The following is a 72,089-nucleotide window of genomic DNA, read 5'->3' on the forward strand; positions in this document are numbered from 1 at the left end:
GAAATTAAAAAAATCGAATTATCAATCGAAATGTCATAAATAATTTTAGAACCGAAAAAATTTCGATCGAATTTTTGATAGAAAGTCGTGAAATAAAGTTTTTAAATTAAATTAAAATAAAAAATGAAAGAATTATGCCATTCGATCCAAATTTTTTTGGTTGTAAAATTCGGTTTTTAAACTTTCGACGCAAGAAAGGATTTTGTAATTTGATCCTGCAATGAAAGTATACTTTTTGGTTCTAAATTTTTCGGTTGTGAAATATTTCGGTGATATTTTCGAAGATAAATATTTTCGGCTCTATCATGTGACACGGATATTTAGTATATTTAACTTAGTAAATAAAGGTTGGCAGGTGTGTAGCGGCTTTTATTGGATATAATTCTGATTGCATGTTTTTGCATATTAAAGAGTTTTTTTGATTTATTTTTATTGGTACTACACCATGCAATTTTAGCGTAATTAAAACAGGAATGAATAAAAGAAAAATATAAGAGTTTTGAACAACTTGAATTTAAAAAAGGTTTTACCCTATTAGCTAGGCCAATGCTCCTTGATATTTTAACTTCAATATATTTTATATGATCTCTCCATGTTACATTTTCGTCAAGGAGTCCTATTAATGATACTTCTCTTTTTATTTCGCAATTGTTAATACAAAGATTTGAAAGTTTTAATGGAGTTTTGTCACGTTCATGATAGCTGTGGAAAAAAGTGTATTTGTTTTAGTTAAATTTAGAGATAATTTGTTTGCTGTAAACCATTCAGTAAGGTATAGTAGTTCTGTGTTTACAGTTTTAAATAAAAATTTTATATCGTTGTGAGCATAAAATAGATTAGTATCATCTGCAAACAAGATTGTGTCTAATACATTGCAAGATTTGCTTATATCATTGATATATACTAGAAATAAGAGCGGTCCTAATATAGATCCTTGTGGTACTCCACAAGATATATTCATGTTGTTAGTTTTTCCGTTATTATGAGAAATATATTGCTGTCAGTTTGACAGGTTTAGTTTTATTTGTTTAGGCAAAAGGCCATTTTCAGCATTATAATTTCAAAATTTATTAAATTAATTTAAAATTTATTTAATGAATTAGCTAGCTCCATAGTGCAAGACAAACTCTCTCCGCAAACAGACAAAATCTGTAAACCGTGGTATTTTTTTTACTTAATCATTTTTTTGTCGCCGCTCCAAGAACCAAGAAAACACTGAATCGTCGATTTCACTATACTTTATTGTCTTCAAATGTTTCATTTGCTTAATCTTGCTCTGATTTACATAAGTTTTGGTTGCTACTACACAACATAAGTTTCGGTTGCATATTTTTCTAAATTTTCTTTATTTTCTTTTACTCTACTTATTGTAAACTTAGCAACTTCGTTACCAATGTCCTTTGTTTTCTCACCATTTTCAATGTCCTTTTTTAACAGAGTAGAGTGACCTTTTTCATAAGTGGCTCTTATTTTCCTCTGCTGCATGGAAAGTTGCCTTTTTGGCTCTCCAAGCTTTTGCCAAAAACTTGGCAGAAGTAAATGATGTTATAGAGAGAGCTGTAAAGGCGGTTCACAAGGCAGTTGAACTGACTAACCAACTAGAAGCTCCAGTAAATGTTTTAAGAAAATTTTAATTAATCGATTACTGATTTTCTTTAACGTTGTGTATTTTTAGAGAGTTTTAGCAAAGAGATTTTTAGCGATGGTCTTTGTTTTAGTTGTAAAACAAAGATAATCACTCTCAAAAAAAAAAAAAGTTTGTTTTCTTTACTTCAAGTTGCACTATACACAGGACCAGATGGCATACCAAACTCTGTTTATGAAGTGTCAAAGTTTAGCCATTTTCATGAACGAAATTATGAACTCCGAAATTAACTTAAGAGTGTTTGAATATTTTTAAATTTGGAATCTTATTCGAAAAGTTAGGGTCTAGAGACTTTTGGAAATCTTCAACAGTGTAATTAATAAAGTTAAGTCGAATATTCCATCTTTAACTCATTGGTCTGATCTTATAACTTATTCCAAGAATAAGGCAAAACCATTTGTTATTTTTAATCGGTTTACCAAGGCTCTTTTTGCCCACAACTTGACTTTATACTCTTGTTTTGAAAAAGTATCTTTTCTATTCTATCGCTTAGAACAATTTGATCTCAATTCTGTAACGACTTTCTGTGGCTTGCGAATTTTAACTCAAACAAAAGTCAACTATTTATTTTAAACAACTATCGTAACCATTACTCTTGACATTTCTATATTAATGAATGGCAATACTCTTGCTAAGTCCTCCTCTTTACATCTTCTTGGATTATAATTCACTACAAACTTTAGCATTGTGCAATATTTTACAAATTTAAAGTTGACTAAAGTACCTTAAACTATAAAACATAATAAACCATCGTCGATTTCGTGCAAAGTTCACCAGGCCTAATTGCTCTTTGTAAGACTAATTTGAGCTCGGCTGTCTCATCTTGTGATCTTAGTGTTGATGATTATCTTCCTTTAATTTGTAAAGACTCCAATTGTCACATGCTCGGCCTGGGGATCTACATTCGTAAGAATTCACCCATTTGTCGGGAAATGAGTCTGAATCCACAGACTATTCTATTATGTGCTTTCTTTTAGCAATACTTCCCTCTATCGCTAATCTCTTTTAATACATTGCTCTCCTTTATCTCAAGACTGCACTCGTTTTGATGTTATTTTTAATCAAATAGACTAAGCCCTTTCTCTTTGTCTTTCAGCCAATATCATTGTTTAATGTTCACCACACTAAATGACTTGGCTCTAGTGACTCTGCAGGTGTTAATAACCACAACTTTTGCCTTTCAAAATCTCTAACACAAATAGTCAACATTCCAACTCGCTTTTTAGGCAATCCGAATCATTAACCCTCTCTACTCGACTTATGTCTTGTTTCTGATCCTAGTCAGTGCTCAGTTTCTCCACATTCACCCTTAGGTCACGGTTACCCTTAACTAAATTTAGGTTTTTTGAGTTGTGTTCAAAAAAAATCTTAAGGTTTTCTAAAGAGTATAGTTTACTTATCACTATGTATACAGTCCACCAAATCAAAAAACTCCTATTGAGTATTTATGACACTCTTTGTACTATTTAGCGCCTTTTTTAGTCTTTTTTTTAGTTTTGCTTTTCTTGCAATTGTGTCGCGCTATTTTTTTGTCCCCATTGTTTATTTTCAAAAATTTACTTTCAATTTCAGTTAAAAGTTACAGAAAAAGTTCAGGAAATGAAAAATACAAAAGATACTGTGTTTTATTACATTGGTAATAAAAATTAACATTGAAAGTGAAAATTCACCTTGTTACATTCCTATAAATTTTTAAAACGAAGTTTAAAAAACAAAATTGCAAATCATCTATTTATTACCTGAATGACAGAGTAACATTATAAAAATTATAAGGGACATAGATAATACATTCGTTACAAAACTTTCTCCCAGGATCAGTGAAATCAAGCGACCCCGATCCGTCTTTAAAAAAAGTCCATAAAAATGAATCCAAATATGGAACAATTTATTTACGAGTTTAGCTCTTATAATAAAATACATCTTGTTTCTCATGGTAATCAATCCAAATTTTATTAGATTCAGTCAGGGCTGTTTTTTAGAGATGTATTTTATAATAAGAGATGTTTTTTATAATACGAGCAAAACTCATTTGTGAATTGTTTCAATGTTTGGAACCATTTTGATAGACTTTACAACGGATCAGTGCTGCAGCGTTGAAGAAATAGTAAAGACTTTTTATCAAATGCCTAAAATAAATTCTAAGAATATTTTTTTTATATACCAGAATTTAGATAGATTATTGATCAGTATGGAAAACTTTTGAACATACCCATTTGTTTAAAAATTGTTCGATGTTTGTTGCATATTTTACCTATTTTTCAGTTGTGATGGCCCTTGGGTAGATATCTTTCGCCTTCCTGCTGACAAATGTACTTCTTATGCAACTTCTTGGATTCAAGCATTGAAATTTTTGGATTGGCAAGGAATCTTTTATTCCTTCTCGACAAATCCAAGTCAAGCCTCACTCTTCTCCATGTTTTTCATCTCATTGCGCTGCTGCAATTCCCAATCGTAACCATTACTTGTACATCTTTTTAACAAGTGCTTATCATAGTCTAATTTTCCAACAGATGTCTGCTGGAAAGCGGCATCTGTTACCCCTATTTTCAAAAATTTTGGAGAGCAATTTGACTCGTTTAACTACCGTTTTATTAGTCTTTTTTCTATCATAAGCAAGGTTTTTGAGTCTTTCATCAACAAACACTTAATCTCTCATCTTGAGTCTGGTGGCTTATCTTCTGATCATCAATATGGATTATACTTCTTGTTCTACTGCTGATTTGTTAACGGTAATAACTGATAGGTTTTATTATGCATTAGAAAGATGTAAAGAGGCCAAGGTTATCGCTCTCAACATTTCTTTCTCAACATTTCGATATTTCCAAACTTCGACAGTTTGGCATGCTGGCCTTCTTCATAAGCTCTCTTCTTACGGCGTATCAGGTAACATCTTTTAGATCATAGAACTCTTCCTTACCAATTGCAGTGTAAAAGTTGTCCTCGATGGACAACATATACATACACTTTACGTCCTTCTTCATTTACTGTAACTTCAAGGGATCCTCAAGGTTTTATCCTTGACTCCATACTTTTTTTTAAATTACATTAAAAGTATCACAGATATTATCACATTTAAGGTGGCATTGTTCGTTGATGATACTACCATTTGTTCTTGTCTTGATAAGAAGCTGAAACTCTCTGATAACTTCGAGGGGGCATTTGAATTTAAAAACGATCTCACTTCTTCTACAGCATGGGAGTCTCAGTGACTTTTGAGCTTTAACTTAAATAAAACTCAATTTTTTTCAGCTAATCGTTATTGTAATAATTTAGATTTTCTTATATTTATGAACGTACTCGACGAGTCAATGAGTACCCTTCGTCTTCTAGGATTAACTCTTGCGTTCGATATTTCTTTGTAAACATATATCAAATCAATTGAAAAATTAGTATCTGCTAAGATTGCATCTCTTTGTTGCTACTTTCTTACTCCGGATTCTATTTTTTATATGGATGTTTTGGTCTATTGTATCAAAAGCTTTGCTAAGATCTAGAAAAACTCTCAGACTAAACTTATTTTTGTCAAATGTTTTAAATATATCGTGACCTATATTAATAATGTCAATTGAATTACCATCTAGTGCAAAATCTGTCCGTTTTTTCTATACCATCTTACTAACTCGACTTGTTCTGACTTTTACTCTAATATCTTTCTTTCTTCTTAATATCACTTACTCTTGGTATGCAAAGTGGGTTATGATGATCTTTAGTGGCCTGAACTCGTCTTTGCGGGCCTTGGTATGTGGCATCTATATGGTATTTAGCCGGAGGAGGATAAACCACAATACCAATTAATTTCATTATTAAAAGTTTTCATTATACACAGCTTTTTTTTTGAATTACTTGAAAATTCCCGGCGTTATCCATGTATTTAGTAACATCTTTTTTTCACACAGCTTGTAACTTAGATGCCTTAATAATAAAAAAATTCTGTAACATAATTATTTAATTAAGTCTAATTGTACAATTATTCCGTAACAAATAGCGATAGTAAAGTGTACTTTACAACTGAAAATTTCTTTTAGATATAATTATTTAAAATTATTTCAATTATCAAAATCTCAAAACAAATATTTTTGTTTTGAAATGCTTTTTACAATTGTTGGCGCTGAACTGAATTAAGCAGTTAAGATTATTGCTAATGTAGAAGATCCGTAAGGAGTAAATAAAGGAGCAGCTTCGTATGACAAACTGCTAGAAAAATATAAATATTGCTATCTTTTATCAATATACTTATATTTAAATGAGATTTTGCTGGCATTTAAACCTGAAAGAATGTTTCTTTGAACATTATCACAGTAAATTATTTTGATGGAATATTTTTAATTTATTTATATGCTTTTTACCCACTATTAATTCCATATCCATTTTTATTACAATGCAACTATAAATATTGTTTAGTGCAAAACATTTTACACTGTTATGTGAGCTTGAATTAAGATACAATGAAATCAAAGGTCTTGGTCCAGGTTACCCAATCTACATCCCAGCCATTACATATGCAATGGTGTAGATGTTACATGTTTAACATTGTATAAGGTTTTTTCCTTATGAATCTTTTTTGAATTTTAAACTCTATTAACAATTCGAAATTTGATTTCTTTGTTTACAACTATAATAACTTAAATAATTGGTTAATTAAATATAATTTTTAAAACAAAATAATTTTAAAAACATAAAAATTAAGAATTGGTTTTTTTATAATTATTTTCTATTTTAGAAATTATATTAGTGATTAACTTCTTCAAATTAAAAGTGTGTGTGTGTGTGTGTGTGTGGGGGGGGGGGGGGTTATACTGTATATGTTGTAATTTTTAAACACTATATAAATTTTGAAATTTATTGAGGAATATAAGTTTTATTGAGGAATGCAAAAGAGAAAAACTATAAAGTCTTTTGTACCCAGACTCCAATCGTCGCAAATTTTATAATAAATTTTTATTTAACAAAAGTGTATACATATAAACGATTGCAGTATGCTACAGCTTGCGAATGTATATCTTCCGTATTTTAACACGCTTCAATAAAAATTTAGTGACTTTTATCATAAAGCGAATAGTAAAGGTTTCAAAACACTTTTGTCGACATTTTAAGCTCGCGAATACAGACAGGGCCGTCCCTAAGTGATCTTAAAAGAAGAGGTGGGGGCGGGGGTGATACATCTATTTTTTACTGACTAAATGAAAAGAAAGAATCTTTGGTGAACAAAAAAGTTTAAAAGTATCTGTAGTGTATCAGTTCACTATATAATTTTTATAACAGAGTTTATTTTAATTGAGAATATTATTTTTAAAGAGATATTTAATAAAAAGTTTTATATATTCTAAGTATTTTATATGTTCGATATGAAGTTGTATAATGCAAACAACACCTTTGATCCATTTCAATGTTGAAAATGAACGATATTCGGAACAGCTCGTTGCAGCCATGGTCAAGCAAATTTAAAGGGCTACGTCATTGTTGAAGAATGTTGATTCAAGATTCTTAGATCTAATTAGGTTGAGTCCAGAGCTTAAATTTTTTGTTTGCCTATCTCAGACTTTATCTTGATTGAAATAAAAGGTTCAAAATGAAGACATTCGTTCAATAAGTGAGAGTTGATAAACGTTAGATAAAGGACAACAAGATATTATGCACTAGAAGTTCTTGAAGACATCAATATTAGGGAGGATAAAAAAAGACAGAGATTAAAATCCAGAATAGACTTTCTTTTTTTTATCTAATTCACTAATTAGTTTATCTATGATCTCGTTAACTTAAATTATAACTTTTTTAAACTTTTTTTGGCTTTAGAAAGCATAGAATAAGTTCCTTCACATTTTGCTGTGATGCTTCTTACGTGGACGCCTTTAATTGTAGGAATAACTGTCCGCGTCGGCTAAAGACGTTTTTGTTTCGTTATGCTCAAAATTGGAGTGAACTTACTTATAAAGCAGCACAGAGTTGTTCAGCTTTTCGATTATATCTTAATCAATTTCGACAAACTGCAGTTTCTTTTAACATTGTTAAAAATATTCTATGATGCTGCTTCAAATGATATTTAAAATTGTTACAAGTTGGTATCTTTTGGTTTAAAGACCAAAGGCTTCTGCCCTAGTTTTTCCCGAGTAGGATTATCGTTAAATTCAAGAGTTAAATTCAATATGCTTTTTGCATATGGCTTACAGACGTAAGCACGTGTTTTACGATATTTCTAGCTCTCAATTCATAAAATTTTCGACCATAGAGAAACGTGCGGCAATCGTATGTAACAAGCGCCTATGTTCAAATCAACCCTCAAAACGTCTTGAAGGCATCTGCCTCAGATTAATCAAAAAAGTTGCTAAATCAAATGATCACCCTCTTCGACCATTGATTTAAGTCAGATCTATAGTGCAAAATCTTAGGAATTTGCGTAAGCTGCAACTTCTGCCCACAAAATCATCTTGATTAATAAAATCTTTTGCGGATTTTCGTAAATTCTTATAAATACCTAGATATTGTATTTATTTATAAAGAAAATAATAATAATAATATATGCTTAAATTCATCCGGTTGCTCTGGCCTTTTGAACTTCGTGGCTTTAAGGCACGTGAAAGGGGTGACCGTGGGTAAAATTGCCCTGGTTGGTGCAGTTTTATAATGCAACAGCAGATCAGCTAAAAAATAAAATCAAGTAATATAAAAGAAAAGATTTTAGTATAAATTAGGCTTAAATGATTAAAGAGAGCAGCTCCGTTTTTCTTTGATATACTGTAATAAATAGTTGCGTGTTTGTTTATTTTTGTAAAGTGCTTTGAATTTGTTTCATATTCAATTGTCTTAAAGCTCATAACTGCTTCTCCTTCATAGATGCTTGTCTTTCATTGATGCTCTTCTGTAGTCTGATAATAAAATTTGCTTAAATTTATAAATTGTTACTTAAAGAGTACATCCGTTGCACATAAAAACATGCGTGAATATGAAAAAGCCTGCTTATCACACTTCGACAATTAAAAAATCTCTTTATCTGACTATCCTGACAAAGGTCGTTCATTTTGCAACATTCCGAAGAACTTTAATTATGCCACATTTTGATCTTGAAATACACTTTCAAACTAAAAGATACAAGTGGTTTATAGTTTTTAAAGATTATTATTTTTAATTATTATTAAGGTAATTGAGAAGATTAAACTACCTTTAGAGTATTGCGTGAGATTGTTATCTAATCATTTTTACACTTATGTGCAGGGGCGCCGAGAGAGAGTGCGAAAACGATAGTTCGTCCTGGTCGGCGGATGTCTTTTGGACGCCAAATAAAAAGAGGGTTCCTAAAAAAATAAGAAGGTCATTTACTGATTATATACGAGAATTTAGAATAATAGGGGCGTCAATAAGGGTTGCTGCCCCGAGCAGCGCTAAGGTTCTCGGTGTCCCTCGTAATGTGCTCCTCCCTTCTTACCTTAGTTTAGCTTCGAAAAAAATAGCGCTCAAAGAAAGATATTAAATTAAATAGCCGCTCGGATTTATCAATCTGTCATTCGTGCTAAAAAAATCAATATTTTCGCCAAATTCAATATTATCGGAGTTGTTAAACTTGTTTACCAAACCAACACTATTTAAGCATGAGGTAACATAAAATTTTTTTTTTCTATGAAAGAATTAAAGTATGAACAATATTCTCCACAACTCCCAAAAAGAATCAATCATGTAAGCTAATATGGCTTCAAATAGTTGTTCAGAAAGTAATATATCCAACAAAGTCGATCATTTGGATCATTCATATGAAAGTAATGAGTCTTCTGATGAAGATTTTTTTCAGGGTGCTCATATTAAAACTAAAATTATATCTGCGTGGAACAATGTAAAGTATGGTAAGAAATTGCATTAAAAAAAATCTCATGACTTTTGCGCTGAAGGTAATTGGAAAGATTTAATTACTATGTTTAGGATTCAATGTTCCCTATAAACCATCATTTGATAGCGATAGTCCTATTTGGTTGCTTGGAAGATGTTACTATGATGTTGCTAAACAAGCCGGTAAAATTTTGTTCAATGATGTTTTAAATGTTATAATGATGTTATATTTTCATGCTTCCTATTTTTCCTATGATTTTTATATAAAGAAATATATTTTGGATTATAAATATTCATTAAGTATGTCCCATGGTGGCTGATAAATTAAAATTCTCATAAAGAGTACCTTTCTTCTGATGAAGAGTACCTTTTTTTTTCTATCTTTTATAATTCTCATGAAGAATACCTTCCTGTAGTTTGTACAATACCAATAATTTTTAGAAAAAGTGTAGATATAAATATAACCATTGACAAAAAAATATGCACAATATATATATATATATATATATATATATATATATATATATATATATATATATATATATATATATATAAATATATATATATATATATATATATATATATATATATATATATAAATATATATATATATATATATATATACATTGTTATTTTACTAATAACACAGGTCAACAAAAAAAAAAAAAATTTTCTGTTGCGGAGCAAACAATTTGTTTTTTGTATAGCATTTCTCATTTTGATTTCAAATATGTAACTCTTTTTTTACCATCAGCTCAAGTTGTAAAGATATTTAGGGTAATCTTAAGTATTTAGGGTAAAGTCCCTAATATTGTCGAAAAAAAAGTTATTCAAAAGTATGTCAACCTGGGTCTCAAAAGAAGCGTATTTTCATAGAGATTTTAGAAAACTTTTTGTCAACATATTTTGTTGACAAAAAGTAAAAGTTAAAATGCTAGACCGGAATTATTTTTTTTTATTAATTGATAGACTGCCTGCCCCAACCAAACCCTCAGTCGATGTAGCAACACTTCCTTGCGGGTCAGGCTAAAAGATAGTAGATATAGCAGCACTCCCTTACGGGTCAGGCTATTTGTCAGTCGATGTAGCAGCACTCCCTTGCGAGTCAGGCTATTTGTCAGTCGATGTAGCAGCACTCCCTTGCGAGTCAGGCTATAAAATAGTCGATGTAGCAACACTCCACGCATGATTTACAGTAAAAAAAATAAAAAATAAAAACATTTTATTAAAAAAATAAAAAATAAAAACATTTTATTAAAAAAAATAAAAATAAAAACATTGTTTATATTGTTAAAAACATTCAGAATGTTTTTAAAACATTCTGGTCAATTAAATTTGTGTTTTTGTGGTTTTTTTAAAAAACGATTTATTTGTAATTAAATTAATGGTTTTTACTTTCGTCCAACTCGCAAATGTTGGACAAAAGTCAAAAGTAATTAAAAGTGACGTATGTGTTGGCGTAAGAATATATATATATATATATATATATATATATATATATATATATATATATATATATATATATATATATATATATATATTGACACTGTTTGACATAAAAATGTGACATTGGAATTCTCAAATGTCACATTTTTTCCATAATGGCTACCTAAAAAAGCTAAAAAATTGTTTGCAAATATAAAAAGTTGATTTTTGACGAGTCAATATACAAAATCTGCAATTTAAGAAGTGAAAAGACATACTTTTTTAGTTTCTATATATGGTAGGCTTCCAAATTTTTTAAAATTTACTGATAAGATACAAATCAGTAAAAAATTATAGACTTCTAAAAATGGCTGCAGCTAAATCTTAGGAAAATGTGCCTCCACTTCAAACTACCGGTAACCAAGGACCAATACTGGTTTTAATAATTTTTTTTTCTTCTAATTTAATAGACTTTGTTTCAGTGATTTCAGAAAAAAAATAGTGGGTACTTATGGGGAAGTTACAAAATCAAAACAATGAAAATTGCCCAAAATGCATTAAAAACAATAAAAACAAAGTTATTGTTGTACTTTAGTTTGTGTTATATATTCTAATACAAAGTATGTATGAATTTAAAAGTGTTTCACAATAAGTACTAGAAATAAGTCTTTAATTAAGCTTGAATTAAACTCAGTTTTAAAATAGCCCTAGCTCTTCCCTGCCCCCTCCCTCCCCCATTTCCCAAGCATTTACTTTATAACATGCACATTTTTGCCTAGAACTTAGAAAGAAATATGTCTGATGTATGAAGTGTCTATATAAACAAACAAAGAATTCAACATACACGTTTAAAAGCTGTGACATAAAAAACAAGCAAATTATTGAGTTTTCTTTTTATATCTTTATATCTTTTTATTTATTTATTTTTTATTTACAAATTTTATCAATTCCTATATATTTGTTGTGCCAAAACATATGGAAACCTTAGTTTCAAAACTTGTTTTTAAATAAATCTTTTTAGGTATTAATAAAAAGTAAATGGGAAGTGCATTGCTAGATCTAACTCAATGTTACATTGGAAAAGCATTAAATTATAGTTTTCATGAAGTAAAATTTACCAAAATCAAAAAAATTAAAGGTTTTGAGGAATTAAAAAAAAAAGTTCCAGAACTTGTACACTTGCGGAGTAAAGTCAATCATATTCAAACTATTTGTAATCACCATGAAAAGGTCTACTTGTATAGATTTTAGACTTCGTATGATGGAAGCTTTTATTGCGATCCATTCAACAAACACAAAGTTAAATTAAAAAGTATTTTTAAAAAAATTTGACATATATAAATTATTATTTAATTAATTTTTTAAAAGATAATGGCTTCTGACAATGTACTCTTTAAAGGCTTGAAAAAGGTCCTGTGGTTTTGTCTATGGTAACTGCTTACCAATAATGCTTTAAAGTTACTTCCAAAACATGATGTCTACAAGCAAGCATCAACAATGGTTTACCAAGATCGTTTCTTAGTCTGAAAAATTGAGATTACTACCAAATTGTTTAGTGTAATTAGCATTTAGAACCTTTCTTTTAAATCATATAAAAAAATAATTTTCCTGTATATAAGTGCTATTTACTAATGAAAAAAACTCAAATAAAATTAAATATTGATTTTTTTGCTTGAAAAATGCTAATACTTTAGGCTTGAAGTAAAGATCATAATAGTATAATTATATTCTGGAAAAAAAAAAAAAAAAAAATAATTTAATTTAAAACCAAGTTAATAAAAATATGTAATCTTATTCTGATAAAAAAAAAACATAATTAAAAATATAAAATCTTATTCGGATGAAAAAAACACATAATTTAATAAGTTTAATAATAATTTAATTTTGATTTAAAAAATTTATTTAAGTTTATTAAAATTAAAGTTAATACTTGGGTTTAACTTAACTGTCAAATTTATTTAAAAATATTACTAAATATTGTTCATTATTATTGTTCAAAATATTGAAATTTTTTTTGTTCTTAAAAAAAAAATTAGCTCATTTTTATTGCAATTTTTTTTTTCGGTTTGCCTTCCTAAACATTTTTTTTTACTCAAAGTTATATATATATATACAAAATATATATATATATATATATATATATATATATATATATATATATATATATATATATATACACATATATATATATATATATATATATACACATATATATATATATACACACACACAGTACTGTGCAAAAGAAAGTAGCACCTAAGAATTGTTTTTAAAAATGTATATTTAAATAAATATAAGTAAATAATTTGAGTTTTTATTAAATTAAACTAAGATTTTGTTTTAAATAAAGCTATATTTATTTACTTTAGTTAATGATTTCATTAATAATATAATTTCAGTACTAATGAAATGCCAAAGATATCAATAAACGACAGAATTCGCATCATTGTTTTACATGAAGAGGACTATAGTCAAGTTAAAATAGCCAAACGTGTGAATTGTTCAGGAGCTTCAGTTCAAAAAATAGTTTAAAAATATAATGAAACTGGTGATGTAATGGATAAAAAAAAGTCTGGTCGCCCCAAGAAGTAAGCCTATGTAATGAACAGTTTTTTAAAATAACAGCGCTACGAAATTGCAAGAAAGTAAGCGCAGAACTCGTTCAAGATCTTGAAAGAGCTAGTGGAACTTTAGTACATGCATCTACTATGTGACAATCTTTGATAAAATCTGGATTAAAAGGCTGTGTAGCTATTAAAAAACCTTTACTACACAAAGGTAATAAAGAAAAAAGATTAAAGTTTGCCAGAGAGCACAAAGAGTGGCAGAAAAATCAATGAGACAAAGTATTGTTTACAGACAAATCTAAATTTCAAATATTTGGGACGAATAGACGTCAGTATGTTAGGCGAAGAAAAGAAGAGACATTGAAGGAGCCATGTCTAGCATCAACTATCAAACATGGTGGAGGGAATATTCAAGTTTGGGGGTGTATTTCAATAAATTGTTAGATTGTTAAATAAATTGTTAGGTATATTGTTAGAATAACAGAAAAGCTTACAGGTAAAAAATATAAAAATATTTTACATAATCATACTGCAACTTCTGGACAACAACTGATCAGGGATTATTTTATCCTACAACAGGATAACAATCCCAAACATACTTGTAAATTAGTTAAAAATTTGTCAAATCAAAGTGTTTCAAATCATCCCTTGGCCTCCTCAGAGCCCTGATTTGAATATAATTGAACATGTTTGGGACTACTTAGACAGAAAGAAGATGGAAAGGTTGCCAAAAATTGTAAATGAGCTTTGAAATGTTCTAAAAGAAGAATGGTATAATATCCCCATCACATTTATTGAAAATCTGATTAAAAGTATAAATAAAAGACTCCAAGATGTTATTGTAAATAAAGGTGGTCACACCAAATATTAATTAAGTCTCTATGTATAGTTATAAATTTAAATGTTTTTAATAAAACTTGTATTATATTACACAATTTAATAAAAAATGTTTGTACCTATTAAGGGATTGTGGTAGTTAAAAAAGTCGGTATTATATTCTGGTCGGTATTAATAACCAGTCACTACCAAAGTTATGATATTGAAAGTAAGTTTTTTAAATATCAACACTTTCAAAAGTTTGGTATTGAGCTTTTGAAAGTGTTTAATAGTGTAAACTTAAATTATTGCCACTATCAAAAGAACCAAACACCTCTTGCCACTATCAAAAGAACCAAACACCTCAAATTACCTCTTTTGGTTAGCCTGCCTACAAGACAAAATTAGCTGCCTACAAGACAAAAGACTTATATAATTGTTCATATTTTTTACAACACTCCACCCTTTTGAAATTTTTCAAAAAAAATTAACATTTTTAAATTTGTTTTTATTTCCCCAGAGACAAAATATGTATCAAGGCTTGATCAAAATTACATTGGTTTTTTTTTAGTATTTTATTCAAAATAAATATAGTTCAAACTCAAGTCTCCAACACTTGTGTTATATTTTATTATTTAATATAATATAACACAAGTGTTGGAGACTTGAGACAATATTATAAAAATTTGTTTGTCTTTTTTTTTGTGAAGAATTATAACCAATACGTAAAACAAACAATTAAAAGGACTTGCTATTTACAGTATTTAAACCCATTAACTTTACAAATGCTTCACTTAATCGGCAAAATATCAGTGCCATACATCAATAAATGATTTTGATGAGACAAAAAAATGATTTATTGAGCCCCAATTTATTATAGAATCAGTTAAAGTATATTTAAATGGTGTTTTTAGTTAAACCAGAACAATTTAATGAAAGTACAAATCAAAGTCTTTATCAATGTTCTGTTCGTCTTCTTCAACTGACCACTTCTTAATAACAGCTTTTGAATTGTTTTGTTTAATGTAAACAAGTTTTTCAATTTAACAATGTTCTTTTGCACGTAACAATGTTTCCTGCTTGTGAAAACACTCTCTCAGATGACGTTGATGATGTTGGAATACACAAAACTTTTCTGGCTACTTCTGCCGAAAGAGGTAGTTAAGGAGAGTGAATCTTCCACCAATTTAAAATGTCAAAATTTTTTGGTGGAAACCCTAGTCGCTTGTACGCTTCCATTTCAGTTTCAAATGGTGATGTTTTAGATATGCAAAAGTGAGATAATTCCTGGCTGTTGTGGCTCATCATCTCTTGAAGGAGTGCCTCAGCTGGGGAAAGGTCTTGTTGCTCTTGAGGTGTGCTTGCTGCTGGCAAATGTTGTATCTCTTGGGCTTACTCATCTCCTTAAGTACATCTTTTCAACTGTGAAATAGTAAGACTCTCTCTTCCAAATCTTGGTAGTAAGTGACCTTTAAATTTGGGGTCAAGGAAATAAGCTAATACATTGTTGCTCAAACCTGAGGCACACTCTGGAAAACTTTTGCAGGTTGTGCAAAGTTAAAGCAGCATATGCATCATTGCTTCTACTTGACCACAGATCCGTTGTGAAACCAACAGCATCAACATTTGCTAAATCCTTTTCCATAATAATCAAAATTGCCTCTCTGATATTTTGGTATAAGATGGGTAACTTGCTCCTTGAATATGTGGAAGGTGCTTTAAGATTAACTTCAGGCATTGTGAAACCTATACGATCTTTGAACCCATCAGAAGCAACGTGTGTAAATGGTAAATTTGACATGCACAAATATTTCATAATTTCTAAGTCTGCTATGAGCTGTCGCTTATCATTTGAGGAAAATTTTGTTTTTAATTTGCAATAAGAAGAAAGGTCTATTTTCATTTTTTTACCTCCTTCAGCAATCTGGGCTTGACTTTTTTATCCACAGCTTCATCAATTGTCTCCACTGTCAATAGGACAGTGGAGACAGACCTGTAAATTTTATTTTTAAAACAAATAACCTTTGCAAAAAAAAAAAAAAATTAAACCATAAAATTATTTTATGAAATTTACTTAATACAGCAGAATCTCTCTAATTCAAATTTTATGGGGAAAAATTAAAGTTTGAAATTAGAGAGATTTTCGAATTATGGAAAGTTGATTTTTCTTAAACGCATTTCACTGTGACTTTGTATTTAATCAAATTATGGAAATTTTTGAATTAAGAAGATTCGAATTGTACTGTATTTGTAATTGAGAGATTGTACTGTATAATTCAATTTTAATAAAAATTTTAATGGAGAATTATTTTAAATTAAATTTATATAATTTAGTTTTCATAAAATGTCAAATGTTCTGGTGAAATTATTATGCTCTGAGGTTTTTAAATTTAGGAAAAAATATTTTTAATAAAATTTATTTCAAAAAATTTGTATTGTTATTATTACCAATTTTTTCTTTTTTGATATTGAGTTCGGTTGTGGCAAAAGAGACATCGGTAGTGATGGGAGCAATTTTCATTATTGGAAAAAATGTTTTCACTTTCAAACGCTCGATATTGAAATTGAGTTTTTTGATATCGCACTTTCAATATCATTACTACCGATAGTTCGGTGTTTTTTGATATTGCAATAGTTTGGTAGTAGTATCGCAATACCCCCCTAGTACCTAAAATTTGTTTTAATTTCATTTTGTTTGACATTATATCTTGAATATATTAAAATTCTCTTAGGTGCTACTTTCTTTTGCACAGTACTGTGTATGTATATATATATATATCAAGCCTTCCTGGGAAGTGCGTGCTGTCGCACGCCTCATGGGTCCACCCTTAAAGTAATTTTTTTAGACAACTTAACCACTTTTTTATATAGTAAGTGTTTTAAAAATTTGCAGCAAAATAAAACTATAAGAAACTAGAGAATAAATCAGCAGTACTCGAAGAAAAGAACCAAAGACTATACAAAATAGAAAACATAAACAAAATAAGCTAAAAAAAGTTTATTATTAAAAAATTAAAAATTGTTGTCAAAAAAATAATATACCTAAATATTTACTGTTTTTGTTTTCTTATTTTTACTGCGTTTGTTATTTTCTACTACCAAAATCGATACAAGTCGAGGATAAAAGTAGAAAAGAATATAATGAAAAAAAAGATATTTTTTAATATACAATTTTTTCGTAACTTTTTTCAGTCAGTATATAAAGGAAATACTTTATAAACTGCGCTAGAAACACAGACAGTTTATAAATTTGTTTTTCAAATGTCTTTGTTAAACTTTACTGTTTTTATCAATGAACAGGAAAGCGAGAAAACTAATTGCTATTTATTTGTGAAAAATTGTTTTTTTAACAAGTTTTTTATCTAAAAAAATAAAATGATGCTGCAAAATTTTGTGGGCTAGTGCATTGTTAATTTACTGAACTTTCTTAACGAAATTTTTATGAGCCTATTTAAAACATTTGTTTAAGTTTTTAAATGCATTTTTAAAACAGAGCAGTTGTTATGCTTATTATCTCTAGTAATTCGTATTAACATTAGAAATTGGGCAATTTAAAAAAAACAGTTTCATACATGCCTCAAATGCAGTAAATACATTCATTAAAGAAACTGTGTTATTCTTTTATTTAACTTATTCAGTCAATAACAAAATTTATTAATCAAATAATATTGTTTACAAATAAATAACGATTTATTTTATTATTTTATTATTAATAAGTATAGAGAAAAAACATCAAATATAGCAAAAACTTTTTCAAAAGCAAAAAGACGTAAAAACGAATAAACGAATAAGATAAACAAATAAATGTTATAAACGAATAAACATAAGAAAATTAATAAAATCCCTTATAGTTCTAGCATAGCAAAATAGTTTCTTGACTGATAAAAATTGTGAATAAATTGTATATCAAAACTTTCAATTGTTGTTAAATCGTTATAAAAGAAAATTTTTTTCAACAACGACAAAAAAAAAGAATAAAATAGTTGTATAAAAATTTTATGAAAAAATTTGTTTTTTAATATACTTTTTTTAATTAATAAATTTTCTAGTTTATTTAATTAAACTTGATATTTCGTTACAATTTTCTTTCCTTATCTAAGAATTGTTTTTTTTCTTCTTAGTAAATAAGTTAAGCTTTTTGCCGCAAATTATTGAAACACTTTAAACAGTTAAAAGATGCGAATTGCCGTGGTCAGTTAGTTTAAATGTAGCAATTTATTTTAGGAGTTCAAAGTAGCAATTTTTGTCAAAATGACAAAAATTGCTACTTTGAACTCCTAAAATAAATTCTTGTTGGTCATGGTTGATCAATTGAAAAAAATCAGAGTTTTTAAAAACAGGGTTTGACAAATAATCAGGATGTAATTTGTAAAATACATATACTTAAATTCCATAAAATTATTTAAATTTTAAAATCCATTCAAAATAGTTTTATTGTTAAACGATATGCTACTTTGATTAATTTAAATTTTAATATATGCTTCTTTAATTTGCTTCATTGACATAAATTAAATATGATGTTAAGTATATATACATATATTAATTTTTTGCTTCACTCAATTACTTTCCATTTACTGGTGATAAAAATCCTTTTTTCTTAAATAAATAAAGTTCTTATTTTATAACTATTTTAATAAAAATATTTAATATATTACTTTAATAATAATGTAGTAATATATAATAATTGCTGTATTTAGAACATTTTTTTTTTAACTGTACTTCAATTTTCACTTTCTTTTCTTTAAATCTTATTTATTTTCTTGTAAGTTTTTGACTCAAAATGCAATAAGTGAATGAATGATTATAGACAAATTGAAAATTACTATTTGCTCAATAAATAGAATTTTTAGAAAATAAATATATTTAGTAAAAATCTTGTTTTATGTAACATTAGTAATTTTTATAAGTAGTGTTTCATAAAACAGTTGTCTTCCTAATATTAAGTATTTAATTTAAATAGCTGCGCATAGAGTTAAAAACATTATTGTTAACTAGTTAACAGTTTTATTATTGTTAATTAATTAACAGTTCGATCCCCACCACGTCCCTGGTAGTACTGCGCTCAACTTGTTTCTCCACGCAGCAGCCTCATTTTTCAAGGTTCATTTTTTGGAGTTATAGAGTTGAAAGAGGGTTATAACCACAAATAGCCTCATCATCTTGGGAAGGTGAGCTAACATTAAATAAAAAAAAAGAAGTTTTTAAAATGATTTTAATGAGCGGAAATATAAAATGTGCAATTATTTTTCTTTAACGTTGTTAACTTTAAAGATGTAGTTCTTATTTGGTTTTTATTTGTAATTATTGTATGTAACTAAGACCAATTCTTTTTTCAACTGTACTTTTTTTTTCCTTTTCATTTTTCTCATAGCTTTTCCTGCCATTTTCAAAATCATAGCAATAAATAAATTTCTTTTTAATAATGAATAAATACATTTTAAATTAAATTTAAAATTATCAATTGCACTTTTGCACATTTTTTTTCTTGTAATTATATAAAACAATAAATTTTGTGAAAATATATTTAAGTAAAAACTTAATATATATTTATATATATGCATTTGTTATATAATTTATTACATATACATTTCACAATATGATTTCTTTTATTAAGTATTCAGTTTAAATTTGTTTGATACTTTTCAAAAATTATTTCTTATATCACAGCATGGTTTTAAAGTTGTAAGGGCTATATAAATGTTTTTTGATATTATAAATAAAATTATTATTATTATTATATATATAAGCGTTTTATTTTAAATTGCAACAAAACTTTTTTGTTCATTTTTTCAACTTTTATGAAAAATGGCTTTTTTTTTACCAGTTTTTTTACAATTATTTTATCTAGTATTTATCTAAGCATTATTTTCGCTATTTCATTTTAATTTAAATAGCAGAAAAAAAGAATTTTTTAAATCGCACAGGCTAATTTAAAAATGACCATCCTACCAGCACTTTTTTGTGCGCTAGCATTAAATTTCAAATGTAGCAGACTGTATATATATATATATATATATATATATATATATATATATATATATATATATATATATATATATATATATATATATATATATATATATATATATATATATATATATACATATATATATATACATATATATATATATATATATATATATATATATATATATATATATATATATATATATATATATATATATATATATATATGTATATATATATATATGTATATATGTATATATATATATATATATATATATATATATATATATATATATATATATATATATATATATATATATATACATATATAAATAATAAGCAACAGATATATATAAATATGTTTATTTATATATATTTAAACCTTGGAATTAGGGTCGGCATTTGGCAATGCTGACCTAACTGCCAACCTAAAAGTGTTTGAGGTTGGCAAAAAATTGCTGACTTCGTTTCTATGTTTTATGATCAGACCTTTGTATCAAATAATTTTTGCTGACCTGATGCCGACCTTAAAAAGATTGAGGTCAGCAAATTATTGTCGACCTCATTTTTCCTAATTCTGAGGGTTGTATATTTTTTGATATAGATATGTACATGCGGTTGTACACCTTATATAACCATGCATATAATATTTTGTTTTGACAAACTGGCTACAGATCCTTGCATGTTTTAAGTTTTTAAATAATTTGCTGAATAAACAAATTTAAACTTTAACTAAAACTAAAAATAAACAAGCTATAAACTGAAAAGAGAAAAAAAAAAAAAATACAAAATTAAACTAAAAAAAAAAAAATCTCAATGAATGATAAAATTAAAAAAACCAGAAAAAATAAAAGCATGAAATTATATGTTATAATTATATTTTAGTTTAAAAGTTGATTGAAATTTAAAATCTTGTTTTCCTGATTCCTATAATTTGGAATCTTTTAAGTCGTTGTTAATCGTTATCTTGCTCTATAAATTTAGTCTTTTTTCTACCAGTAACTTCTAACTTTAATAGTGGTTGCTTGAAGCCTTGTTGAAAGTGAAGGTGTTAAAAAAAAACAAAGTGATTTACTACAAAGAATTTTAAAAACATCAAAGTTTCTAAGTTATCTAATCCAAGCTTAATTACTTCGAAACTTAATTATTTAAAAATTTGAAACTTTAATTTTTTCTAATGTCTACAAAGCAAATAAAACATAAATTTATTCTTTAATAGGAATAACTCTCATCCAATGCTAGCATAAAAGTCATGCCTCATAAATGATACAATTAATCAGCCTAAGCGCTACATAAATGTGTCAATATGGGGAATATTATTAGCTTTAAATTATTAATTGAAATGCTTTTAAATTGAGTTAAGTTAGAACTATTATTAGAAACCCTTCTAATTAAAAAAATATATTTGTTTTATGCTTTTATTTTCTCTGGTTTATCCTTTAATTATTTTATCATTCATTAAGTTCATTTCTCTTTTCAGTTATGGTTTGTTTATTTTTATTTTTTTCTTTAAATTAGTTTGCTTTTTTCAGCGCAAAAAAGAAAAAAAACGCACAAATTATTAATAAAAAAAATAAAACTGTGGCCAAGTTATCAAAAAAGATATTGTAAGCATGGTCATAAAAGGTGTGGTACGGCATGCGTCTCTTGAGAAGGCTTGTATATATATGTAGATATAAGCATGTATAGATATATATAAATATATTTTATTTAGTTTTTTTTATTTATGTTTTATATTTTCTATTTGTCATTTTAACTTATACAGAGTCTGACTCAAAAAATGCAGTTCAAAATACAAAATACAAAATACATGGCATTGATTGTTTTTTTGAAGATTTTTCATCTTTAATATATCTCAGTTATCGTAAACATTTCTCACAGCTTGCTAATTCTAATCTGACATCAGATAGTGGCTGGGGTTGTATGTTGCGTACTGGACAAATGTTGTTAGCTAATGCACTTCTTATTCATATGTTAAAAGAAGGTGAGAGTTTGTTTTAATAAGTTTTTTTGAAATTTCTTTTAATAAATTCTTACTAATACTAAATTGTGAATTTATTTAATTTTTATCTTTTTGTAACTTAAAAATCTCTTTTTGTAACCTTTTTTTTAAACTCACTTGAAAATTTTTTTGAAATTTTTTTTTAAACAAAAACAACTCTTTTTTATATGGTATATTGTATTTACATTATATATTTTATTATTTATTTTATTTTTATTATATATTTTTATTATAATGTAAATACCATATTGCATTTACAAATTTTAATATACTAAAATTATAGTTGTACAATTCATATATATTATAGTTTATAATTATATATTTAATATTTATAAATATACTTATTAAATTATAATTGATAAGTAATTGCTATCACTATTGCTGCTTCTTGATCTTATTGCTACTTCTTGACTATATCTAAAATATGCTTATGTTTTAATGATATTAAATATTTTATTTTGATTTATTGTTTAAATGTGACATCATTAAAATGAGTATGTAATTAAAGGTTTTTTTGACATTGTTCTACACAAGATATTATTGGAATATATTTTTAGTAAGTGCAGGAGAAGCTTCTAAACTGCAGGCCTTGTGATAAAGTGCTGGGTATAGAGCATTTTAGGTACACAAATGGTGATTTTACGTTACATGCTATTTACATTACATTTTAAAATTTTAAGTTTGGTAATATTGAAACAACTCTGTATTTTAATGAATTAGTTAACATTTTTAAAACCACACTCAGTTTTATCAAAAGTTTAAGTTACAAATACATAAAATATGTTCATTATTTCCAAATATAATAAATTCATTTTAAAGACATTCATTCAATAAACTTAAAATAAACTAGCCTATATAAAAAATGTATCTCATATTTAATCATGTAATGTATAGGTAAATCTGATTGACGCAACTATTATTTTTTTATAAAATTTTTAATAAATTTTTTAACTATTATTATATATTGTTTTACTTTTTTTGCCAGAGTTATAGTTACTCAGAGTTTTGTTATTTGTTTAGCCTGAGGTTTTCATTCCACATTTTTATTTTACTAGAAATGAAATTCTATGAAATTGAAAGAAATGAAATTGTGGTAATTCAAAAAAAATTAATTTTAATAAATATGAAAAGCAAATAAAAAGAGTTTTATGACTTAATACTTCATTACACAAATGCGTCAAGCAATTTTTATTCCTCTCCAATTTTATGATTAAAGGTTGTTAAAAAAGTTAATTGAGTTAATTTTCTTACTTTAAATAATATAAATAATATTATTTAAATAATTTAAATAATATTGCCTGAAAAATGTTATCTAAAGGTTATGCTTTTATATAAAAATTTAAATAATATTTTAAGTAACGTTAACATAATATATATGATGTTGTAGGTTGGAGAATATCTGAACGGAAATATACAGAAAAAAACTATATATACAGAATGGTGAGCTTCTTAATGATATTCATATTTTTCTAATTTTTTCTAGATTTTTTATATATCATATTTTTTTACAGATACTTCGTTTTTTTAATGATGAAAACAGTGACAATAGCCCATTCTCACTTCATGAGTTAGTTAGAATCGGCAGCAAGAAGCCAGGCGAATGGTATGGGCCTACTTCTGTTGCTCATACTTTAAGGTGAGAAATCTAACACTTAAAGTAATCATGTTAATTATCTGATTAAAACATTTCCACTGAAACATCAAAGTTAAATTCATTATATGTATATATATATATATATATATATATATATATATATATATATATATATATATATATATATATATATATATATATATATATATATATATATATATATATACACACAGTGGTGTACACTTGATTTTTAGATGTTTGAGTTTTGACACCTACAGGCATCGTATAAACTCCAAACTTTTGTATGTTTATGCTTATATCAAAAAAGAATGTTTTGCAAAAAAATTGGGGTGGTTGGAGCTTGGGAACAAAAAATCCCTAATTTTTGGGCCCACCCAGCCCTTAATGTGGGAGCAACAAGTTTATAAAATATTTTTTTTACTGTTTTTATCTAAATTTATATTGGTCAACAAATTTCAAGTTTCATGCAATAATCTCTTAGTGTTCAGTTTTTATGACCCTGCAATGTTTACAGCCCCCTCAAATTGAGGGGGGTTAAAACTTTATATGGTCATAGTTTTTGAAAAATAAGAGATTATTGCATGAAATTTGAAATTTGTTGATAAATATAAACTTAGATAAAAATAGTGAAGAAAATATTTTATAAACTCGTTGCTCCCACGTTAAGGGCTGGGTGGGCCCAAAAATTAGGGGTTTTTTGTTCCCAAGCTCCAATAACCCCAATTCTTTGCAAAACATTTTTTGATATAAGCATAAACATACAAAAGTTTGGAGTTTGCACAATGCCTGTAAGTGTCAAAATCCAGTGTACACCACTGATATATATATATATATATATATATATATATATATATATATATATATATATATATATATATATATATATATATATATATATATATATATATATATATATATATATATATATATATATATATATGTATATATATATATATATATATAAGTATACATATATTTTTATCCATTTATTTAACCATAAAATTGAATACAAATTACAGGTTTATTTATGATTTTACAAAATTAGGTTTGGTGTCACTCATATAGTTAAAAACTAAATGAGTGACACCGAAATAGAATAAGAAAATAGTCATTGGAGTGGCACCTTAATATAATAAATAAATAAAGCAAAAAACAAACAACAAAAAGTAATAATATAGATAGTGGCCGAAAAATAATTATAATAAAAAGAAGAACAGTAACTATTAAAAAAAGTTAGACTAATAACAAAAAAGGAAAAAGTTAATGAGCTGACAAGAGAGATAATGAATGAGTGAGCTAAGACAACGTTTAGCAATCAGAAGGGTGATAGAAAATAAAAAATAAAACAAAAAGATATATTTAAATATTATGATAAGCCAAAAATATATGAAATCACACGAATAATAGCAACAAATGTAAAATGCAACATAATAAAAAAATTATCAGCAACAGCACAAAAATAAATTAAAAAATGCACGACAATAAAAACAATACACATATGAACAAATCAATATAAATAATGCACAAAATTACACGACAATATAAACAAAAATAAAAATACATGACAACATAAAAAATGCATGATATATATATATATATATATATATACACACACACACATATAAAATCAAAGGTTGAATTAAGTGATCACAAATTGTGATATCTGGAAAAATTTGGTTTATGGTTTATGCAAAACCATGTACTATGTTTTCCTGAGTATTGTTGCTTTAAATTTTGAATTTTCTGCCTTGAATTTCTATTTTTATCAAAAATTTTTGAGTTTTATTTTCTTTTTCAAATCTTGGGTGAACCAAATAATTTGTTTGGTTGTATCACTTTTAATGACAGACTGTTACTTGATTTTGTTACTTTTTGTTTACAGATGATTGCTTGATTTTATTACTTTTAATGATTGCAGGGCTCAAGTTAAGGGTATTACAAATCGCGGTTGCTTTTCACACCTTTACTATTAGATTTTTCATAAAAAAAATATTTTCGCGATTCATTTTTATTTTAATTTTATTTGTATATATTTTTTCTTTTTTAATTTAGCATTGTTTTGGCCTTTCTTAAAGTTGATGGTATTGTCTAAGTTTTTTATTAGGGTCATGTACGTCATGCTGTAATAATCTTTTGAATAGATGTATGATAATTTGCTCTCCTGCGTGGAGTTTTTTATTCAACATAAAGCACTTTTGAATTTAATGGATTTACAATTTTACCGCTCATAGGCTATAAAAAATTTGTCACCCCTATATGCAAAAAAAAGTGTAATAGGTCAAAAAGGAATATGCACTGCTTTCTCAACTCTGTATTTTTATTTAAACAATTATAATATAATTATTAATAGACATCAAATAAACAAATAAACAGAAAAAATATTGTCTTAAAAAAAAATAGCAATTTCCAAAAAAATAGCAAATTCCAAGATTTGGTAAAAATCACAACTTATTGAAAACATGAACTAAAAGTAAATTTACCAAAAAACTAAATCAAACAATTAGTTAAGTTTCTACAGTAAATTACAGTTACTCAACTATTAAATTTACTTAATATACTCAAAGACTTGCGAAAGTTAGCCATACTAATGCTTCTATTTATATATTCTGTGTTTTTATATGTTGTTAACTCATAATATAAGCTTCTAACTAAAAATTATTTAACAAGAAATCTCAAATAGAATATAAAAAAGTGATACCATTTTTAAAATATTTTCATTTTATTTAAAGCGACTTCAAGATTAATCATTTTCTATAAATACATAAATTGTTTTGTGTTATTATTTGTTACCGTCAGATGGGGTAATATGGCAGATTTTGACAGTTTTGCTTTAGAAAATTTGCTAAATACAAGAGCTACAAACTTATAGCTTTTATTCAATAATTATTCCTACAAGGTGCACATTATATGTGAAAATCAGCCATGTAGCTTTAAAACTTTAACCACAGCTAATCGATGAAAATCATCTTTGAAGTGTCCAAAAATGGGGCGATTTAGCCACTTAACAAAAAAACCTAATTTAAACAACAAAAGATAGCAATAAATGTTTAAGAAATTAATGAAAGTTGTAAATCACAAAACTAGATTATCAAATAAAATGCAAAAAAATTAATAAGAGCTATAAATTGGTGAACTTTATTTAATAATTACTTATACAAGATGCACATTACATATGAAAGTTAGCAATGCGGCTTTAAAACTTTAACTAAATTTATTAATGAAAATTTGGAAAATCAAAATATAGTGTAGTTAGGCCATTTATCAAAAAAACCTAATTTAAACAAAAAAGGACTGTTTATAAAATTAAAAGAAGTATGTTTCAAATCCTAAAACTAGAATTTTTAAACAATGTTCAAAATACAAATACAATAAAATACAGAAATTCTAAACAAATTGCAAAAGCAACTTAATCTTTATAGTCGTATATATGTCTTGTAGCTTTTCTTGGAGTCAAAGATATGATTTGGAAAGATATTGATTTTCTTGGAGTTAAAGATATTGATTATGGAAATTTGATGAACATTTGATAAATTGTTTTAACACAACCAAAACATTTGATGAAGTGTTCAAACAGATCCCAAAGCTCTTCATCCTGGTGATGAAGTACTCTGTCATTGCTCAATTTTGAGTCATGACAAGCTCATACTCACCAGAAATAGCAGTTCAGCAAGGTGTCCATTTTTTTGGTCTTACCACATAGATGATTTCTAAAAGTTGGTCTGGAAACATTGTTTGTCTCAGAGACCCTTTTAACTGCAATACCAGCAGCAATAGCCTTCATAGTCCTGTCCAATCGCTCTATAGGGTAGTTACTGTGTGGGTAACCTTTCTTTGGTTTGTATGTGTATGGCATATTGCAACTGATTTAAAAAAAATAATTGGACAAATTTATCAACCAAATCAATAAATGACCATATTAGACCAATTTTTGAAATAGGCCATTTACCCCACTTACCTTAAGATAAATGCTTTGAGCTTAAAAATGCACTTACCGAAGTAGCTCATAGAGTTCTAATTAAAATAAGTCTAAATTGCCCCTCATGTATTTGCTTGACAATAGTTAGCGTTTTTAAAATCTGAAAAGACATAAAAAAAATGAAATGTAAAAAATATTCAACAACAAGAGTATTATAATTTTAATTTTTTTGTAACAGACATTAAAATGTCAGGTTAACATTTGTCTATAAGAAGTAAGTAGAGTGGGACACTGCATCTTTAAAACTTAAGCATATTTTAGAAAAAACTGATAAATATGCTAAACTGGCCATATTACCTCATAGTGGCTGTATTACTCCATCTGACGGTTTTATCTGAAGAATTTTAGTCTCTTATTAAAATAAATTAACAATTGAAATTTGAAATTAAAAAAAAAATTGGAAAAATTTAAAAGAATTTTAACGCTCAATAATTATAAATTTAATTGCAGCGGAGTCTGTAAAACCCAGTGGCATAGCAAGGATCATTCCTGAAAGTTGAACGTTTATCTAGCTACAGTAACAATATCAGATTTAGAACATAGTGCAAGTGAGAAAGAATATTGCAAAATAATTTGAATGGAAAAGTTGTAAGAAAATATCAACTCAAACATTATTTAAATAAAGAAATTAGTTTTACTTAAGTTTTTAATAATACGCTAGATTAAGAAACAATAAATTATAAAAAATGTGGTATCAAATGTTATCTTGCTTTGATCTTACTCGTTTGTTCAATAGATTATAGACTCGTATGGTCTACAAGCATGTTTTTGCACAAATATGAAGCTTAAAGTTTCATGACAATAATGGTTTAATTTATTAATTAGAACATTTCTATTTATTAACTTTGTTTTATTTTAAACACATTTTATCATATTGTTATAAACTGTAAAAGACATCAATAAAACAGCCTCATTAAGTTGTTTTACATTAACACAAGCTCTACATTGTTAAAATAACTTTGCAGTTTGTTTTATTGTTGTTTAATAGCTTTTTACAGTAACAATTCAATACTTTTTAAAAAAAACATGTGTTTCATTGTCAGTATGAACGTATAGTAATCTGTAACTAATTAAAGTGGTTTAAATGTTGTAATATTTTCCGTTTTTACTTTTACTTTTTTAAGTATCATGTTAATTATTATAATTAATTTTTTAATAGTATTAAATATGTTACTTGCTCATTACATTATAACTTCCTCTATATTGCTTATTACACTATAACTGCATATTAAACTTTAAAATATAATTTAGGCTGTAAATTATAGCAGTAGCTTATGCAAATTTAAACTTCACCAAACGAGAAAACAATATTTAAACAATAATATTTAAATATGAGAGATTTTATGTTAAAAGAAGTAACAATTACAAACTTATGTAGAAAAGGTACAATAATAATTATAACTTATACTATCTATATATACTAGAATTTATACTTACACAACCCCTTCTTACAGCAAAGCCATGCTTAAGATGAGAGGATGGGGACAAAATATTTTTTTTGCAATTATATTTTTTTTGTGTTAATTTGAGCCTTGGACTAGCTGTTGCTTGATTTTGACCAAATAGAATAGGTTAAAAAAGAATATGTTTTAGTTTAGACGTTAAAAGGTTAAGATTATTTTTTTAATAATTAGTAATTATAATTGGAGTATTTAAAACTGAAGAAGAAGCAAAATGTTTTTTGTTAATTATTTAAAATAAGTTCTTTTGAACATTGGTACTATTTAAGGAAATTTTCTTTTTAGTGCTGCTGTCAATTTAACATCTCATCCTGTTCTTGATACATTTCGAGTCTATGTTGCAAATGATTGCACAGGTATTTTTAGTTTTAATTGCAGAGTACTTTTCTTTGTTCATTTATTAATTCATTATCAATTATATATTTTTTAAAATTCATAGTAAACATAAAATAATACTATTTGAGAAAAATTAATGTTTTGCTAATTTGCCAATTATTATTGTTTGCTTATTATATTTATTATGGTAAGGGGCCATCCATAAAGTACGTATGCAGTAAAACCACTGATTTAGGACCCCCTCCCCCCTTATATGAACCTGTATGCTTTCAAAGACCCCCCTTCGCCTACGTACGCATTATTTTTTTTACAAAATAAAATGCAGTTTGCGTACAGTAATTTAAAATTAAGAATTCAAAAAAAGTTTGCATTTATTTGACGTCTTTTATCTTCTCATCTCACTACTAATCAAATTATGTTGTGTAAAATAAAAAATTTCGAATGATTGTCGCTCAATTTTTTTTTTCTCATTGTTTATTTAAAATTTATATAAATTAAACAAAAAAAAATGTGACCGAAGTCAGAAAAAAACACAATACTGATTTGTTCAATACGTTAAATTAAATGTTTAAAAATAAATAAAAATAAATCAAGTTTAGGAAAGATAGTCAAACCATATGTACTCACTGTCTTTAACACCCCTCCCCCAGTACGCCTTTGTATGCTTTTGGTAAACCCCCTCCACCCATACCTGTTTATGTACTTATGAATGGCCCCTAATAATCTTACACCAACTTGACGAAGTTTTTATAAGTAATCTTACACCAACTTGACAAAGTTTTTTTAAGTAATTTTACACCAACTAGCATAAACTTACAATAAACTAGCAGTTTGAAATTGACTAATACAATTTAAAGCTTGTTAAAGTATTAAAATCTTTATTTCAAAATAAACAAAAAAACAAAATGTAAACATCGAAATGACTAATAATGAAAAATTATTTCAAAGTTGAATTTTTTTCTGTTTTGAAAAAAATGTCTTTATACTAAAAAATTTGAAAAAAAGTCTTTATACTGAAAATAATTTCCATAAATATTTTGCTTCACACATATTGCTTTAGTTAGATATCAGGGATACCTATAACTTTTAATTGGCAGTAACCCTTAAATTAAAGAAATACTTCTAAAGCGTTTATTATTTTATTAAGTGTAAATACTTTTGAATTATGTTGGTTTGCATGATAAATTTTTTATTATAAAATTCTTATTGTTTTCCTTAGTAAAATTTAGTAAAATCTCTTATTCTTAAAGTATAAAAAAGATGACAATATTAAAAGTAAGAATAAATTCAACAGGCTCAGATACTTACAATTGAATTCTACAGACTCACAATAAATTATATTCAATAGACTTATAATTGAATTCTACAGACCCACAATGAATTATATTCAATAGACTTAGTTAACAAGAGTTTTACTGAACTGACTCAGTAAAAAATCAGATAATTGTTAATGTGAATTAAAAACACAGTTTGAAATCAATTTATTTAACAAAAAAAAATATTCCTTTTGTTTCGTGTATATAAAAAAAAATGTTTCTTTTATTTAGTCTATATAAAAGATGTAATCTCAACATCAACAAAATGCAAAAATTGTACAAATAAGACTTGTCAAAAAAAGTTCTGGCGATCCATGCTGATATTGGTTCCCATTCGTCTAGGAAGTGATGGATTGAATCCAATATACATTCCATGTTTAAAGGTGGTTAATTGCATTATTTACTATAAAATAATATCCATTAAATTCCATAAAATAATATCCATTAAATCCATAAAATTAAGTGCTTGATAATTGTGGGAAGTATACTTATAATGAAACTTCTCAAAAAACTTTTTGAAAAATGAATTTATCAAGAATTTTATCTGAATGAAATGAAAAATCATTTAGTAATCTTAAAAATGATAGGGCAGAACTAAGATTAGTAAAAAAAAAAAAAACTAAATGCAAAATACAAAAATAGTCTTTAAAGTCATATAAAGATGTTATAGTCTTGATTAGCCTATTATTTCGATGAATCAACTGGGATTTTTGTGATGATACATTGTTTTCATTATTGTAACATTACATAATTAATTAAACTTTAGGCACTAGAGGCCTTTCAAAAAATCATCAGTAGTGCTGTTTTGGTATTGTAGCAAGATTTTCGTATTAAAAACAAAAAAATTTCTGAAATCTGATCTCGATTAAGCTGTTTGTGTTATTTTTTCTTTCGAAATTTTAAGAAGATTTTTCTCAACAAATTTAGAGAAGATTTCCTCTACAATAATTTCAAGGTAAATCTCTAATTTCATGATTGTTATCCAAATCAGAGATTCAAGATAAATCATTTTTGCAATTTTTAAAGCATGCTCGGTGCAGTCAAGGCAGTTTTTAAGTAATTTAAATTCTTTTATTTAAAATTATGGTTTTGTCAGCATATTATCCCCAAACAAGAGCTTTAAATGTTATATATTTTTTTTGCTTCAGGTTTTTATAAAGTTCAAAGAAACTTTTCTCTTTTTTTATATAGTTTTCCAAACTTTTTTACTACCCCTAATGATGAACTTAAACAACACCATTTTTGAATCTTTAGATCAGTTTTGCTTAACAGCATTAACTTTTAGTTAAAATCTTTTGAAAAAGTGCGTTAACCCACTATATATTATGTATTACCACTGTTAACCTATTTCTAACTGTACTGATACATATTAGTTAAATATAGTTGTCAAAATACAACATTTCTATCAGTTTTTCAAAAAAATTAAAAATTCCAACCAAAAAAGAGCTTATAATGATGAAAAACTGCCAATGGTCTAGGTTTTTTGTCATGAACATTTTTATTTTATGTTAGGGCAAAGTTTAAAAATTTTCATCATTTTAATTTTTTTGTCTTTTCATATTTCACAGACCTGATCATTTAACAGAAGTATTTTGTGGTCAACTTAACTACATCAAGTGCTACCCATAATTTAAAAATAATAGGGCATGCACTAAATAAATACCCATAGTTGCTACTATGTTATTTGAAACTGACACTAAAGTGGTAACACAAAATAAGGTGGTAACAAAATTAACAATTGTATTGTTAATTTATTATGTCTAAAGTTTATGTTTTGTGATTTTAAGTTTAATTTTTTTCTTTTTTTTTTATTAAAAGTTTATTATTGCTGTAATATTTATTTTATATTACTTTTTTAATCTGCCTGTTTAAATCTTTTAAAACAGGGATTATTAACGTTAGACTATTGTGTTGGTATAATTGGGGGTCGTCCAAAGCATTCTTTATATTTTGTAGGATTCCAAGGTATGATTTTGTTCATATATGTTTATGGTTGACAAATTTTATTTTACTTTTTTTGACACTTGAATTTATAATGTTTATATTTATAATTTTATAAAATTTTATGACATTGAGGCATCTGTAGCCAAGGTGCGCACTCTTTTTTTATTTTTTTTTAGTTATTTTTACCTCTCTTTCTCAATTCTTTATCTTTTTTTTTTTTTTTTTAAACATCTTCATTTCCAAAAAGGCTACAAGCAACCACTAATTAGAGTTGGAAGTTACTGGAAAAGAAAATACAAAGATTGTAGAGCAAGATAATGATTGACAGATTACTTAAAGGATTGCAAATTGTATGAATCAGGAAAGCAAGATGAAGGAAGCAAATTCCAAAGGACTGATGTTCAAGGAAAAAAACTAGACGAATAAGAGTTTTTGGAGCACTTAGGAACAGTTACAGAAAAAGGATGAGGCTTAATTAAAGTCAAGTTACAGGAAAATTAATTTTAGTTGATGGCACAAAAAAAGATTAAAAAAAAAAAAAAAGTGCCCATTATAGTATTTGTAGAAAAGAGAAAGAGAAGCAACATTACGACAATGTGATAATGGTTGGAGGTTGGCTGCTAGAGCAGGTCCAACTATGTTTTTCAATGCGTTTTTGCACCTTGTCTAAAAGAAAAGGGCATCAGTATTCTATACAAAGCCGGATTTGAGATAGAGAATAGAATCTAGAGTAAGAAAGTGTTGAGCTCGATAAAGAAATGCAATCTTAGAGGATGGTTATTTTGCAATGATTTGATATATGGTTTCCAAGAAAGATCGGATGTAAGAGTTAATCCAAGGAGTTGAAAGGTACATGACTCATCGAGTACATTACTGTTCATAAATATAGGAAGATCTAAATTATTGTGGTAATGATTGGCTGAAAATAATTGGGTTTTATCTGAGTTAAAGTTCACCAGCCACTGTGAGCCCCATCTGTAGCATCAAGTGAGATCATTTTCAAGCTCAAATGCCCCCTCCAAGCAACCAGAGAGTGTTGGCTTCTTATCATGACAAGAATAAATAGTAGTATCATCAGCGTTCAATGCCACCTTAGATGTCAGAATATCTTGAAGATCATTAATGTAAATTAAAAAGAGTAAATTACATTTTAAATGTTTCTTTGATGGTTTTAAATTTTTTATTACTAAAATTTTTTATGTTTCATTAATACTAAATTATAGGTTTTGTTTTTAAAACTTTATTTTATAACTTTTTTTGCAAAATTTACATTGAAACCATCAAATAACATTAAAACAAACATTTTTGTTTCATTATATATAAAAGTAGTTTTTGCTCCATTATATATAAAAATTTAATTAAATATTATTGTAGTAAAGTTGTTTAAATGCTATTTGGTAAAATGTTTTTATGTTTAAATACTACTGCATATTACAACCATCCTAAATAATAAAAAATAATTAGTTTTGGACTTGCGTCCTTTTTGAAATAACACATTCTATTATGCAGATGTTACAGACCAATAAAGAGAATTTCACCCAAAATTTGGATAAATAGGACTTCTTGAACACTCTCAGGAAAAATTGTACTTCTTTGGTATTCTTGAACACTCAGGAAAAATTGTACTTCTTTGGTATTCTTGAACACTCTCAGGAAAAATTGTACTTCTTTGTCATAGGAGAATATCGAAATCTTGTAACTACTTGGTGTAGTTAAGGCAATTTTAGAATATTATAGCGTCTGTATGATATTTTGTAGACTACAACATATTTCTGTTAAATGATCAAGTCTGTGAATTATTAAAAGACAATAAATTGATAAATTTTGGGGTATCATAAAATATAAAAGTTCATCGCGAAAAAACCCAGACCAAAAATTCTTTATTTTTAAAAAGAATTTTCTTAAAATCACAATCGCTTGTCTAAATTTTAATAAGATTTTAAACTAATATGTTTTTTAAGGTAAAATGAACATTATAGTTAAACAATATGATCTGTTCTGATCATATTGATATACATCAGAACCGATTAGAACTAGAATCAATAGTAAATTAAGAAACTTTTTCAAAAGATTTCAGCTAATTTCATGTCGACCCCGATGAGCAGAATTGATTTGCAGACTCCAAAATGGTGTTCTTTAGATTCACTATTATATAAAAAAAGAAAAGATTCTTTAAATATTAAAAAAACCTGAAGCAAAAAAAATTATATCATCTAAAGCTTTTGTTTGGACATAATACACAAATAAAACCATGCTAATTACAAATAAAAGAATTCAAATAATTTGTAAATCGCCTTAACTACACCGAGTATGCTTAAATGGTTACTATGCTTGATAAGCTTGAATGGTTTCTATTCTTGATTTTGAATTTTGTTATTACACAATTTAAAAAATATTGTCTAATATTTCTTACTAATTTCTCTATTACATATCTGCTAAAAAATTTTATAATACCTTTTGCAAGGAATGTGCCTTAATAAGAATATAAATTACACCTGCAATGTTGAAACATCATCACTGGACCGTTTTAATTGTATTTGTTTAACCCAGCGCAAATTTTGAGTTATTTTAAACATGAAAATTTTTTTCAATACAAAAGTCAATTCTGCAAAGCTTTCTAAATCTGGGAAAAATTTATAAAAAAAGTCTTACTAATGCTTTATATGAATAATTATTAGTAGTTTGCAGCAATTTAATCCAGAAGAAAAGCAGTGTAACCTTTGTTTAACATAAAACCAAAAGGAAAGCAGTGTAATGTTGTTTAACATAAAACATTATAATTACTTCATTTTTATGAACTATCAAGTAAAGGAAACAAAATATAAAATTTTCAAAATGATCAATTTTTTATCAAAACAATCTAATCACAAGGTTTATGTGTAAAATGAAGGTTATAAAATAAACCGAAAATTAAGTTTTAAAATAAAAAAGAATAGAATTGTTCTGTAATTTTTTTTGAATACTATAATAAAGAATTTTTGTTTTAAAAAAGAGCTGATCTTGTGACCCAAGCAATCTTACACAAGAATTTGTTCATTAATACTATATAATTATTTGTTTAATTATAATAATATATTCTTTTTTTTTTGCTTGAATTTATATTTCCTTATTTTAGTATTTCTTTTCTATAATTTTTTTCTTTAAAAATTCAATTTGACAATTGTTTATAAAAGTTTTAAAGTGGAAGTATATATCCTTTTGCTTTGGTAAAAAATTTTTTTTTACTAAAGCCTAAATTATTTGACACAAATTTGAAAACTTTTTCTTTAGGCAAAAAATTGATAAATCTGGATCCTCACTACTTACAAGAATATGTTGACATGACATCTCAAGAGTTTCCTGTTGAAGTATACATTTTATAATTCCACAAATTATTTAGTGAAACCAGGTTTTAATGCGAATTTAGATTTTATAATTCTAAAAATAAAATATCTTTTTTTATCAAATTTTTTTGCAAAAAATGTTTTGTTTATTCAAAAATTTCTTTAATGATCTAATATATATACATAATCTATATATTTGATAAATTACCTTCAAATATAAATTTGTATAAATATAAAAGCGATACAAAAAACCATTTACAACCTTATATTATTAGTAATTAATAAATATTATTCTTTTATATGTATATATTTATATATATATATATATATATATATATATATATATATATATTTATATTCAGAGCCGGCTCGTAGTGTGTGCGAAACACAGGTGCAGCATTAAAAAGGCGCAAAATTAAAATTCTGCTTAGAAACAAAATATATAGACCTTTCTAGATTTATAACTAAAAATGCAAAAGGTACAAAGTCCAGTTTTGTAATAACTGAGTTATGTCCTTTGTCCAATCCTAATCAGTTTATTTCAATGTTTTCTGCTAACCAATCAGACAAAAGTTTACATTTTGTGTTTACTTTTGAACAAGATGGCCAACATTGATGCTAGCTTTACTGAAATAGGTCACTGCCTTTAATTTCTTTTGTCAGTTGTGAATGACATGCACCTTATTTTCCAGATTTAAAAAATATTTTCTTGAATGTTTTTATATAAAAAATACAAATTTTCTTGTTGGTCTATTATTTATATAATTATTTTTACACATTTTTTGTTTTGGTTATTTTTTGCACATAATATTTTTTTGTTAGTAATAGTAGATCTAGATAGTAAAACTGCATGCAACTAGCACTGCCTATTTTGATGGATATTTCCGGTTTCAGATTATGATGCATTGCATAATGAGTTGCTTTTTGCATATTTTTGATAGTTCAAATAAATTAAATTTAAAAAAATGATTGTTATTGTTTTATTATAAAAATAAGAAGGTATTATAAAAGCATAAAATATTAAAGAGTTTGCATTAAACCAAATGAAAAATAAATAAAAAACCCAAGCAAAAACTTCTGTCTGTTACACTTTGTTATGCGAAAGTAATCCTTATGTACTATTTGTAAATTTTTTTTTATTGATAGGTGATTCAAAATGGCAACAACATGTGTGTGTATATATATATATATATATATATATATATATATATATATATATATATATATATATATATATATATATATATATATAGTTCTATAGTTTGTTGCATTTGGGAGTATGGAAGGCAAAAAATGATTCTTATGCCAACAAATACGTCACTTTTAATTACTTTTGACTTTCGTCCAACATTTGTGTGTTGTCAGAAAGTAAAAACCATTAATTTAATTACAAATTATTCATTTTTTTAAAAACCGCAAAAACGCAAATTTAATTGACCAGAATGTTTGAATGTTTTTAAAACATTCTGAATGTCTGTATGTTTTTAAAACATTCTGAATGTCTGAATGTTTTTAAAACATTCTGAATGTCTGAATGTTTTTAAAACATTCTGAATGTCTGAATGTTTTTAAAACATTCTGAATGTCTGAATGTTTTTAAAACATTCTGAATGTTTTTAACAATAAAAACAATGTTTGTTTTTTTATTTTTTTTAATAAAATGTTTTTATTTTTATTTTTTTTTACTGTAAATCATGCACAGAGTGTTGCTACATCGACTGTCTTAAAGCCTGACTCGCAACAGAGTGCTGCTATATCGACTGACAAATAGCCTGACTTGCAACGGAGTGCTGCTATATCTACTATCTTTTACCCTGACTCGCAATGGAGTGCTGCTACATCGACTGAGGGTTTGGTTGGGGCAGGCAGTCTATCAATTAATAAAAAAAAAAATTCCGGTCTTGCATTTTAATTTTTACTTTTTGTCAACAAAATACGGAAAAACTTTCTGACAACCAGTTAAGAGCTCTATACATATATATATATATATATATATATATATATATATATATATATATATATATATATATATATATATATATATATATATATATATATATATATATATATATATATATATATATATATATACAGTATTGGACAAAACATTTGCAACCAACATCGAACAATGCTAAAAAGTGTTCCTAATTTTACATGTCTTAAAAACGAAACGAACTATACTACCACAGCAAACAGTTCAGGAGTCTGGAGTCATAGCATGCCATGACATGAGCAATCAGCTGACAGGTAACACACACAGGCAGAATTTCGTTGACTAGTGTCATTTTGCAGCAGACAAAGCAAGTGCAACTTTTTTGGTTTGTTTCATTTTCTTAAGTCTGGTCCGTGTCAACATCACGGAAGTTTTTTCATAATTAAAGGAAAAATCCAGAAGTTTCCAGAAGCATGCAGAAGCTTCCAGAAGTTTCCAGAAGAAGTATCTGGAAGCATCCAGTAGCATCTAGAAATATCCAGAAACATTCAGAAGCATCCAGACGCATCCAGAAGCTTCCAGAAGCATTGAAAAGAAGCATCTAGAATCTTCCAGAACAGGTTCACACAGGTTCATTTTACTATATAAGAGACATGTAAATTGACATGTAATTCAGTCAGTATATGGAAGTCCATCAGTCAGTATTATCAAGACAGTTTATCGAAGTGAGTTTTATCAAAGTGTTTTATCGAAGAACATCAATACAAGAAGTGAAATACAACAAGTGTTTCATTACATCAATACAGTCCACATCCAACCAAGACGTTGTGTTCCACAGAGCATTATTGTATCATCACGAGGTAAATGTAACACGGTAAGCCTTGAGAAGCGTGATTATTTATTTTTATTATTTTTATGACTTTAAGTGCAAAAATGGCTCCCGACAGTCTTGGATTGGAACTAAGAAAGAAAATTATTGGCGATTACGTAAGTGGAATGTCACAAAAAAGTATTTGTGATAAATATCGCGTCAAAAAATGGACCGTATCAAGACTATGTTCCAAATATCGTTCTACGGGGAAGTTGGCAGCAGATAACAAAGGTGGAAGACCGCGTTCCACCACTTCTAGAGAGAGTTTTATGATCGTCAGATCTGTCAAGAAGGATCCCTGGATATCATCAGTCGAAATACAAAATCAATTAGAGCTGCCTGTATCGGACCGAACAATCAGACGACATGCTGTTGAAGCCAGATTGTTTTCTCGACGCCCTGCAAAGAAACCGCTGATTTCACTAAAAAACCAGAAGAAAAGACTCCTGTTTGCTACATCTCATATTGATTGGAATGTGCAGAAATGGCGAACCGTCCTGTTAAGTGATGAGTCGAAGTTCGACATTATTGGGAGCGATGGCATTTGCCGTGTACGTCGACCGGAAAACGCCTCTATTTACGTTACTGCCATAAGACCGTGAAGCATGGTGGAAGCAGTGTAATGGTCTTTTCTGCTAACGGTCTAGGTCCAATACATCAAAACGATGGAATAATGGACCGTTTCATGTATAAAAATATCCTGAAAGATGTTATGTTACCTCATGCTGAATGGAATATGCCAATAAAATAGGTTTTTCAGCAAGACAACGATCCGAAACACACTGCAAAAGTAGTCAAGCAGTGGTTTCAAGACAACCACCTATCGGTGATGGATTGGCCGCCTCAATCTCCGGATCTCAACCCTATCGAGAACCTGTGGGAGATCGTCAACCGCAGAATTAATCGTGAAGGTGTTCGTAATAAGGATCAACTGTTTGAACAAATCCAAAAGGCCTGGGCAGCGATTCCACAAAGTTTCATTGATCACCTGATCGAATCTATGCCTCGAAGATGCAAGGCTGTGATCGACAACAAAGGATTTGCCACGAAATATTGATAGCGAAATACACCTTGGTCAACATTTTGTCGAGTTGCACTTGTTTTGTCCAGAAGGAAATCAACTTTTTTTAATACTTTTGATTAATTTATTAATTTTTGTGTACAAATTATGGACTTTGTGATGAATAAAACTTGAAGAACTTCGTCTCTAAACAGTTACATAGTTATTTCTCTAAATTGAAAAAATGCAGCACTTTTATATAAAGAAACTAAATTAGCATTATTTGGTTGCACTCGTTTTGTCCGATACTGTATACGTATGTATGTATGTATATATATATGTGTGTGTGTGTATATATATATATAACATGTGATTCTAAAAAATCTGGACAAACTTCCCGTCAATTTTTTCTCTGCGTAAAGTTATCAATTTTGATTGGCTCGCACGCCATTTTGTAGAGAATTAAATTCTCTACAAAACTCATTAATTTTATACTGAGCAACAAGTTTGAAATGATGAAAAAAGTTACTTCGAAACAAGATGACGTAAGAAAGCGAGTGTACGAGTTTATTGAAATTATTCCAGAACTTCCCAAAAACGCAATTGTAAAACATTTTATGATGGAAAGTATTCCAAGATCTACGCTCTACAATATTCTAAAACGAAAAGACAAAAACATATTACCGGAACAACAAGTTGGAATGGAATCAGTCAACGTTCTCTTGCTAAAAAGTTCAATGTCAATCAATCATACATTTGCAAAACGATAAAGCAGGAGTTAATCATTCATTATCATAAAAAAATTAAGGCTTTAAAAAGAACTCCTGAACAACAATCTCTTGTTCGTCCAAAGTGCTCTAAATTGGTTGAAATTTTTCGAAAAAAACAAGTGATCATTGATGATGAATCATATTTTGGATTAAGTAATTGTAATATTTCAGGAGATAGTGGATTTTATTCATCAGATGTTACTACGACACCAAATGATGTTAAATTAAAAAGAAAATCAAAATTTGAACAAAAATTATTGGTTTGGGTTGCAATTTCTCTAAAGGGATTGTCAAAGCATTATGTTGCACCTTCCGGTCAAGCTGTCAATGAAAATGTGTACATAGACAAGTGTTTGAGATCATGTTTGCTCCCATTTATAGAGACTGTTCATAAAGATGATGAAATAGTTTTTTGGCCTGACCTTGCATCATCTCACTACTCAAAAAAAGTTCAAGAATTTTTGAGGTCCAAAAATGTTGAATATGTGCCCAAAAGTCAAAATATTGCAAACGTACAAGAATTGCAACCTATTAAAGATTTTTGGAATGAAATCAAGAAAGCAGTATATGCTAATTTTTGGGAAGCTAAAAATTTGATCCAACTGAGGAATCGTATCAACTACTGCTTCAAACATGTCGACATAGAGCGCGTACATCGACTTGGTAAGGTGAGTTTTACAAGAGTTGATACAGTTCGCAGACAAGGAATGGAAAATTTGTAATTTTTTGTAGTAATACTCTATGAACATTGCTCTTTTTGAAACATTGTTCAAAACTTAAAAAATAAGTCATCTTTCTAAAAATATTTTAGAATTTAATTTGTCTAGATTTTTTGGAATCACATGGATCAAAAAAAGAAATTGTCTGGTTGGCAAAATAAATTAAAAAGAGAAGAAAAACAATTAGAAGCTTTTAAAAAGCAGAAAACTCTTCATAATTTTCTTCAAACAGCTGTAGAGATTGAAATTGAATATGAGAAACCAAATGAAAACAAGAAAGTTAAAGTGAAAAACAAAGTGAAAGAGAAATTAATATAATTGGAATTAAGAATATTAATGAAGGATATAGTGAAACTAATGCAATTGTAGAATTGGATTTGGAAATCGAACCTTCAAACAATAACATGATTTTGGCTGTTGATGTAATCAAAAATAGCTATGATGATTTAGCGAATTAACCAGAAAATTTGTCCACAATATTAATTCAAGATATAGTTACAAAAGGACCTACAAAATTTTCTGTTACTGCTTACCCAAAAGATGATCAAATCCGATCATTTAACTATGTACATTTTTATCGCAAAGCTCCTAATGAAGAATTAATCAACAGATCTTGGCTTGTTTATTCACTTACATCAGACAAAGTATTTTATTTTTGTTGTAAATTGTTTAGTAACGTTACTTCTTGTTTAGTGAAAACTGGAATAAATGACTGGAGGCACATAACACTAATTTAAAAAAAAAGACATAAAAGCAGTGCAGAGCACTACGGAAATATTAAGGAAACAGATAGATTTGAAGAAAAAACTTAGTACATCTAAAACTATTGATTGTCTTACTGAAAAAATGTACCTTACTGAAGTACAACATTGGGACTTTGTTATTAAAAGAATTATCAATATAATTTTGATAATGGCTTCTGAAAATATGGCATTCCGTGGATCATCAGACCAAATTTTTTCAGAAAATAATGAGAAATCCTTAAAAATCGTAGAACTACTTTCAAAGTTTGATCCAGTGATGGAAAAACATTTAAACAGAGCAGTTGAGAATCCTAATCGAACACATTATTTGGGAAAGAGTATTCAAGAAGAATTAATTCAATTAATTAGCAAAGCAACAAAAGATAAAATTTTAAATACGATTTTAGATCGTACACCAGATAATAGTCGCCAAGAGCAAATGTCTATTATACGTTACGTTAACATTGTAAAACAATTGGATAACCAGGTTATCAGTGTCACAGTTCAAGAAACTTTTATAGGATTCATAAATGTATTAAATACTACTGGATTAGGACTTACTGAAGAAATTTTGAATTCATTGGAATCAAATAATCTATCTGTTATGGATATTCGTGGACTAGGATTTGATAATGGATCCAATATGAAAGGTAAAAAAATTGGTGTACAGAAGTGTATAGCTGATATATAAATTAACAAGTCTTTTATATTCCTTGTGTCTGTCACTCCTTGAATTTGGTTGTTGCAGATGCAGTCCAAGGATGTTTCGAAATTATGAAATTTTTTTCACAAATTCAAGCTATATATAATTTTTTCTCTGCGACTACAAAGCGTTGGCAAATTTTTGAATTAAAATGTTGCAAATTAATAGTAAAGTCATTAAGTATTACCAGAAGGGAAAGTCATGTGAATGCTGTTCGTGCTCTAAAATTGGGATTAAAAGGAATTTATTGTGCATTGAGATAAGTTGTTAACATTGTTTAAAGGTTCTATTATTATATTAACTGCTGAATTTTTTTGTAAATAAACACACTGAAGATTCTTACAAAGTATATATTTCAAAAGCCAAAATTCTAGCTAATGATGCAAATTTGACTGACGAATTCAGTTCTATTTCGCATGAAAGAGCAAGAAAAAGAAAAAGATTTTTTGATGATGAATCTTTTGAAGAAGATGGTGATATACAACCAAACTAAAAATTCAAAAAGCAGTTTTTTGATGTTCTTTTTAAAATAGCTAAAGAATTTGAAACAATTTGAAAGCTTTTCGAGTACAATAGAACCGTTCGAGTTTTTGTATAATATCAAAGATATTGATAAAATAGGAGAAGCAGACATAATTAACAAATGCAGATTACTTGAAAAAGTATTGACTCATGGTGAATCAAAAGATGTGTATTCAGAGGATTTGTTTCTGGAACTTGATTTGTTATAACGGAAATTAGATGGGAAAAAATCACCGGAATCTTGCTTAAATGGATCTATGATAGTCAGCTTGAAGAACTGTTTCCTAATGTTTCTATTTCCCTACGAATATTGTTAACACTACCGGTAACAGTGAGTACTGGAGAACGTAGTTTTTCCAAATTAAAATTAATAAAAAACTATTTACGATCAACAATGGGCCATGAACGTTTAAACGGTTTATCAATAATTTCCATTGAAAACAAAGTTGCTGAATCTGTGGATATTGACATTTTAAGATTAAATTTTGCAAAGTCTAAATTTAGATGTGTTCCGTTTCCTAACTAAAAATATGTTTACAATCAATAAAATTGTCAAGAAAGTTATTTTATTTGCAGTGTGTATTGTTTTATGATTTTAAAAAAAGTATATATATGTGTGTCTATATATATATTAGGGTGGGGCATAAAACACCAAAGTCATTTAAAAAAATACCATAATAATTTTTCTGGTTCCTTTTGATATGTGTATTAAAAAAATGTAATTTTTTTATTTTTACGAGTACCCCTATGGTTGGTCCCAGCCGTCCGAAAATTAGAAAATTTATAATTTTTGTAAATAATAAGGGGGCAGGGTCACTTACAAAAATTTTAAAGATATCTTAAGGGTTATTTTTGTAGCCTGATATATCTTTTTTTAGATTATGTTTTGTTTTGTTGCAAAAGATGATGGTAATGGTCAGCCCTACCTATTTAAATACATGTTTGCATATTTGGGAGGAAGGGGGGGGGAATGTTTAAGTTAAAAAAATCGGTAGTTTTTAAAATTTTTATCTTAGTGTAAATAAAAATAATGCAAACAAAAAATGGTTTTGGAAAAATATCTCATCGTGAAGTTTTTCTTGTTGGAAAAAGAATTGGAACAATACTTAATACACAATTGCCAACCTAAAAAATTTATTGCAATATTACCATTACAGAGATCTTATGCTAAGAGCTGATTTTCCAAACATTTCCTCAGTTAGTATAGCTTCATGTCCTCTTGGTGATTTTTTTACTGCACAATGTGCTGAAATAGGCGGTTGTCTCCAAAAATGTTTACCATGCGTTGTTTATGAGGTGAAGAAAATATGGCAAAAAGCAGGAATTCCTTTTATTAATACTGACAAGCATATCAGGTTTTTATAAATTTAAAATAATTTTAATTTTTAGTTTAATCCAATTTCAAATTTATGTTATATAAGTAGCAATTATAAAGTCATACAATTTTACATATTTATAATAAATTACATTAATTTTAATGCATTCTTCTACATTGGTTTTAGAGACAAGATTGTTGACTTAGAAAAGAAGAGAAAAGATTTAAACAAACACAGGAACCGTTTAAGTACAAATTTAGTTTTAAAAAGAGAACAGTTTTCAAGAATGCTAGAGGAGGTATATGATGTAAGTCAAAAGAATTGTGAAGGTATTATTATGAAAGATAAAACTAAAGATATAAAAACTAGAAGAGAAGATGCAGATTTTCTTAACGACCAGAAAGGAGCGCGTGTTCAGAAAATGTTGGGTAAAGATAAAATTTCACAAAAATTTGTAAAAAACAAAACAAAAAGAGAAATGAAAATAAAAAATCAAAGAATAAAAGAGTCAGTAAGAAAACAGAAAGAGTTGGTTACTGAGAAATATGAAAACACAACAAAAAATTTTAATACTTTAGATGATAGCCAAGATGAAGAGTATCTACAGCCTTCTAGAAAAATTAGAAAATCTAATGTTGTTCCTCTTATTGTTCCAAAAAATATAGGAAAAGATTTAGCTCCAACAGCATCACGATATGGAATAAGTTCGACTGCACTGAGTGCAACTCTTGCTTCTCTTATAAATAATAGTTCTGGAACGACAGATGATTTTTCTATTTCTAAACGAAGTATTTTGAGGCAGAAAAAATTAAGTATAAGAAAAACTGCCTTTAATATTAAAGGCAACTTTATTACATTGGCTAAGGGTAAAAGTCTTACTGTACATTTTGACTCAAAAATTATGTTAGAAATGAAAGAACTTGGTAAAGAAAAAGTTGAAAGAGTAGCTGTACTAATCAGTTCACCAGATCTCTCAGATTCCCAACTTTTGGGTATTTTAATTGTGGAAGATGGCACTGCTGAGTCTCTTGGGAAAGCAATCAAAAAAACTTTACAAGACTGGGAGCTATTTGACTATGTTGATTGTCTGTCCTTTGACACCACTGTTACAAATACTGGTTGGCTAAAAGGAGTCTGTACTCTTATTGAGCAGTGGAGAGGAAAAGCTTTAATTTGGATGGCTTGTCGTCATCACGTTTATGAATTACATATAAAGGTAAATATTGAAAAAATCATATAATATTTTTATATTTATTTATATATTTAATTATTAATATTTCTTGATGAATTAAATGCTTTATTAATAAAATTTATTTAAATGATTTGAAATAAACATATTTTAGCACTTCTCAAATGTTCTTACTGGTGGTAAAACAAGTGGACCAAAGACTGAGTTATTTGATAGGCTGAAGGGTAATTGGAAATCGATTCTTGAAAAGAAGATAAATTATGATAACCTAAAAAGATTTGACTCAGAAAAAAAAATTATATCTTTTTTGGAAAAGCAGGTTGGTTTAATTGTCCTATTTAGATTAATGTGTTTAGTAATAAGTTTTAATAATAAAGTTTTTTTTAAATTTAGGCTTCTGAATCATTAACATTCCTTCAAAATTGCCTAGATAATGATATATTTCCAAGAAATGACTACCAGTATTTTATAAAATTAGCAGTTCTTTGGTTAGGTGGCAAAGTAACAAAATTTCAATTTAGATTTCCAATGGCTTCGCATCATGCCAGGTTTATGGCACAGGGAGTTTATTATTTAACATATGATCTTCTTCAGCCACAATTCAGTAACTTATGTCCTAACATAATATCATTGCAAGAGGGAAAGCTGATTTATGAAATTGCTTCATTTACAGCACTATTTTATGTTCCATGGTTTATTAAAGCTCCTATCCCTGCCATAGCACCTTCTTTAGATCTAAAAGCTATTAATAAAATGATACAATATTCTGAATTCAGTTTCAAACCAGCAGAAGCCGTACTGAAATCACTTAAAAAGCACAATTGGTATTTAAATGAAAGATTTGTGGTTATGTGTCTTGCTGATAAATGTTTACCTGTAGATCAGTTACAAAAAATAGCTCTTAAATTAGCTCAAACAGCGAAGCCCACCAGTTATAAGATGGGGAAACTGAATTCCGAAATTTTTACTGACAATGATAAAAAAATAACTAAAAATATTGAAGACTTTATTGGTCCTGAAAGCTGGTTTTTATTTGATTTATTAAAAATGACATTACATGAGACAGAATGGCTTAAAACTAGTTCATTAAACTGGGAAAAATTTTCAGGTTATATTAGATTTAAAAATTATGTCACTGGTCTTCTTGTTGTAAATGATTGTGCAGAATGGGCTATTAAACTTGGTCAAGACTTCATTGAAACTTTCAGAAACGAAGAAGATAGCCAAGCTAATTTATTAGTTGTTGCAGATCTTCGGCTAAAATTTCAGACAACAGAAAAAAAATCTTGGTTGAAAACTTTAAAATAATCTTTCTTTAAAAAATAAATGCAAATTTAAAAATATTTTTTATTTAAAATATGTAGGAAAAAATATATACGCCCCCCCCCCCTACCTCTCAAATATAAACATCATGTATTTTAATGGGTAGGGCTGACCATTTCCATCATTTTTTGCAATAAAACAAAACATAATCTAAAAAAAGATATATCAGGCTACAAAAATAACCCTTAAGATATCTTTAAAATAATTTTCAGTGACCCTGCCCCCCTTATTATTTACAAAAATTATAAATTTTTTAATTTTCGGACTGCTGGGACCAACCATAGGGGTACTCATAAAAAAAAAAAAATTACATTTTTTTAATACACATATCAAAAGGAACCAGAAAAATTATTATGGTATTTTTTTAAATGACTTTGGTGTTTTATGCCCCACCCTAATATATATATATATATATCTATATATAGACACACACACAATATAGCATAAATAATATAGTATATATATTAAAGCTTCGATCTAATTTGAAAATGATGATAAAAAAATTATATTTCTTCAGTTGATGATAGTAACCTGACGTTGCTATTGTTACCTAAATTAACAATATAACGTTGAATATAAGATTTTAGAATATTGATGCTATTTGGTTTTGGCTTGGTATATTTGCAACTGATAGAAGTCATAAATAATATGCCGTGAATGTGCGTTTGTGTTGGCTGATTTTAAAAGCGAGGAGTAAATTGGCAGGAATTTTAGTAATATGTTCTGTAAAAAATTATCTAATACAAGGTGTAACAATAAAATAATCTTATAAATATTTTTTACACAAGTTTGAGGCAACCATATGAAATCAGTAAATCGATATTTGACTTGAAAATGTTAGCTAATAATCTAGCATGTGCTTTTTTATTACACTATCATTATTATTACATTTATTACACTAAGCATTAAGTCTAAGTATTATAGGGTGGATGCAGAAAAATCCAATCCTTAAAATAACCTTTAGATTAAAATTTCTCTATAACTGTTTTAAAAAATGAAGAATACTTTTGGTAGTCTCTTTCATTTGTTGCCATTCCACCGAAATTCTGTTTCATTCTTACGACGAATTTATTTAACTGTTATCCAAAAATTTACAATCTTAGTAGGAGAATTTGTATCTTAAAAAATAATATTTTATCTCCGCACCATGATCCTTCTTAGAATAGTGAGAATAAAATAGTGTCCTTAGTGGCAAAACAAGAGGAATTCTTACCACAGCTGCAAACAACAAGAAACTTGGATGTAAATTTTTCTTGTTGAATATATTTGAATTCATTAACAGGTTAATCTTTGTTCTCATATTAAATTGTTGACCAAGTTGTTTTTGCGAGATGTTTCCTTGTTTTCAATTATGCATATATTTTTTCAGTTGTTTTTACTAACATCTATGCGCATCAAATTCCTCTAATTTCTCTATCTAAGCCTCTCTTAGGTACATTTTTCTTATTAAATGCTTCAATTTTATATCACTTTTTGGACACAAAGTTTTAACTTTTATATCTAGATCTCTGTGAATGGTTCGAATTTCTTGCTACTGAGCTGAAAAAAAAAATTTTTTGAACTGAGAAAACTTGTATTTGCATTTAAATTTGTTTTCTTGACATTTTGCAAGTCTTTGATTTGTAAATAAAAGTATACCTAAACAATAAAGACAAGAAAGTAAGGTTTTATTAAAAAAAGTTAGAAAAGCTTTTAATGGTGATCGACAGAAATTCTGTTTCAGTATGGATTTTAACCAAAATTTCAATTTGAACCATTACCGAAATTTCAGTTTCAGCACTTTTTATAAATTCGGTAAGAAGCAAAATTTGTTATCAGTTATCAATTTGTCCTTGAAAAAAACCACAGAATTATTTGTGGTTTTTTTTCAGGACAGTTTGATAGCTCTGCATCATAATGATTTCTACAGCAGAATGGCTTATTTTCCTTTCTTTGGGGCATATGAGACTAAAGTTAATTGTTCATGGTGACCAAATGAAAACCATTTAGTTCATGCTCAGATATTGGTGCTCAATTTTCTTTTAAAAAAGTTTCACCTTTCTTTGATTTAATTAGAACTATATTGAAGATTTTTGAGGTATAAAAAAAATTGAAATCATTTATAAAATCTGTCATACAAATTGCATATGGTGTTAATCCTGGCTTTAATTTCATGACATTTTGAGTTTTCTAGAATGCTCATTCTTTGTTTTTGCCATATTTCATTACTTTTTCGGCACTTAGAAACAATCTCTACCACTTCATTAATTTTACCTGGAATTATTCCCTCAGCTGTATTTTTATGTGTATTTCCTCTTCCTAATACCTGATTTGCATAACTTGTTCTCCCTTGACTATTTGTGCCATAAATGCTACTTGTGCCTCTAACTACACCACGAGTCCTATATCTTCTAACTCCTAATACTGGTATTGATTTATTCTTTAATATTGAAGTTGCAGGAGTATCTACTTGAATTCAGCATCATCTGATGATTCTTATATTTTGAGCTGTCTGTTGTAACTTCTATGACTTCTTCCTCTTTATGATCATCAGATTTTAACTCTTCTTCACTTAATAGATCTCTATCAAATGATGCAAACAATAGTTCCTGAACCTGTTTCAACAGTGTATCTGATACAAACTCTTTTTTTATTTTCAGCCATAAGTTCTTATATTTGTTATGAAATCTAAATTTATCAAGGAAAAAGTTTAGTAAGCCACAAATAGAAAAATAAAACATGTTTTAAAACATAAGTTATGAAAAACCATAAAGTTTATAAGGAATATTATGTTGGGGTCCATATGGACATCATTAATGCATATTTTGAAAACAACTCAGAAAGAAAACAATGTTCAAATAATTTTTTTGCGTCTTTGTACACCTTGTGATATTTTAACAAATACATAAAATTTTGAAAAAAAAATACTAACTACATTAATATATAATGCAAATACAAACTACTCGTCAGATCCGTTTGGACCCCAGCGTAAAAGTAAGATTAATTTAGTAAAATATTTGTTTTTGAAAATTTTCACAAAATATTTTACCATTTTTAAATGAAATTTTAAGCCTATTGTTTACAAATTACTTACCTTTTTAGTATCCATCTGTTTCTTAAATCGCAAATAACCAAACTAATGCAAATAATTTAATATGAATATATGTATAATTTTTTTGCTGATATCATTAAGGCTGCATGGGTTTCTTGAGCATTAAAATCAGGTATATAAAAAACTACTTAAAATTATTTAATTGACAAATACAGGTACTTGATAATAATTTTTGACATTTCTAATTATTTTATTGGATTCCTCACCCCTGAAAATAGTCAGGTACACATTTTTAAGTAAAAATATCAAATATTTTTAAAGTTATGTGACTTGAAACCTTTAGATAAACGCTGCAATTCTGAGAAGACAAGTGGGGCCTGGCCAATATCTACTAAAAGTAAAGTGGTCATATTTCTGGATCTTCTTAGAGTAGAGACTTGAAATTTTCAAGAAATTCTATATTTTACTAAATATTAAAAACCGTTAAAAAATCAGCAAAATCATAGGGTGATTATTTTTAAAAATAATCTTTTGCAAGTTTTATTATAATAATCGTTTCAATACTTTGCAGAAAAAAACAAAGAAAGCAAAAGTAACAAAATAGGAAATTAAAATAAATTTAGATTAGAAAATTTAGAATAGAAAAATTAATAATCTAAACAATTTCTTATCATTGATAACATCGATAGCATCGGAAATCAGAATAAAATATCAGTTGATGTTTGTGACATCCATTGTCAGTCGAAATAAAATAAGTTAATTTATACAAATACGAAGCCTTTATTTCCATGACGTACCACAATTAAACGATTCTTGCGAAGAATCTTCTCACTTGAGTAATGCAGAGCGCAAAATATTATAAATGTTGCACTGATAGCGTTTTGTTTAAAGAATACAAATTTGCTTTAAATAGTTAAAATAGAAAATGAACAACGATAATTTTGTGGATGTGTTTAGTTATTTTTGTAGATTTTTCTATGAGTAATTTTCTTTTTCTTTTTTATTTATGTTTATTAATTTAATATTATTATTATTATATAAGATAGAAAGAAGTCGTCAAAAAAATAAACAACTGATGTAAAACTGCATTTTTAGACATTTTCTAAAAAAACTAATTTTGTTTAGCCGAAATTTCGGTTTTAGCTTCGGTAATTTGATGAATTGTTTGCCGAAATGTCGGTTTCGGTATTAAACTAGTATACCCGAAATTTCGGTTTATTTTGGTGTTGGCGTATTTTCTGTTTCAGTCACTAGCTTTTAAGGTTTTTGGGAAATCCTAATTTAAAGTTGATATTTTAATTCAAATTTTTTTTTATTATCAGAGTTTTCGGTGTCAATATCCAAAGAAAATGGCTTTCAAAAAAATGGATCCTTCTTGTGCAGTAGGTTTTTATTGCCGAACCAGGGAAGACTTTGAATCACTGTGTAAGCAAGCTGTTGAGGTGAGCTGTTAATTGGGCAATACACTATTAGTTATTCTATTTGTTTTAATTTAGTACGCTGTATTGCTATTATTTTAAGTTAACTTTTCCTAAACTAATTCTGCATTAGATTTAAAAAATTAATTTAGATGCTAAAGCCCCCCATGCAGCGCACCGAATATCCAATGTTTATATTTGACGATGGTTCTAGCTTCTGCAGTGATGAACCTGATGGACTGTCATCGCGGGACCAAACGGTTGAGATTTCGTACAACTCAACAAAAAAATCAAAGAAGAAAACTAAAAGTAAGGAGTTTGTAGAGGAATACGTTCTAGTGGAGTAATCGGATACACATACACACAAACATTGATAATTTTGTGCGGATTTTTATTATTTATAAAATTTAAAACGCGTCATTTTATAAATACGAATGTTAATTGGTAAATAGCGAAGTAACCAGAATTTATAAAGGAAATAAATTTTAGAATAATTGTAAAAAGTTAATTATTGTAATTTTTTTAGATCAGGAAAAATTAGTTTCTCTCAAAAAAAATATTTTTTAATTTTTTATACCCCAACCTCTGCTCTTGTTCTGTGCATTGTTTTGAATTTTTATGTCAATTTTTGAATAACTAAAACATGAAATAAATGTTTTTTATTATATTTTCAATATAAATTTAGTTGTTATTTAAATTTTCGCCATTTTTATCCATAGAAGTCCTTTATTATGTTAAGTTGAATATTTAGATATGTAAATAACAAATTGTTTTATAATTTATGATTGATACATTTTTTCATTGCAATCTTGTCTTTTTAGGTAAATGCAAGCAAAGCTGTTTACTACTAGGTTTTACCTAAGGGCGTTAATAAAGGTAGATTGTTGTAAGTAGTTCATGGCCTTCTAGAAATACAGGCCTAGACATCGCGATAAAATATCTTTTGACAGAAGGCCGATTCTATATGGATAGATTTACATGGTATGAAATATTTTTGCCCCGCGATGGTTGTACTCAACAGCGATTGGTCTAAACACAAATTTTAAGCGACTGTGTAGCGTTATTTAATCAGCAACGAAAGAAATGGCAGTTTAAGGTTAATCTTTTTGTAAAGTACAACATATTTATCTAACAAAAAGTTATCAAATATGCCTCGAAAATGTTGTGTTCCATGCATTAATAATAGTTATGCGTCATTAACTACAAAGGTGTCCGCTTATTGATTTCCTTGTGATGAATACAAAAAAATTGTGGTGTACCGACTTCATTGGCCTATAGATTGCAAGTCTTGTACATTTTATCGTGGAAAAAAACGTCCTACAGAACCACCAACTGTCTTTTCTAACATACCAGCTAGCTGTCTTAGTTTACCTTCTTCTAAATCCAGAACATCAAAATTGTCATCATCCAGTATAAGAAATACAACATCAGATGAATTAGATAGCTTTAGAGAACATAATTTTTTTCGATTTGATAGCATAAAAGAGAGACTCTTGCATAGTAATGATCTTATTGTATGCAACATAAATGATGTTTTTGTATGTGGTATTTTAGTTAAAAGTTTTCAGTTATCATTAATAGGGATTTAACATTAGCTTCGTTTCATCTTGCAGTATTCCTATTTTAATATCAAATAAGACATCTTACTGTAAGTATTGGTCAGTTTTTGATGAAGTCATATTTTACTTAAAAAAAAGAAGATATTTACCATAAAAAAAATGTATTACTTGAACATATGGACTGTATGTCTCAAAAGAAAGTTACTTACTCTCCTGATATACAGTATTGGACAAAACATTTGCAACCAACATCGAACAATGCTAAAAAGTGTTCCTAATTTTACATGTCTTAAAAACGAAACGAACTATACTACCACAGCAAACAGTTCAAGAGTCTGGAGTCATAGCATGCCATGACATGAGCAATCAGCTTACAGGTGACAGCACACAGAGTTTCGTTGACAAGTGACATTTTGCAGCGGACAAAACAAGAGCAACTTTTTTGGTTTGTTTCATTTTCTTAAGTCTGGTCCGTGTCAACGTGATGAGTCGAAGTTCATTATCATTGGGAGCGATGGCATTTGCCGTGTACGTCGACCGGAAAACGCCTCTATTTACGTTACTGCCATAAGACCGTGAAGCATGGTGGAAGCAGTGTAATGGTCTTTTCTGCTAACGGTCTAGGTCCAATACATCAAAACGATGGAACAATGGACCGTTTCATGTATAAAAATATCCTGAAAGATGTTATGTTACCTCATGCTGAGTGGAATATGCCAATAAAATAGGTTTTTCAGCAAGACAACGATCCGAAACACACTGCAAAAGTAGTCAAGCAGTGGTTTCAAGACAACCACCTATCGGTGATGGATTGGCCGCCTCAATCTCCGGATCTCAACCCTATCGAGAACCTGTGGGAGATCGTCAACCGCAGAATTAATCGTGAAGGTGTTCGTAATAAGGATCAACTGTTTGAACAAATCCAAAAGGCCTGGGCAGCGATTCCACAAAGTTTCATTGATCACCTGATCGAATCTATGCCTCGAAGATCCAAGGCTGTGATCGACAACAAAGGATTCGCCACGAATTATTGATAGCGAAATACAGCTTGGTCAACATTTTGTCGAGTTGCACTTGTTTTGTCCAGAAGGAAATCAACTTTTTTTAATACTTTTGATTAATTTAATAATTTTCGTGTACAAATAATGAACTTTGTGATGAATAAAACTTGAAGAACTTTGTCTCAACAGTTACATAGTTATTTCTCTAAATTGAAAAAATGCAGCACTTTTATATAAAGAAACTAAATTAGCATTATTTGGTTGCACTCGTTTTGTCTGATACTGTAATTACTTGAGCATTCGAATATTTTGCTATACCTAGGTCTTTGCGCTAATGACTATAAATTACCAAGTATTAGAATTTTGACAAGAATCACTTCAAAAGTTGGATCACAAGATCTGGAATTTTTGAAAAATGTTATGATGAGTATTGAAAATGCACAACGTAAATATTGCTGGTTGATGAAGTTTATAATAAATCCACATTAACTTATCATGGAGGTGTATTATTTGGAAATTCTGCTGATCAACCCAGTGTCCTTGCCATAACCGTGTTGGCTATAATGGTAAAATGTTTATTTGGTGGACCAGAGTTTTTAGTAAAAATCATTCTATTTAGTCACTTAGATTCTGATTTTCTTTTTAAACAATGCAAACCAATTATTGAAACAATTAACAATCAACCCAATACAAAACTGTTGTCAACTATTACTGATGGAAATAGAGTAAATCAAAAGTTTTTTAAAATGATGAATTAAATTGAATAAAAACCTTGGTGCGGAGATAATGAAAACACATTTTTGATGTTTGATTATGTTTATGTCATGAAGTGTGTTCTTAATAAATGGTTAACTGAAAAAAGCGTAGAACTAGTTTTTGAGTTTGAAGGTAACAAACATGTAGTAAAATGGAGTGATTTAGTAAATTTTTATGAGTTGGAATCTGCCAATCTTTTAAAACTTAGCAAATTAAATAAAATTTCCATCTCTCTAAAACCAATTGAGGATCAAAAAGTTGGCACTTGTTTACGAGTTTTCTGTAATGAAACAGTTGCTGCACTTAAAAATCATCCATCCATTAAAAAAGATGAAGTTATTGGCACCATCAAATTTCTATATTTTTGATGTTTTGGAAAATTTGTTTCATGAAAGGTGTTGGAGCAGGTATTCGTTATAAGGATGAGTACTGTGCAGTCATAAAATCACACACAGACAAAAGTCTGCTATTCTTATTAGATGATGGCAGATATGGTTGAAAGAATGAAAAAGTCAGGTGCAAAGCGTATTAAGAAGCTTACAAAAGATAACTCTGAATGTATTTCTCATGTGTGTAGGAGGTTAGTCAACATTGCAAGATATCTTTTGGATTGTGGAAATGATTAGGTTATCCTGGGGTGGTTCACAACTGATCCATTAGAGAAAACTTTTAGCGAGCTTCGGGTTTTGGCGAGCTTAGGGTTTTAGAGGAACCTATTTTTATTACTGGTCAATCTGTCATAGAAAAAGTTAGAATCCAACATGCAAAACTTTTTTTACAGTTAGAAATGGATAGTTTTGATGACTGTACCAATGGACATTCCTGTAAAAACTGTTTTCGAAGTTTAAATGAGCAGGAGTGCAAAATTTTTGATAACTTGCGAGAATTCGAGGATAAAGTTCAAGTAGAATTATTACTTTCGATTTTATATATTGTTGGTTATGTTCAAAGAAAAAATGTATGATTATACTGATACACACTTTTATTATAAAAAATGTGGTGCCTGCATTGATGACTTAAATAGAGGAGTTGTTTTTATTCCCTTTGACAATATTATTTAATGGTGCGTGTTTTGGTTGGTTTTATTAGAGCAGTTATCAGTTGAATTTTGTCGAATATTTTAGATGAAGCAATTTTTATCTGTATTAAATAAGTTTCAATTTGGTATTTATGATTGACATTGCCGCACTTTAGCAAATTCTAAAAAAACTAGCAATAAATCTCTAAGACGCTGCAAGGAGTCCAGGCAAAGAGTTTTAAAACTGTTATGACTATGAGTCTTTATTTAAATTTTATTATCTTATATTAGAAGCATATTATTAACTTTATTGTAGTTTTATTTTTAAGACAGCTTTTATATATTGTTATTATTATAGTTTTTTGTTATCCTTGTTCGCATCCACTTTACTTATTAGCGCTTCACTCGGCCTCCAGTCAATAAAATTTTCGGCGCGTTGTCAAGGCCCGTATTTCTAGAAGGCCATGAAGTAGTTGCCTTAAAATAAAAGCTTTATAAGCTAACCACATTTTTTTTTTCTTCTTCTTCTTTGGAAAATTCTTTCAATAATTGAAAGCTAAGAAATTTTTTTTAAATATTTTGTAAATAAAAAACAGTACAATCTTTTCTCAAAACTTACTATAACTGACTCAAAACTGGCAGTTTTTGGCAAATTTGCTTAATATATAACGTAACTCTTTTATAAATTTACTTATTATGTAAGAGTGTTGAATTTGGTTTAAACTGTTTTAAAAAAGATACTCTTATAAAATTGTTCAATTCACGTGTTGCATCACATTTGTGAGTGAACTTAATAGGTCCACTTTGTGTAGCTTGTTGATAAAATCTGGTGATACCATAGAATTTTCTTGAACAAATGTAAAACGTAAAACATAATATCAGGATTTTTTTCAAAAACTATTGATATGGGTATACCATAATTTCTTAACAAAATCTAAATAAGATGAAAACATTGTACTTCTGAATTTGGCAAATTTTCTTCTTTTATCTTTCTCATTAGTTTTAGTAAGACCTCTAATTTTCGGGGAGTATGCGCTGCATGTACAAAAAGGATAGTATAAGTTGCCATGCAATTCAATTTGATGTATGTTTGTTTTAGACTCAAAATGTAGCAGGCTTTATGATCATGGGTACAATTTAACACATTCAAAACGCTCAACATGGCAGAGTGTAAATTGTACTAAAAGTGTCTTTCCATTGACTAATGTATCTGATAATAAATTTAAACTACTCTTCCCTTCAAATAAAATTATTACAACTGATGATTTGACTTTATCAACTAAACTCTTTCCAGCATTGGATTTGAATAAAACCTATACTCAATTTAATAAATTTATTATATCACATACTTCAGTTTCTGATGAGGAAAACTGTTCATCTTTTGATGTAGATTGTCAATATTATGACATTAATAAATTTTTTTCTCATAACTTTGACATCATAAACTTTATGCCCTTTTTCCATTTAAACATATCCTCTTTACAAAAGCACTTTGAAGATCTGAATATGTTATTATTATTATTAATTAGTTTTGAAATTAGCAATATTGGAATTACAGAAACAAGGTTAAAAAAAGAAACTACTTCTACACATCCTATTATTATTCAAAATTAAAATTTTGAGCACACACCAACCAAATCTTATTGTGGTGGAACTTGTTATATTTATCAAAAAAACTGATTTATAAAAGAAAAGGTGATTGGGCCATATACTCGCCAAACTATTCAGAATCTACTTTTATTGAAATAATTTTTCCCAAATAATCAAATGTTATTGTTGGTTGCATATATAGACACCCTACTATGGATGTAGACGACTTCTGTCTTTCTTCTTAGCGATTTTAACATGGATCTGATAGAGTCAAGCTCTGACTTTGCAACTTCTGAGTTTTTAAACTTCTTATAATTTTCACCCATTTATTATGCTACCAACGAGGGTTATTGACCATTCTGCTACAATCATTGACAATATCATTTCAAATGTAACCACTAGCCAAATTTTTACAGGAAATCTAACAACTTCTTTTTTGATCAGTTAACTCAACTTCTTATTTGTCCTAATTTCAACAAATTATTTATATCACGCAATCATAATTTATACCGCAAGAACTTTAAAAATTATAATAAAGAATCATTTAAATCTGAACTATTAAAAGTTAATTGGAATGACATTACCAATAAAAACGGTGTTAACTCTAGTTTTGAAGCATTTATTTCTCAGACAACATTGTTGGTAGATTGTCATGTGCAACTCAAAAAAATTAGTATTAAGAGCTACAAGCGTCAATTCGAGCCATCGATCACTAAAGGAATAATAAAACCAATTCAAATTCGAAATCTTATTCAAGGCAAAATGTTAAGGATAAAAGATCCAACAAATATAATTAAACTAAAAACTGTCTTTAAACGCTATAAATATACTATAATTAATATAATAAAACTGAGTAAAAAAATACAATTTCGAAAAATTCTTTTCAGAAAATGTAAAAAGTCTTCGTGAAACCTGGAAAGGCATAAAAAGTCTAATAAATGTAAAAAATGTCAATAATGTACCTCCAAATTGCTTACAAGTTAAAAAAACATGCATAAATGAACCAACTCAAATCTGCGAAGAACTTTTTCACAAATCTAGCTCATAAACTTAATTCTAAAATTCACTCATCTTACATTAGCTATAAAAAGCTAATAAAATCTTGAGCATCCAAACCTTTATAGTTTACTGATATCTCCAACAAACCATTCTGAAATATCACCACTTATATCTAAATTAAAACCTTGAAAATCAATAGGTCCTAACAGCATCCCCACAAACATTTTTATTGATTTTGTTTCTGAATTTTCTCATACCCTCTCTAAGCTATTTAATATCTCCTTCTTAAATGAAATTTTTCATGACATTTAAAAATTATCTTATGTCATTCCAGTATATAAAAATGGCTCAAAGCTCTTATGTACTAACTATAGACCAATTTCTGTTCTATCTGACATTAGCTTGAAAAACTAATGTATTGTAGATGTATGCTCATTTTTGAGTTCTTTTTAACTTTTTATATGATTTTCAGTTTGGATTTTGGTCAAAACACTCTACATGCAACGCATTAATAAGTATAACCGAAAAAATAAAAAAAGCAATGGATACTGGTCTTTTCGTTTTTATCGTGTGGTGGTGTTTTTATCGACTTACAAAAAGCGTTCGATATTGTTTATCATACCATTTTAATTTCTCAACTTGAACGTTACGGAATCCGAGGAGTTGTTTGTAACTGGTTTCAATCTTATATTTCATATCGGAAGCAGTTTGTTAGCATAAATGGTTACAAATCAAATAACAAACACATAGTTTTTGGTGTTCCCCAGGGTTCTGTTCTTGGCCCTTTATTGTTTTTGATTTATATTAATGATCTAAATTACTTTATCCACTTCTCATCAGTCCATTTGTTTGCTGATGATACTAATATCTTGCATATTAATAAGTCTCATCACTCTTAGTGTAAGAATATAAACTTAGATCTAAAAAGTTTAGTTCATTAGCTAAATACAAACTTAATTTAAAAACTGAACTAATATTTTTTTCATCTCCAAGACAAAAACTTTCATATAACAATCATATAACTAAAATTAAAATTAATAATAGACGTTTATATCCGACACACATTGTTAAATATCTTGGTATTTTTATAGATTCGAATCTCTCATGGAATTTTTATATAGATGCACTTAGTAAAAAATTTAATCGAGCTAATGGCATGCTTTCAATAATTCGTCATTATGTTGATAAAACTACTCTTAAGAACCTGTATTTTTCAATTTTTCAGTCTCATCTCAACTACTGTTGTCAGGTTTCGGGATAAATTGGCAACTGTAATATTATTAAACTGTTATCAGCTCAGCGGCAATCAATTCGAATAATAAATTTTCAACTCCATAATACAGAAACTTCAAACTTCTTCAAAAAGCTTGAAATACCTACCTTGATTTATACATTCACATTTAACTAGAAACATCAATAATGGAAAACTAAATGTACTTTCCTATAAAATTTTGAGGTATGGTAAGTATTCAGTTACACATCAAGTCTTGTGTGAATGAGTTTGAAAAATTAAAACTTAAAAATAATTTATCTTCATTTCTTTACTTAAAAATAAATTAACTTAAACAAATTCAAAAAAAAAATTTTGTTTTAATTTTTTTATCATTATTAACTTCTTTTAGTTCTCACTATTTTTATAGAAACTTTATTGTTTTTTGTCATTATCATTTATTTTTTTCATTACTGCTATTTTTATTATTACTATTATTATTATAATTGTAATAAATACTATTGTTTTTGCTGTTACTTTTAATAGCAATAATAACATTATTGTTATTACTATTATTATCATTAATATATTATTGTAATTAGATGATTGTAAATTTTAAAGAAAATAAATATCTTGTTGTTGTTGTTGTTGTTGTTGTTGTTGTTGTTGTTGTAAATGATGTTTTGCATATGCAAAACGTCAAATGACGTAATGAAATTAGTAAAACAGCTAAAACTAATGTAGCATGATGTCATCATTTCATCATAAAGAATTTTCAATAAAATAAAAAAAACAATCATTTATACTTTAAAAACAATTTAAGGTAAAAGGTGCATGTTTTTTATGAAACAATTATATACAAGTAATAATAAACTAATTGTATATAATTTTATTTACAAATATAAGAAAGTAATTTTACAAATATAAGTTAAATGGTTGAATAGAGTTTTATATATAGATCACTATTTGTTTGACTATGTTATTGTATAATTAATATTTGGTATTTAAGGTGGTCATATGGTAAAAACTTAGCGATTGCCATTAAAAAAATTAATTCTTATTAGCTAACTTTTTATAAAATTTAACTTTTGAACCATATGTAACATGATATATAACATGATATATAACATGATATATAACATGATATATAACATGATTTGGTTTTAATAACAAAAAATAGTTAAAAATTAATTTTATTCATTTTAAGTTAAGAAATTTAGTTAATAATTAATTTAATTAATAATTTTAAAGTTAGTTTTAAGAAAAAAAGCAAACGATTACAAATTAAGATACAAAAGAAAAAATGGGTAGAAAAGACCTAATTTGTTATCCGTATTTTCAGCATAAGTTCCTTTTACAAAAAGTTTTGAACTACTACTATTTGATCTACTTCCCCCTCCCTCCTCCCTCCTCCGTTGTGGCGGATTAAGACTTTTAAAAAAAGAAAAAGGTTCTTAAAACTATTTCGGGGTCCCTTAATTCAGCACTGCCCCCTCCCCCCGATATAATTTTTTTTCTACGGGCCTGTAAACTACTTAAAAACCAAAGTTGTATTTCTGATTATGTTGTTAGTTAAAATGAGTGTATGAAGTTTTTAATTAATATATTGTTTTTAAAATTTGAAGCTTGTTTTCTCAATTGTATTTTTTTGTCTGACTGCGAACAGCAAATCATTCATATCTTTTAACCAGATACATAATTAACTTCAAATTTTCAGGGTTGTTTCTTTATAGATAGAACTGCAATACATTACTAGAACTAACCTTAAACTTGTTTCCATTTGAATATATTTATATTTTACCAAAGGTTTTTGCATCGCAAGTATCCTTTAAAATTAAAAGTGCTGCTATTTAAAAAATAATTATTGTTTTAAGTTTTTCTAGTAAGGTTTTGCTTATTACACTTATAATCCATTAGTGCGGTAAGTTTTAGCTAGTCGTAAAAAAGCTGAGAAAACGTTGTTTTCTATTTTATTGATTTTTCTGCATTTAATGATGAATCATCATAAAAAAGGTAAATAAATTTTTATTTCAGCAATTTTAAATTAAAGTATAATTTAGCCTTGCTACTAATTTCGGTATGTAGAAAAAGTTAAAAATCAAAAAATATTTTTTTTGCCATATAACCACCTTAAATTTAAAGCCACCACCTTAAAGTTAAATTTAGTTTTATTATTGTTATGAACATAATATGGAGTCATGTGTGTAAATAACTTTTAAATAATATTTTATTTAAAAAAAACAAATCACTTCACTATATAAAATGAACAAATAAAACATTTAGAAAAGATTTTTTTAAAAATGTTTCATATAAAACTTTATTAATTATAACGAATAGATTTTTCTCAGCATAATTTTTTTGTAACTTAAAGAATAAAAAGTATATTTTTATTATTTTGGGCGTAAAAATTAAAGCGACGACACGAATAAAACATCAACTTCTTGATCAAATGGCAAAAAACTAATATTTTTATTATTTTTGGCGTCCGGTATTACAGCCACGCTAACGGGAAAAGCTCAAAACTTTAAAAACTTTCTTGTGATAATAAAAACTTAAAAGTACTATAATCATAATTTTTTTATTATATATAATTTTTTTTTATGAATAAACACAAAATACTTTGCCCTAATATTTCTTCAACTATTCAAAGATTTAAAAAGTATTTTCTGATTTTTTTTCCTAAAGAAATTTTTTTAAACAACTATAAAGCTGAAGGAAAGATTATGATGCTGATAATTTTGTTATCATTATAATTACCAAAAATTTTTTTGCCAAATGATATGCCTCTAATACTGATGATATTCAAATAATCAAAAGTTAATCCTATACTTGGTGTTTTCATTTATGAAAATCTCACGTGGGAAAATTATATCAAATATTCCAATACTTTTTGCAACAAAGTTTCAAAAAATATTAGAATACTCTAAAAAATAAGAAAATTTTATAAATAGACGCACATTAATTCGACTTTATTACTAATTCAATTACTTACTTATCCAATACCATGTAAACTATTTAAGTATCGCATGGGTTACTGCTACAAAAAAGTCAATCAGACCCTTTTTATCAGCATCAGAAGCATCTAGCGCGTGTGATAAACTTAAGGGTTGTTATTCTCATGCCAAACCTCTTTTAATTGAAATGAATGTGTTTAGTATACATCAACTAATTTTTTTTTTTAATATTCTTTGCTTTATATTTATTATATAAGAAACACTTAACCACGATATCTTTTCAAAATTTACAATCAATAACCCAGTGAAGAAATAGCGCTTGTTTCACATGTTTTCACGTGGGATCCCATGAATCCCACACAGAACCCACTTGGAACCCGTGAAAGTAATTTTTTTCACCGGGAAAGTCCAAAAACAAATACAACTTAAGATATGATATATGTTTTATTTATTAACATTATTCGCATACAAAATTTTGGAAGATCTTTTATATCATGTCATGGATCATTTCATTCGAACCAAATAGTTTTAAAAAATTTGATTTTTCCCAACGTTGGACTTTTCCTTCTTTCAAAAACAAACTGAAAAAAATATATAATTATATTATATTGTAATAATAAAAAAACAAAACAAAAAGTTATCACCACGAAAGTGTTGCTACACCTTTTTGCGTTTATAATGGCCAATTTTCACTTTAATTTGGCATTTTTTCATTTTAATTTGGCAATTTTCACTTAACAAATTATAGTGAAAATTGCTAAATTAAAATGAAAAAATGCCAAACTAAAGTGAAAATTCCCCAACTTAACCTACTACTACTATTTCCATTTTAATTTGGCATTTTTTTATTTTGTTTAAGACATCCTATTAGATGCACATGAAATTAAAACATACGATTATATTTGTATCAAACATGAAATCCTAAAAACATACGATTATATTTGTATCAAACATGAAATCCTAAAAACATACGATTATATTTGTATCAAACATAAAATCCTAAAAATATACGATTATATTTATATCAAACATAAAATCCTAAAATCATACTATTGTATTTGTATCACACATGAGGTAACTGTGATAACTTTTAACTAGACTAAAATCGATAAAAAAGTCAATATTATGCTTCATTGTTGTCTGTTTATTAATTTCGAGATAATGTTAATGTTTAGTATTTTAAGTGATTTTCACAGCTTTTAACCAAGTAGTGGCTTTGGTTTGTAAAGAAAGACAAAAAAAAAATTAAAAATTAAAAAAACAAAAACTGAAGCACGTGTAAAATGTAACTTTTCTTAACAATCAATTTGCAGAATTTGTTCAAAATTAAATTTCTGTCATGTAATTTTTATTGTGTTTTTTTTTAAGCTGAGATCTTTTATGGATAGAGAATAGATAAACATTATATGGAATAACATTGTTTTAGGCTACAGTATCTTGTGCTATAGTATCTGGTTTAAAGGTTTTAAGTTTTTTGCTGACTCTAGTGTTAGTAGATAAATTGTCAGTATATCCAATTGTTTCTGCCTCACTTATGTATGTATAGTTCTACAATGTTGAGCAAAGCAATCCGTTTTTATATGTAGAACAAAAACAAATCGCTGTGTTATTAACAGTAGAGTAATAGGGGACATGTTGTTGCATGCACATCCTGGTAGCAATGGAACAACATATACTAGTAATTAGATGACTTTTCCTTATTTTTTGAAATTTTTTGGAACACTTTGTTTGTTATACTCAGCCTAGATTGAAAGCATTTAATTATTGTAAACAATCATGAGATTCACTAATAAAGGCTGTAAATTATCCAAGAAAAAACACTGTTTATTTACGATTCCGCTGCGCTCCTTATTTAAGTTGCAATCTTTGGATAACAAGTTTAAGACGACCTCATAAGTTGTCCGGATCAAATTTTAGTATACAAAATCTATATAAAATTTTTACAAAAAAAGGGAAAAACCTTGAAAGTTAAATTCTTAAGCTAAAAGAATTAGTGGGAGCTGTTACCCTTTTCCAAAAGTAGTGGATATCAGCGTAGTGAACCTAACAGACGTACAAAATCTGTTGTAGCCTTCTATTAGCAGAACAGCCAGTGTTGCTATCGTTATAAAATTTAAAAATAAATTTAGCGCTAATGTTTACCAAATAACTGTTCTTTTTTAATACAATTTGTTTTAGGGTAGATAAGGGTTTTATTAGCACCTTAAACAAAATTTGAAGTATTTTCAAAAATAATTATGCAGTATCCAAAACTTTTGATCAAAAAATAACATTATCCAAAATAAGATCAAAAAATAACATTAATTAAATTAAAAAAATATCATCCTGACAATTTGTGGACTAGTTTGTGGAATATAATGATTCGTTATTAACAAAACTTATCATTAAAAGATTAAATTTTTTTACCACTTTTTATTGAAACAATACTACTTTGTTTAAGGCAAAAAAAAAAAAAAAAAAAGCTTTAAACAATAAAATTGTACATTTTTTGAATTTAAATTACAGAAATATATTTAGTATTGTAAAAATAATAAAAAATTTTACTGTGTTTTGTTTTTATTCAAAAAGAAATTAAAACCACCAGAATTTTAGGACTTTAAACTAGGTAATTTCAATGAAAAACACTAGGTAGTTTAAGCATGCTCATATTGGTATCTTTAAATAAAGTCAAAACTAAATGTTTTTATACATTGCTATCCAGCAAAAATTGAAACAGATTTCTAGCTAACATATTTCTCATTATGAAAAACTAAATTTCATTATTTTAGCATCAAAATTTTGCACCACAGATTTAATCATGCGTGATGATATTATTTTAAAAACGCAATAAGTTTAATAGCGTTTTAAATAGATGAGAGCCGCTATTTACTGCATATAAATTTACACTAATTATACTGATTTCAGTTACCACTACATAAAGTCAAAAAATACAACTTTAACTTCACTGCTCACATTTAAGAAATCATATATTTCTAACTTATCTTACGCAATATTACAACTTTAACTTCCATGCTTACATCTAAGAATTCACATTATATGGTATTACCCAATTCAAGGTATATGTCGATGTAAAAGGAAAGCTTCATGATTATGCGTATTTGCTTGCATGCTTTTTAGTAATATAGTTTCTTTGTACTAATTCCTTTTTTTTTCTTTTTTAAATTTTTCTTAACAAATACAAAAACAAAAAGTTAAAGTAGGACTTTAGGACCGATGATTTTTATTTTATTAAGTCTTTAGGAAAACGTTTTATATTATATAGTGTTACATTTTTTAATTTTTGTTGTTTTATATTTACGATAAGCACTAATGGGCTTGGTGATAAGACCAATTATGATTCTTCTTGCCCCTACTATTTGTATTTATAGTATGGTTCACGGCTTTAATAAGTTTACATGGCAAAAAAAAAATCTTTTGGTGTGCTTATATTACCAAGGTACTTATAATACCCTATATTTATTTTTTATTTGATTAACCCTCTACCCGGCACATTATGATCAAGATGCGAAAAAAAATTTTTTATGAAATTTCTGTAAGTGTATGATTTTATGCTCTAGAAAAAATTATAATTATTTTTTTATATACTATTGTTACCATTTTATAGTTTGTTGCAAATTTGCAACTCTGCCGAAAAGATGAATTGAAAATGACCAATTTTGGAAAAAAACAGAAGTTTGAGGTATTTAATATTTATTAATATTAATATTTATTAATAAAAAATATAATAGACTGCTGCAGTTTTAAAATAAAATCCTTTGAAAATATTATTTTATGTGTTTTCTGATTTTATCGTACATGGAAGTCTTTGAAGCAGTTTTTATCCTTGTTCAAGTAAAGCTTTATTTTACATTAAAACTCAAAGCAACTTGATTACAGTCAAAATTGACTCACTCAGATTCTTTAGAACCGAAAACAACACGATCAATATCGAGTTCTGCCTCATTCTCTGATTCATCTGATTCTACAAGGTCTGATAACTCAGAATCAGAACTTGGTTCAAGCACATAGCTAACAGCTTCTTGTACAGTAAAATTTCGAATTCATGTTTTTGTAGAAGCTACCAGAAAAAGCATAAATAAAAAAAAATTGTGATTTTTGTACCTTTGACCTGACTATGTTGCATATTTGCAACAAATTAATTAGGAGATCAATATAATAATCTTTTATGTTTGTTTAAGTTTTTAATGACTCTTTTCGGTAACTTCAATATTCGGACATATCAATTTCATGCATTTAAGCATCAGCAAGGGTTTTCATGTGACAAAAAAAAGCATTATAGGTAGTAACTAAAACTTACCAAAAACAGCAATTCTGTTACCTCGTGTTTTGGTTGCATCAAAATTGTAAATAAAGGTTTAACATACATGTTTCAAAATAAATTTTTGAATTGTAGATGAGATTTATTACTAAAATATTTATCACCAAATCATTTGTTGCAAATATGCAACAAAAACGGGAGAGGGTCAAGTAGATAGTTCAATTTGTATTCAATGTTCGATTTAATTAATTTTTATAATTAGCCATAATTACTTATGTTTTTTTTATAGGTTAGACACTTTATCTCGAGGATCAAGAAGCCCATACGCCGTAATCGAAAATTCCTCATAGATATAGATTAGTTGATCTTCGCTGCATAAACTGATTGCTACAAGAATTGATATATAAAAACCACTTTCTTAGTTTGCTAAAAACTACATAATAAAATAGAAAACATTTTACGTAAATTGTTGGCTCAATCACTTTTTACTTTTTTAAGAAGTAGAAACTACAAAAAATACTAAATACTGAAAAAAAACTATAGCAATAAAACAAAACTTAAAGTTCAGAAAAATGAAATAAACTGTACAGGTTGAATGCCTTCTCATCTGGTAAAGGTTTAACATTAACAAGTAATGAAATTCTAAAACTTAGTTTCCAGATTTTGAAATGCGTACTTTGTACAACGAATACTTTTTGGAATTAATGGAACCTATAGGAAAGCACACACAGTAACTGAATAAAACCCTAGTTTTGTAAGCTTTAGTTGATTTAAAGATATCTATTGCGCAATAAGGAGCAATTTTCCGGACATTGAATTTTATAACTGCTTGGATTTAAAAGCAGAAATTTAAATTGACGAATTAAGTTTAAATGTCAACCCAAACTTGATTAAGCTGAAAACAATAAATATAAGAAAAAATTAAATTAAAGTTTATAAATTATAATATAAAATCTTATAAATTACCTAAATCTCTAAATTATAAAACAAAGTTTGATTATAATAGGCGCAAACAAAGTTTGATTTATAATAGGCGCAAACAAGAAAAATAACAATAAAGAAAAACATGATTTTGGTGTCAGCTGAGACGTGAAGTTTTTCGGTTTACAAGATCGCAATAACTATTTTTGAACAAATTTTGTTTGTTTGTTAAAAGTAAGTTAACTCTACCTTATTAACTACTGCGTGTGGTGGATCCGTTGTGTGTTAAAATTAATAGTTAAAAACAAACTCGCGAGTCGTTGTTGGAGCCGAAAGTTTTTAGGGTTTAATCATATTTAAAAATTTAGTACTTTATCAAGAATATTCTACAACTAGAGTAACAAATTTAAAAAACTTTAGTTTGAAAACTAAATATTTATTTATATTTTTGATAATAAATAACTTCCTGGCAAACATTTTTGTAGTGGATTTGCAGCGGACTTGTATAGGCATTTTAAACGATTTATTGGAGTTTTGTTCATCGGTTACTTAGTGGATCATTAGTGGCATCTGCCAGTCAATAACTTTCCAACGTGTACTATTGTAGCTAGTCATCGGCTAGCTACAATATATTATTATTTTAATTTGTAATTATAACTAACACTATGCTACAATACAATTGAAATTATGCTATAAGCTTTTTTTTTCTTGTTCTTTAATTTTTAGTAATTACAAATTCGTGTAATATAGTAAATCGTAAACAAAATATAATTTAAACTTTTGCATATGTAATGTAATAAACTGCATATATAGTAATTAAAATTGTGTACACATATATAAATCCTATTATAATTAAAGATAATAAAAAATTCGTGATAAACTGTGAACGTGAACAAAATAAAGGATAGAGTAATACGCAGTAAAATAGACCACGGTTTGTAGATTTGGGGTCCTAATATCAATGGTATACCCTATGAAAATCCTTTTAAGGGGTGATAGTGCATGCCTATGGGAGCCCAAAATAAAGGGTTTTGAAATCCCTCATTAACATCCAAAGCATAATTTTGGTCAAGAAGTTTATAAGCTTTTGCATACCATAATGCGATCTATTTAAGTGCTTAAAATGCTACAAGACATGCTTTGTTTAAACAATATATGTAATATAAAATGTAATGGATAAAAACAAAACTTTTTTATTTTAAAAGCTTTTATCCAAATATGCATCTTATTGCTGTTCCGATGTATCAAGATAAATTCTCAAGTTCGAACTTTGCCCCTCGATTAAAAAATTACCGGCCAATAATTCTCCCGGGAAATGGCACTAATTATTCAAAGAAGAAAGCAAAATGTAAACACAGTGAGCGCTTTTTAAATAAATTTAAAGATGCCTACATTTGCAAAAACTTATGAAGATTGCAGAAAATCTGTTTGTGTTATATGCATGAAAAAGGGTGATCAAGAGTTGACTGAAAACCATAAGTTGAAAATTCCTCAACCGATTCAAACAGACATAGATTTCAGTGATGAAAGAGTGCCTTTGGCTACTTGTGTTTCATGCAGATCTCAAATTGGAAAACTTTGTGCTGGAAAAATCAATCATGTGCCTAAACTTTTTGACTTCAAGTCAATTTCTATCAAACCTACAACCAGAGTTTTGTCAGTTTGTGAGTGCCTTTTATGCCAAATTGCCAAGATCAAAGGAAAGGAGAAGCATCCGTTTGACAAAGTCAAAGAATCCGAAGAAAAAATTCCAAAGCAAACTTCTCAGAGTTCTGAAAAGCGCTGAACAAAGTGCTTGTCAATTATTGGCCGAGGACTTCTTCACAACTGCACCATTGGAACTCGCCATGAAAACCCGATAAGAATGGCCACAGATGATCCCGTAGGTGCAGAGCAAGTGGCTGCAGCAGTCTTAGCATCCAAAAGCGCATCTCCAAATGGCACTATTAGACTCAGTCAGCCTTGTGGAAAACTTTTGCCATTGAGGAGAGGTAATTACTTCTATTGTCTAGTTAATTATCATAGTATCATTATGCTAAATTAAAGGCACTCAAAATGTTGATTCACAAACATTTAATTTATGACCTGTAATAATTAATTATGAGAAAAAGAAACAAGAATGCTTTTATATTAATTAAAATGCTAATTGTAACTGCTTTTATTGAAAATTCATCTTTTAATTAATTACCCTGCTTCGATTTTATTTCATCAACCTAATTTTACTTTAAATCATTCTCATTGCAAGAATAAATATTTTTTTTCCTAATGGATGTTATTTTATTGTTTCTAAAGGTCCGTCATCAGCTCAACAGCTATTCAAAGAACCACTCATCAATCTAATTGGGCTGATTTGATTTAGTGCTGAACTAGGTTCAGCACTAAATCAAATCAGCCCAATTAGATTGGTGGAGCCAAGTTTTCCTTTGAAGTTTGCTCTAGCCGGCCAGAAACTTAATGATCAATTCATGGTCAGCAACATCAGATTGGCAGAGAATGGTCAAACTTGTCAAGTTGTGCACTGCCAGAGCCTCAGCAATCTTAGTGATGTTTTCAGAGCATCACGAAAACTATTAGAATCTTCCATTTTAAAACTCGGGATTGATGGTGGTGGATCATTTCTGAAAATGAGCTTCACTCACATTGTGTTGGAAGAAGATGAGACTCCTCCACACAGCTCAGTACAGCAGACAATCAAGCTGATGGCACCAGCATCAACCAAAAAAACGAGTGTTAAGCAGCAGATGCTAATAGCACTGTCACAAAACACTCCTGAGAGTTACCAGAATGTGAAGGCCATTTTCGACCTCATTCAAGTCAAAGAAAAATGCCAAACAGGTTCTTTGGTTGTCTCTTGTGACCTAAAGCTGGCCAACATTATTTGTGACATTCAGTCTCACAGTAGAAAACACCCTTGTTGTTGGTGTGATGCTGCATCTCCAGGTCTTGGAAATTGTGGACAACTTCGGACTTTTGGCCAGATCAGAAGACAGCATTCTGAATACATCCAGGCAGGAGGAGATTCAAGAAAGTTGAAGGAATTCAAAAATGTCATTCATGTACCTTTAATTGAATTTCAAGATGACAAGTTTTTCCTTGAGGCTATTCCACCAATAGAGCTTCACTTAATACTTGGAGTTGTGAACCACATCTTTAAAAATCTTCGCGACCTGTGACCAAGGGCCAAGGAATGGCCTCCATCACTTCATATCCCTATCCAGTCCTACCATGGGGGGCATTTCAATGGGAACGATTGCATGAAGCTTCTAAGAGGTCTGGATAAGCTTCAACAGCTTTCAGAAAAAGAAGGTTTCAGTCCAGCTCTTGGCTTCATTCAAACACTCACACTATTCAAGACAGTGGTCACTTCGTGCTTTGGAAAAAGCCTGGACCCTGACTATGAATCCAAGATTGAACAGTTCAAAATTAGCTACACCAACCTTCCTATTTCTGTGACTCCCAAAGTGCATGCAGTGTTTTACCACGTGCCACAGTTCATCAAGATGAAACAAATTAGACTCGGCCTCTTTAGTGAGCAGGCAACAGAAGCTCTACATTCCAACTTCAAATCTCACTGGGAGAGATTTAAGAGAGATCCATTGCACCCAGATTATGCCAGTCACCTTTTAAAATGTGTCATTGACTACAACAGCAAGAGAATTTAATTTATTTTTAGAATAGAAAATTTTTTTCAGAACATGCCTTTTCTCCGTAACCCATTAATGTAAATCCAAGGTTGTAACAGAACTTGAAAACAAACTCACTTAGAAAATAAATTATTTAAAGAATGTTGGTTTGAATTTTACAGGCTAATATGCTATGTTTTGTGAAAAAAAATGCAGAAAATTTTTTTTTTCAAAAAACATTTTGGGCTACTCATAGCCTAAATGTATGGGTATTTCGTAGTAAAACATTCAAAGCTAAATAAGTCTGTTGGATTTTAATCCAGGATTTTCAAATCACTCATTTTGTGTTCCATATGACATGCACTATCACCCTTTAAAAGGGTTTCCATAGGGTATTTCATTGATATTAGGACCCCAAATCTACAAACCGTGAGACAGCTTTTATATTTAATCAT

The 72,089-nt window shown here is 27.9% G+C and overlaps 2 protein-coding genes across 2 annotated transcripts; both read left to right on the forward strand.

Annotated features, from left to right (window-relative positions):
• The first annotated feature begins 9,088 nt into the window (after positions 1-9,088).
• On the forward strand, positions 9,089-52,302 carry LOC100207318 (cysteine protease atg4da). The gene is made up of 11 exons (XM_065801075.1): positions 9,089-9,477; positions 9,554-9,643; positions 22,001-22,219; positions 23,625-23,677; positions 23,749-23,873; positions 29,574-29,644; positions 31,172-31,323; positions 32,827-32,905; positions 36,155-36,231; positions 51,650-51,769; positions 51,898-52,302. Exons 1-11 carry the CDS (start codon positions 9,324-9,326, stop codon positions 52,090-52,092), a joined length of 1,335 nt encoding a protein of 444 aa, XP_065657147.1. The 5' UTR covers positions 9,089-9,323; the 3' UTR covers positions 52,093-52,302.
• LOC136082295 (uncharacterized) lies at positions 44,518-47,558 on the forward strand. Its single transcript, XM_065801074.1, has 4 exons — positions 44,518-44,823; positions 44,971-46,000; positions 46,128-46,292; positions 46,367-47,558. Exons 1-4 carry the CDS (start codon positions 44,633-44,635, stop codon positions 47,279-47,281), a joined length of 2,301 nt encoding a protein of 766 aa, XP_065657146.1. The 5' UTR covers positions 44,518-44,632; the 3' UTR covers positions 47,282-47,558.
• Positions 52,303-72,089: the final 19,787 nt, after the last annotated feature.

Source organism: Hydra vulgaris, chromosome 07 (assembly GCF_038396675.1).
Source record: "Hydra vulgaris chromosome 07, alternate assembly HydraT2T_AEP".
Lineage (NCBI taxonomy): Eukaryota > Metazoa > Cnidaria > Hydrozoa > Anthoathecata > Hydridae > Hydra > Hydra vulgaris.

What these genes read in the sequence shown, in the direction of transcription:
- LOC100207318 (XM_065801075.1), top strand. Translation starts at nt 9,324, where the DNA reads ATGGCTTCAAATAGTTGTTCAGAAAGTAATATATCCAACAAAGTCGAT. An exon ending in TCTGTTGCTCATACTTTAAG is followed by an intron (nt 23,874 to 29,573) that starts GTGAGAAATCTA and finishes TTTTCTTTTTAG; the next exon opens with TGCTGCTGTCAATTTAACAT. An exon ending in TGTTGCAAATGATTGCACAG is followed by an intron (nt 29,645 to 31,171) that starts GTATTTTTAGTT and finishes TCTTTTATTTAG; the next exon opens with TCTATATAAAAGATGTAATC.
- LOC136082295 (XM_065801074.1), top strand. Translation starts at nt 44,633, where the DNA reads ATGCTAAGAGCTGATTTTCCAAACATTTCCTCAGTTAGTATAGCTTCA. An exon ending in TTTATGAATTACATATAAAG is followed by an intron (nt 46,001 to 46,127) that starts GTAAATATTGAA and finishes AACATATTTTAG; the next exon opens with CACTTCTCAAATGTTCTTAC. An exon ending in TATCTTTTTTGGAAAAGCAG is followed by an intron (nt 46,293 to 46,366) that starts GTTGGTTTAATT and finishes TTTTAAATTTAG; the next exon opens with GCTTCTGAATCATTAACATT.